Source organism: Lepisosteus oculatus, chromosome 15, assembly GCF_040954835.1.
Source record: "Lepisosteus oculatus isolate fLepOcu1 chromosome 15, fLepOcu1.hap2, whole genome shotgun sequence".
Classification (NCBI taxonomy): domain Eukaryota; kingdom Metazoa; phylum Chordata; class Actinopteri; order Semionotiformes; family Lepisosteidae; genus Lepisosteus; species Lepisosteus oculatus.
In genome coordinates this window covers 26,492,731-26,564,270 of record NC_090710.1, presented here as the reverse complement: position 1 = coordinate 26,564,270, position 71,540 = coordinate 26,492,731, and the positions used below count along the sequence as shown (strand labels likewise).

At 37.2% G+C, this 71,540-nt stretch overlaps 5 protein-coding genes across 9 annotated transcripts; 3 read left to right on the top strand and 2 right to left on the bottom strand.

Moving 5' to 3' along the window:
- Positions 1-19,097: 19,097 nt before the first annotated feature.
- LOC102685624 (TLR adapter interacting with SLC15A4 on the lysosome) lies at positions 19,098-24,082 on the bottom strand. Of its 4 annotated transcripts, none has more exons than XM_015364049.2 (4): positions 24,019-24,082; positions 22,283-22,374; positions 21,159-21,378; positions 19,098-20,139 (listed from the first exon to the last, which is right to left on the bottom strand). In XM_015364049.2, exon 4 carries the CDS (start codon positions 20,135-20,137, stop codon positions 19,244-19,246), a length of 894 nt encoding a protein of 297 aa, XP_015219535.1. In that variant the 5' UTR covers positions 20,138-20,139; positions 21,159-21,378; positions 22,283-22,374; positions 24,019-24,082; the 3' UTR covers positions 19,098-19,243. The 4 variants fall into 4 exon arrangements, with proteins under 4 accessions (XP_015219535.1, XP_006639334.1, XP_015219537.1 ...); XM_006639271.3 differs by having other exon boundaries at positions 21,159-21,356; XM_015364051.2 differs by having other exon boundaries at positions 21,159-21,328.
- Positions 24,083-25,440: 1,358 nt separating this feature from the next.
- LOC107079504 (uncharacterized protein C13orf42) lies at positions 25,441-30,817 on the top strand. The gene is made up of 3 exons (XM_015364139.2): positions 25,441-26,325; positions 26,635-26,779; positions 29,103-30,817. Exons 1-3 carry the CDS (start codon positions 25,915-25,917, stop codon positions 29,342-29,344), a joined length of 798 nt encoding a protein of 265 aa, XP_015219625.2. The 5' UTR covers positions 25,441-25,914; the 3' UTR covers positions 29,345-30,817.
- Positions 30,818-32,623: 1,806 nt separating this feature from the next.
- On the top strand, positions 32,624-49,057 carry gucy1b2 (guanylate cyclase 1, soluble, beta 2). The gene is made up of 15 exons (XM_015364143.2): positions 32,624-32,792; positions 33,099-33,172; positions 33,724-33,818; positions 36,627-36,787; positions 37,518-37,617; positions 38,334-38,527; positions 41,451-41,562; positions 42,082-42,185; positions 43,129-43,345; positions 43,656-43,976; positions 44,993-45,141; positions 45,642-45,788; positions 47,123-47,277; positions 48,172-48,359; positions 48,927-49,057. Exons 1-15 carry the CDS (start codon positions 32,790-32,792, stop codon positions 49,055-49,057), a joined length of 2,151 nt encoding a protein of 716 aa, XP_015219629.2. The 5' UTR covers positions 32,624-32,789.
- A 3,038-nt stretch (positions 49,058-52,095) lies between these two features.
- rnaseh2b (ribonuclease H2, subunit B) lies at positions 52,096-65,691 on the bottom strand. Of its 2 annotated transcripts, XM_006639176.3 has the most exons (11): positions 65,363-65,690; positions 64,257-64,328; positions 63,505-63,612; positions 62,963-63,039; positions 62,235-62,349; positions 61,892-61,956; positions 61,188-61,293; positions 60,459-60,540; positions 59,964-60,009; positions 56,580-56,657; positions 56,001-56,155 (listed from the first exon to the last, which is right to left on the bottom strand). In XM_006639176.3, the coding sequence occupies exons 1-11, from the start codon at positions 65,424-65,426 to the stop codon at positions 56,045-56,047; spliced, it is 924 nt and encodes a 307-aa protein (XP_006639239.1). In that variant the 5' UTR covers positions 65,427-65,690; the 3' UTR covers positions 56,001-56,044. The 2 variants fall into 2 exon arrangements, with proteins under 2 accessions (XP_069035157.1, XP_006639239.1); XM_069179056.1 differs by lacking the exons at positions 56,001-56,155; positions 56,580-56,657 and adding an exon at positions 52,096-52,267 and having other exon boundaries at positions 65,363-65,691.
- A 1,514-nt stretch (positions 65,692-67,205) lies between these two features.
- dleu7 (deleted in lymphocytic leukemia 7) lies at positions 67,206-71,066 on the top strand. Its single transcript, XM_006639269.3, has 2 exons — positions 67,206-67,933; positions 69,020-71,066. Exons 1-2 carry the CDS (start codon positions 67,568-67,570, stop codon positions 69,224-69,226), a joined length of 573 nt encoding a protein of 190 aa, XP_006639332.2. The 5' UTR covers positions 67,206-67,567; the 3' UTR covers positions 69,227-71,066.
- Positions 71,067-71,540: the final 474 nt, after the last annotated feature.

The following is a 71,540-nucleotide window of genomic DNA, read 5'->3' as shown; positions in this document are numbered from 1 at the left end:
AATAGCTATAATTCAGAGCAGGCACACCAAGAAGATGATTCATAGAACTGTAGCCCCGATTTCTCAGACTGGTCATTAAATCTCGGTAACAACATAAATCAATTAACGGTATAGCACAATTTTAGAAATTGCGAGCTAAGCGCACAATCGTGAACTTTGTGAAAGTCCCGTATGGTCTCCATGTTGTCACAAACCCCTGATCTCGCCACAGGTAAGAGCATGGGTTTGTGAGAATTATGACTTAAACCAGCCCTCCCTGACACACTACACTGCATGTATATGATGACTAATGTAATGTGACGTACAAGCAAATAAGTGAAGGGTGTGCAAGCAGACATTTCACCACAGAAATGTTCCAACATGATCCGCGTGCAGAGTTAACAAGTATTCTTTGTCAGCAGAACCATCTCAAAGTAGAGAGCAATATTTCTATTGGATTGAAGAAGATGTATTCACAAGCCTGCTTGTTTACAGTGAAATGGGGTGGTTCACCTCACTGGAAGTTTTGTTGCCTCGTTCTGAAATGCAGACAATGACAGCAATATGGTGCTATGCGTACCTGGAAAGTTAATCTATTTTGTGATGCAAATTGAAGGTTGTACGTGTTACTACAGTATGTACATTTTACCTTCACTGTGGTTTGAAAAGCACTCCTCAATACTGATTCTTTCTAACCCCAAAAGTATAAACAAAGTTCCCCTGTAAGTTCTATAAAACGTATATATTTTTTCTAGCTCTTTTCCCAATGTTCTTACATTTTAGGCTTTAGTGAAAAGTATCTCTTATTTTATTACAAATCGCAGACAATTTCGACATCTACATAATGATAAGGAAAATGGCCCTACGGGGGAGTTACTCTTTCTTTGCAATTGATATTTTTTTATTTTAAAAAAACAGTATCAAGGGTATTATGAATATAGATGATAGACTGTAGGCGAAACATTATAATGCAAATCCTGATACTGTTGTTTTCTTGTGGAAGAAAATAACACAGTTGAAATGTGCTTCATAACTTTTATCCATTTCAGAGAGAGATCACTTTATTGGCCATATCCAATTTCTTGTAGTAGGAATTTGTCTTTTCACATACCCCAACTTGCTCTCCATGAGACACGCAGACAGGGAGAGAAGGTTGGGGTCAGAGCGCAGAGTCAGCCACTTATATGGCACCCCTAAAGCAGTTGGGGTTAAGGGCCTTGTTCAGGGGCCCAATGGAGGAGGATTCCTCTGCCAGTTGCGGGATACAAACTTGCAACCTTCCAGCCACAGACCCACCTCACCGCCCTTCAATTACTGTATGACATAGAGACGAGCCTCAAAGATAACGAACTGCCCAGGACATGCATCGTAATGTTCTGCTGATATAAAATAGAGACCTTTCTTCCTTAAATGATATATTCAATAAGGAACGGGTAGAGATTATTTCCAGGTTGAAATGTAAAAAAATACATTTTGACTGGGGAGCCTTCTTCAGCTGTGTGAGGGACTGAGGGAGAGAGCAAGAATAAGGGGCGAAGGTGTGTGGTGAGGTTAGAAGAAAGGGTGAGAACACATAGTGGGCTGTAAAAGGGAAGCTAAAGAAAATGTTGTGTATCTCAGTTTGCACATACTGTACATCGCAACTCTGACAAACCAAAAAAGTAATCTCACAGACATTCTCAGAGATGGCTTGATTGAGATTCTGTGGCACAGGCTTGTGTTTACGACTGCAATTTCCAAAAAAGTCTTTCTAATGTAACAACTAACATAGTTTTAATAGAAAACCTTGTTAGGAGAAGGCCTGCTGCCCTTTTTGAAAGCTGTACATGTGTCAAGTTTAATAGTTATAAATTTGTAAGAACATTTTGCCTTTGTATAAAGCTTTAAGTTTGGTTTCATTTTTGCAGTGTTGACTATAATGTTTTTTTAGTAATCGTAGTAATTTTTAATTTAGTAATTTTTTTGTACAATTAAAAGTACAAATCTTAAGGACTTTTAATTATTTTCATTAAGCATTTAAATTCTTAATGTCAGTAAACTTAAAGTTGCAATGAAATATAGCTGAAATAGGTACTATTAAAATGGTTTTATTTTCTATTATTTAACTGCCAAAGAAGACTTTTCATGTCTTGAAAAATGCTTGCACTTTGGCTTCAGAGAAATGTGAATATATATTATTTACTCTTTTTTACAGAACCTGTTTTATGTCAGAATCAAATCTCGTTGATTCCAGTTTCAAGGTTTCCATCTGTAAGCTTTCTGAGCGAAGGTCATTCAGTAGGCAGCACAGAGACCTTGAGGGTCTCATTGACTAGGGAAGTATACGCTTTATCCCTGCAGCTCTCAATGTCAATCACTGAGATACTGTACAGCACAAAATTCACTCTGCAGAATGCTGTGTCTTTTACTAATGTAATTACAAACAACTGTCTTGCTCAAGGCCAAAACAAACTGCAAATCTCAGATGCGAATTGCCGTTTAATTAAATATTGTGTCCTTGCAGCTCATACATTTACCTGAGTCCAGACACATCTTTTCTTATACAGGGAAAAAGGAGCATTATAAAATGAGACCTTCACATGTACAGAAAGTAAACGGAAATGGAGCTTTATGTTACCTTTCTGAGGTTATTTAGTCCCATCCTCTATGCTGGAGCCCTCTGCCAAGGCATCCTTGTAGACTTTGTTAAATACCACTGTCCTCACTTAATTGTTATCCATAGTGACTGAGATGTAATGTAATTGCTTTTTACAAAGTACTATACTGTATATGCCACATTCCCTTTCTCTGCTATTTAGAGCTGGAAATATAGTACCTCTCACACTCCCGCTGCCCCTGTTTCTGCCACTCTATCACCTGCAGTACATTTTTTTTTAAAGTCACAGCCGGCCTGTCTGCCTGCAATTGTTAAAGTTAAAAACTTATAACTCAATAACTGCAGCAAATGCATTCAAAATAACTGTATGGATGCTACAGTAACATCATCAAAAAAGGACCCAGTAATGACTCATAATGCGGCTATATTACACAACTGTCATATTAGTGACTAGTGACTGTAAGCACTGGCACATTCTCCACTCTATTATCCAAATTAACTTTCAAAACAGGTCAAAATTTCATAAGAAAAGGAGGAAAATATTCTCACGGATTCAATGTACAGTAAAACCTAGATGGGAAAAAAAGTACTACTTTTTAAGACAGATATTTTCAGCTTAAGAAAAGTAAATGAATGGTTTCTGCACACTGCCAACCAAGATTTCTAAGAAAAATGCCCAGTACAAGAATGGAACTGACTAAAACAGAATAACAGCAGAGCAATAAGCTTAATAAAGTAATATCCACATTGTTCTCTGTACTACTGTGTAAAATGCATATTCTTCTGATTTATACAACTATTAGCAAATAGTTTTATAGTTACAAAGCAAAACCAATGCAATCAGTTCAATGCATACACTTTTTTTTTTTAATAGAAATGCTGAGGATGGCCAAAATGTGGTCAAAAACATGTTGTCATTTTCTCTGATTTTTTACTTGAAATGCTGATTAAGAACAGGAATAAAACAATTGTATTTTTTTATCAATGATAATTGTGATGTGGGTAATATTTGATTCTTATTTTATAAAGCAAATCACTCAGCTACAAGGGGTATGTACCAAAAAAAATACTATATGTAATTAAGGTGATGTATAGCCCCAGCTCCACAGAAAGATAAAGCTTATTTGGCTGTAAATCGGTCTATTGTCATCTATAATAAAACAACCTCTGGAGTGTGTGACACACCTACAAAATTGACAAGGTCAAGGCTTAGGGATTCCACAGAAGATAAATTTCCCTTCTTTTCCTCTCATTCAGTAGCCCTTATTGAAATCTAAAGACTTCTCAGTTTGCTTTGTTCTATATTTTTTTATCTGACCAATCCCAGCTATCTATACTTGTTATCAGTATGTCCTAGTACTGGTGAACCAAGATATCACTTGGTTTTAATTGCATCCAAAATATTTTTTAATTATTCTTATTCAGGAGTTCATTAAACTATTTTTCATGATTTCCACTCAAACAGTATGAACGAAGTTACCCACTGAGTCTATTAATAACAGAGAAATCATGTCATGGGAGGGAAAGCTCTGTGTCATTCACACTTGTTTCTGAATTTTCTTCATGGGTAAGTCATTATTCATCTTTAATACATTATGGGAGAGAACAATTTCAAACTTAAAACAAGTTATTACATTTATGTTCAAAAAGATTATAAACTAATGAAATGAAGACCTTATTGCAGAAAAAAATCAATAATAATAGTAATACATTCAAACAATGCTTAAATTAAGGATTCAATTATTTAAAATAATTAAGATTTAGATTTGAACAAACAACCAGAAGGCACAGGGTACAGAAGTGTAAATGCAAAAGGAAATTATCTATTTTATTTTTATAGCATAGATTTGACATATCTACACTGACAAAACATTACAACACGTCGATATTGTTGCTAAATGTGAACATGTCAAGCAAATAATAGTAAAGAACTCAATACTGAACTTTAGTGGCTGTTGTCAAAAAACTTTTGATTAACTTCTTCTATATTTTGATAAAATGCTGCTTTTACTCTTTAATCTATAAATCCCAACATGAAATGTGGATTATTCTCTGGACTTTAATCTTATTTAGGTAAAAATTGACAGCTGCATTTGGTAAATATGATCATCACATGTCTAGGTCACAGAAATTCTCAAATGACCTTAGAAACAAGATGGTAAACCTGTACGATATTGCTGGATATGATATATATGGTATGATATACATATGATGGATACATGAACATATCTCATGAGTTCCAGTTTCCTTTGTGTGCAACATATTTCAATAACCCAACAGTTAGAGCTACATAAAACGTCACATAAAACAGCAAGAAATGTAACCCCTGAAGTCATAAACATATTATAAATATTATTAATTCCACCAATATCTGGCTTAAGAAAAGTAGTTTTAGTGACTTTTAAAATTCCAGTAGCATTTTTAAATTTCAGATTTGAACTGAATACATTTGAGGTTTAACCTACAAAGAGGTATAGAGAAGGATGGTCTGAAACCAAAAAAAAAAAAAACATTCTATTCACTAAGCAAATATGAATAAAAACACACTGTTTGCAGAAGTCATTTTTATCTTCTAATACAATTAACTTAAAAACCTGAAACATTTCTCAGAGGTAATCATTCCCATATAAAATATACTTAATTCTTCCTATTTAAGTAAACATTATTCAGAATCCTATCTTCAACAACACAGCAACTTTCTTTGGTGGGAAAATAGGTTTTCCATCAAAAAGTAAAGTTATTCAATACCTTCAGGGGGATAGATGAAGAGAGTTAAATTGAAGTTTAACATACTTTCTAAAAACACTGTACACAGATTAACATACAAATGAACAAGAAATCATTTCAGAAGAAGTATAACCTTAATTAGAAGACATCAATTGATAACTGACACTCCATTAATTACAAAAACAGCCTAGGTTAGAGCAGGCTTTGTTTCTAATAAAGCCTTCTCTCCTTGTACATGTTGACCTTCTTGGATTTAACGGTATTCAGTAACTCAGAGTTACTTTCAGCACCAATGAAAGACACTTACAAGTTCTATTGATGTCTGCATCTGATGGATGCATTCAAGAGCTGAAGTTTGCTTTCTATAGCCTTGTATGACTTGGGCTTTGTGTGTGTCCTTCACTCTTTCTCTTTAAATTTCTGCTTTATAAACCCAGACAGTCTGGTCTGTCTGATCTCAGCATGAAAAAAATGCAATAAAAAATATTTTTTACATTCACCTCTGTCTATACATTTTATGCCTCTAATTTTGACAAATGTTTTTTCAAGTGAATCAGAAAGACAATTTTCCAAATGAGCTATATGGCATGAAAGGTCTCCTTTTGTCATCTGTTTTATTTCCTTGTGTTATTAAAAGATAACCACAGATACAAAGCTATTGCAAAACCTAAAGTTTGGTGGGCGCTGGTAAAGGTCCACTTGTGGGGCCATCCAAGTGGCTCAACTGGTACAAACGTGTGAGTACTGGTTCAAGCCTGGATCTGGATTCCCCAGGTGGGTGAGCCATGCATGGGAAAGATAGGAAACATGCACAATCGGCATTTCAAAATTAGTGGGGGGGGCTGTAAAAAGATAATTGGCCATTCTTAATTTAGAACAAAAATATTGATACCATATCAAGAAGGTGCAACTTAGGGGACTATAGTAACTCTCTGCTTACTTTCCTCCTCTCTGGTAAGTGGCTGAGCTCTATCAAGACAAGGATTACTAAGCTGCATAACAGCACCTAAGATCACTTTATTGGCCATATACAATTTCTTGCATTAGGAATTTGTCTTTTCACATGCCCCAGCTTGCTCTCCATGAAACACACACAGACACATAGATGGGGAGAGAGAAGCTTGGGATCAGAGCAGAGGGTCAGCCATTTATACACACCCCTGGAGCAGTTGGGGTGAAGGCCTTGCTCAGGATTCCTCTACCAGCCACAGGATTCAAACCAGCAACCTTCCAGCCACAGGCACAGATCCTTAGCCACAGGCCACCACACCACCCCTACCCAAACACTGCACTCATTTTGTGCTCTAGTTATGCACTCGTTAGCTCTAGTTTTGAACTTTTTGTACGGTTCAGTCTTATTCCATCAGGTGTCACTGTTATTTTTGATTACTGCTGTGTATTTAGGATAGTATGGGAAGATATGTTGGCTAGATACTGTCTAGGATTGGCTAAATGTTGTAATTTGTATGGTATGACTTTTAAATGTATGAGCTCACCAAACCAAATTCCTTTAAACTAGTTGTTATGGCAAATTGTTCCAGACAATGGAATGGCAGGGAGTTTTCAGATTAAGGCAGCGATACTCTACAAGGCATTGACTACCACCTTTTTAATTTTTGTTTTAACCTACATTGATTTAACTTGACTCCAGTGCCCTTAACATTGTATCAGAGATGCTCAATAAGTGTTTATGAAGGAAACTTAGAAAAGCTAAACAGCATTTTTTTCCCCCTAACACCGGAAAACATTTATTACCAAAGCTTCTCAGATTTCTGGAAGAAGCCGTAATGCCCAGGAAGCCACCTTCCCGTGGTATCAGAGGAAATAGCGGGGTCATGGCTGTCCACTGCAGTTCACACTGGATCCATGGTAATGATTCTGGAGTTCCCAAGGCTGCGGTGAGTGTGCACCATGTAGATACTGGCCAGCAGCTTTTTTATTAGTCCTCAGGCAAGGTGATCTATACTCATAAAATTAAATGACCCCTAGACAAGGTCACCAGAAACGGTAAAATATATCTGCGAAAAGATCAACTAAGCACATAAAATAAATTATGCCTCCCCAAGGTAATCTAAAACTGATAAACAGCCTAAGAATTGTGTCTATTGACAGCACAGGAGCAACAAACTTTACATCAGCTATGACTTTTTTGTGTCATAGCTTTGTGCTATGTACTGGGGAGAAGAACATCTGGTTTTGAATAAACATCTAAAATATGGGAGTTGGATTTTTGACTATCCCTTATTAATGTGGTTCTCAATCTTGCAAGGCTGTAAGAAATAGATATTTTTATATTAAAAACAACAAAGGCTAGTGATATCGAAGGTTTACCTTTCATAAAACTCTTCCTTTTAGTGTACAGTATATTGAGTATAGTAAACATATATATATGAATTTGTAAACTAAAGTTTGGAGCCTCTGCTTTTCAAATTTTGTTTCACCCATTGTTGTTGGAGAATCTTGAAAAATCTAATATTTATACCAAAATAATATTTTTCTCATTTGCTGTTTAAAAATCAAATCTATCAGGACTACATAAATGTGATGGTGACCAACATCTAATGTAAATTCATTGCGTATTTGTAACAAAACCCTAAACCCTGACCATAGCCTTAAACTACATCCCTAACCATAGCTCTTCTAAGTAAATGATAAATACCTAGAAAGTAGCTTGTTCCATCTTTAATACTTTGCAATTGTATTAATATCAGGTGTATTACTCCTTTCTAAACGTTCTAAGCTCATTCTAAATGTTTCTAATGAGTTTAATGTAACTCAGGATTGCTGCTGACTCATAATAAGCAAGAAGGTTGCACCACACCTTCAGTCAACAAAGCAGAACATACTAAGATACTTTTATGCTGTGACAAAATAGAAAATCCTTACAATTGTCTCATTTATTAAAATTTAGAACATCCCTGTTTTGGAATTTTTTTTGGGGTGATTTTGTAGGAAACATATCAATATCGAATTAGTTAACTAGTTAGCCCTCATAAACGTGAATCCAAAACAGGTGTGGATTGTTAGATATCCAGGTGTGAGACAGAGCAGTCGTGCCCTGTGGATTCTTGAATGAGCTAAGCCCCGTCACCTAAACCCATATAATCCAGAACTGACCATCGATATAGCCTTGCAGGCCTGTCAAAGGCCTTTCTGTCGTACAATGACAGAACATCTCGAAGGACAATGTGGAGTGTCCGTGGTCACAAACATAATGTGTATAAACAATGAGGCCAGACACCCTTTAAAGACCATAGATCTGATCATAGAGCTATAGTTGGCATGAGCAAAACCCAGTTTAAAGACTAACATCTGAGCAAATTAGTAACACAGGATGATAACTCACAATTTCTGAGATCAGTATGTTTTTTTAGGGATTCATGATATAACAACAGTATTGACTAAATACCTGAATAAAATGGTCAAATGTATTATTTCATGCAAACCTGGGCCTCATTTTAGAACACTGGCCAAAAATGTATTGTAACGCAACGGGGGCTCAGGCGGGCGCCCTTGCCGCATCTGGTCGGCCCCATCCCAACTGGAGGCTCGAACCCGAGACTCCCGCGTCTCTCTGCAGCGACCTAGCCCCGTGAGCTAAAGAGAGATCTCTCTACAGCCCAGTAGCTGTAGTCCTGCTATCACAGGGAAGGGTGGTGACATCACCTGCTCTGGTACGCCGGCTCTTACACAGTGCCTGTCGGCCGTAAGCATTACAGTATTAATGTCCTTGGCCCACTTCTTTTAGCTTGGACAGGAATATTGGAACCTACAGTTTAACTGTATCTGCAGCAGAAAGACTACAGCAATGTAAAGCCTGGACAAACTTCTGTACACTTTTCCTAATCAAGCTACTTCTGAACTGTACAATTTAGAGTTGTGTTTCGCTAATCTATAAATAGACAATAATAGCCCCTTTGCTGATCTAACGGCAGGAGTAACTGCCACTGTTCATTGCTGCTGAGTCTCAGAGCAAGTAAGGGTCTGGATCAGCTGGCATTAAAATGATAATACTTCTGGCCTTACTTCTGTCTGTATGAGGAATATAGCGCAATGTCTAACCAATGAATCCAGTGATATAAGTCAGATATCTACCACACCCAAATCAGGCATACAATTTCTCAGTGCTGTAGGTGCCTGCAACAGGGCATTCATCAACTTCGATATGTCTAGGATATGATTCATGGCAGCATTTAAGTACATGTTAAATTAAGTTCATGACACTGTGCAAAATAATATAAAAGTCAGCATGTTCCAACCGTAATTTGGAAAAGAGATTAAAAACCTTGTTTAAATTCCATAAGAACGTAATCCAAAACAAATGCCAATTTAACATGAAATATTGATTTTAAAACATACTGTATGCCAATCTCGCAGTTTGGCATCCCCTGACCCCAGTGTAGATATTTGAGAATTCCTCCACAATGCAATTAAAGCCTCCTTTGTTTTGTTTTTTTTGCTGAAGAAGAGGCTGCAACATAGCAGTGCTTATTAGGAAATCTTCAAATATAATTTCCATCTTCTGGACAATGCAGAGCATAGAAAAGCAATAAAAAGACCAACACAATGTTGGAATATTTATGAAACTCTAGACTCTAAAATCAAGTGATGTTGTTATGAATTGTAAATTTCAGTTCCAATAACTCAAATAGATTGTTATATACAATTTTGGTCATCTTGCTATAAAAAAGATATTGCTGCTCTGAAACCAGCTACATTCCTGAGCTTAAAAGAATGCCCAGACAGGCTAAAGAACTGAACCAGTAAGCCTTGAACAAAGAAAATTACAGGGGAACCTGATTCAAGTTTTCCCCTTGAAAGATTAAAAATCCTCAAAAGTATTGACAGAGTTCACCAAATGAAACATGAACCATAGCATACAAATCAAAATAATATGAAAGTGCATTTAAAAACTGATAATAGGAGGCTCTTTTTTCACAAAGAGTTATATAGGTCTGCACCAAAATTTCCAGCCATTGGGTTGAAGGTGATTCTCTGACTTTTTTCAAGAAACAACTACACTAGAGATGCTAAACTAAGAATGTCTTCTTTTTGTTTCTAGCTTTACCTGTGTTCTTATGCTGGTGCTTTAAATGTGACACCAATCCATGGCAACATGTCTCCTTCAAAGCAAATCTAGTAGTTTGTTTTGCAGGAGAGTTTATCCCTTGTAAGTTCCAGGTCAAAACAGAAATATTAGTTACGTGTCTCATGAACCAAATCCAATGTCAATTAGATAGAGCAGATAGCAGCTGCTAAAGAAATGTAAAGAGATATTTCAACAAAGATGAAGAACTTAATCTTCCTTTTTAATAAAGTACCACCAGCTCTGACTGCCATGTTTCATGCAGTCATGAATGTCTCGTAATGGTCTCAAAACAGGTGATTTCTTAATATCCTGTCCACCCCTCTTTAGCCAGATTAGAACAATTTTCAGTTTTGTTTGTCTAGACAAATCGGTAGAATAAAGGCAGACTATGTAGACTATATACGTGCTTTAAAGTATTGATGATCAGTTAAGGACAGCAGTATTTCAGATCAAATCCAAAGATTCTTAAAAGGATTCTAGTCAGGTCTTTAACTGAGGCACTCAAGAACATTCACTTTATTCTTAAGCCACAGAAATGTTTGTGCTTGCGATCATTGTCCTGCTGTCAGGTGAATTTTCACCCCATTTTTAAGTCATTAGAAGACTGAAACAGGTTTCCCTCTAGTATTGCCTTTAGCCTGCAGTTTCCCCCGTTTATTTTTCCTTCAGTACTATCCATTTTTACAGTTCATGTTTAGAAGAAACGTCCCCATACTATGATGCTGCCATCAACATGCTTGATTGTAATGATGGTGTTGACTGGGGGGTGTGCTGTACTGGAATTTCGCCAAAAGCAACTCTTGCCATTTAGACCAAAAGGTTCCAATTTGGTCTCATCTGACCACAGCATCAGCCACATTTTACAGGATCACTCAGGTTTTTTGTTGCAAATGCTATGCACGATATGAGATGGGATTTCGGCCATACAAGCTAGCTTTGTTGAGTAACTGGGATATTGTTGACTCAGGCAATCTGGTTCAATCTCTGCCATTGAACTCTGCTGCTCTTTTTTGTGGGCCTCAAGTGACCTGCAGTAGCCCTCTGCAGGCCTGTGTAGCTTAAGCTCCCCTGTGTGGCCCCATCTGATCCTCCATCCCTTTGGATTCATTCAATGTATCCCAGTGTGTGATATACCCAGTTTCCTCCTTACCAGCCTGCTCAGTTTGGAGGGGTGGCCTTGTCCAAGCAGTGTCTAAGCGGTACAATGTACATTTCTTGGTGATTGAAAAGATTGTTTTCACATGGATATTCAGAGACTTCAATATTTTTTGCTCCCTTCTCCACAATTGTGCTTTTCAATGACTTTATCCCTGACTTGCTTTGACAGCTCCTTAGTCTTCATGGTTGAGCCCTTGCTTGAAATTCTTAAGAAGGAACCTCTCAGAAGACAGGAGTTTTTATTTTGAAGCCATAAAAACCATAATTATCACACACAGACAGAGGCCACACAACTAATGTGTGACTCATTAAAGTAATTTTGAGCACCTAAATTAGTTTTGCCACAGCAAGCGGTTTTAATACTTATGCAGCCATGACCTTTCCATTCTCTTTCATATTAATCATCTACTTCCTGTACTTCTTTTTGTTATTTGCTTTGAATATATGGAACAGGTTGTATATATAACGCGTTGTCTTTATTTACACTAAACTGTTTCTTCAAGGGTAAAGTCAGTAAAGCATCAAAATGTGAAAAATGTGCAGAGGTCTGAATATTTCTGTATGGCCCTGTATACATGGGTGAGGTTAGGTTTTGACCTGCTCTTGATTTTACATTCAGTTACTAACAAGTATTTTTACTGTTATTTATAAATATTTTGATATTTATTTTTAGATGCCCAGATGTGTGGCATATGCTTTATATTGGTTTGATTTACAACCGACTATATTGGGATATATATAGTTATTACAGTAATATATTACTGTAGTATATTAGATATTTCATATAAATGTGTATTTACATTGTGACTTTTGTAGGAGGCATAATTTCATTAGGGTTGTGTATTGTCATGTCTTTGGCAGGGGTGTACCTTATCGTCCCTAGGTGATAAAACACTACCATGTTGAAAGTATTTACATCCTAAAGAAGGCTAGCTTGGTGCTGAAACACTGATTCAATAAAATGATAACATATGGAGTAAAGAGTGTGTTACATACTCTGTTTTTAACCTATGGATGGGGTCAACCTAGTGATCCTTTTCCAACTTAGGAGGGGATCACAATTGCAAATGGAGAATGGAGAACAGGAATAACTTCTTTACACAAAGTGTTGTGAGTTTCATGAAAGGGCTGAAACCCATGGATTCTTCAAGCAGTAGCACATTTTCAATTCACTTAAACCACTAAACTACCAAAAAAAGCATCAATTTTTGTCTTTTCTGATGTTCTGAGTCTCCAGAGACCAGTTCTTTAGAAAGCTGTTCAGGAAAATAAGTGATGTGTTTCTCCATTTCAGGAACTCATTAACTCCATTTATTGCATGGAATGAACAAAAGAATCTGACTTCCATAAAATTGACTTTCTCTTTTACTGTACATGCGGATAAGTGCAGTAATACAGAGACAACACCAAAGCTGTGTGTATGAGCAGACAGTTCATGGACAAGTAATCCAACTTGCAGCTTTGTCAGCTGCTAAAGGTATGTGAAAATACATAAAAGATTAATTTTTAAACTATATGGATATATAAATATTCATAGGCCCCTACAAGGTGACCCTAGGAAGCTAGAACAATACTTGAAGTTTTGCTCCACTGAAATTCAACACAAAACCAGGGTTGAGGTGATTTTTCTTGACATAAATCCTTCAGCAGTTTAAGCAGTGGCTCAAAGTTGCTACTGTGGTGTTCAAAAAGGACCAATTACTGTGACTGTCAAAAAACTCCATTTAATTAGGTTCGGTAGCATTCACAAAATCCAAGGTTACTTTGCTTCTCAAGGTTTCAATGCAAATTAAATGTGAAAAAGCTTACTTGTTTTGTGGTCCAAGGCCTTAAAACTACCTGACAAACACAATCAAATCTCTGACTCAGGTCTTTGTGAAGGCAACCTTTAATCATTTTGTTATATACAATTCTTTTTCCACATCGGCTCTCACGTATTCAAAGGCGTATTACAGCTTATTGTCTTTAAAGCTTTGTCTTTTATTTGATTGCTTTTGTTAATGTTTCACTAATAACTCAGTCACAAAAGAGCAGATGAATCTTGTCTTTGTTTTGCATTCTAATGGCCATTTATGAGATTTCTTCGATAGGAATTTGGAGATGTTAATAAGAACTTCAGGAAGCAGGAACATTCACTATACAGTACATATCACATGGATGATTCTGAGCTACAGGACTCTCTACATTACAGAGATCTGGTTGTAATGTAATTTTTTTTGTCCTCATCAAGACAATGTGGAGAAGCAATAAAAGGGAAACAGAATAGTATATTTGAGTATATAGCGAAAGATGTGGAATTTAAACCACGTTTTTAATTAAATTGACTTTTTTTATTGCTGTTGTATGCATACTCCCCCGGAAGATTAATTTTAATTAAAAGCTGTTCTCTACTTGAATTACACGATACTCTTGCCTCGAAGTGAAAACGTACCTGCCATTGTTGGCTGCTGTGTTGCTTTGTGGTGCCCTCTACTGGACGTTTAACTGAACCGCGGCTATGGCAAGGCAAATCTGGTCACTGGCGCATGCTTTGAATGGTGTAAAAAAACTTGCGACACGGAAATTATATTGATGATACCAAGATGTCTCGGGGTTTTTCTTTTTGGTTGAACTTCAAATAGTTTAAAAACAAAAAAAAAAGGTTAGGATTCATTTTACCTTCAAAATCTATCAAAACGTTGAATTCATAACTGGTTCAATGTGGGTTTTACTAATGCAACAGAATGGCCCATTAATGAAAAAACTACTAAGGAAAAGATGCAAGACCACAAGAAACTACTCTGTAAGCGGAGTAGTTTTTCCATTAAAAAAACGTTTATTGTCACACAGAATGATATAGAGCGCTAACCCTACGTTTTATTTGTTTCAAACATCACTTTGTCTTCATAATATTTTCTTCTTGAGAGCTCCATTAGGATTTCACAACTCAAGGGCCCTCATAGGATAATGAGCGGGTTGATATGGTGAGGAGCAGGCACCCTGCTAGATCTGCGATTGCTCTAAGTAGACTTTACTATGAGATAGTACAGGCGCAGTCCGAATCTTATATTTCTTTTTTTTTTTTTCAATTTCAACTTCTACCACTAAATGACCCCTCTGATCGCCGGAGTCGCCTGTTCCCTGGAACCGCAGATCGATGCGTCTCTGGTACATTCAAACTCTTAAATCTTAAATTTTTACAGCTACCCTTCTATCGGGCTCAAGTTTTACAGTAGTCCCTCCCTCAACTTAATTTTATTTCTGTGTTTAGCTTACTAGCTTCAGGCTTTATGGTGTGCGGTTGAATTTTGCCCACCGTCGTGTGTTTCATGAAGTCGAAACTGGGTTCTTTTCTCCTAGTTCACGTCGGCGTTTCCTTTTTTTTTTCCTTGTGTTTATTTTGGGATGAGCAGTTACTTCGCATAACTTTCCTTTTTAAAAAAAAATTTCAAAACTTTCCTTTCACTTAGAACAGGCGACTTTTTCTGTTCCTTATTCTTTAAGACTCGGTGCTCTTTAAACTCATTTTCTCTCCCGCCTGTATTTTTCTTCTACCAGGGTTTTAAAAGAAAATTAAGAGAATCAAGAAGCGAGGATGCCACAGTCTTCTGTCTGTTGACCAGGGCTGTATTGCATTCCTCATCATGTACAGTAGGTCCATGCAGTGGTTCTGTGCATATTTGTAACCCAATGCCATTCTAAGCCTCTGTGTACTTAAGTGTTCCTTGTACACCTCAGTGTACCCCTGTGTACTGTGTGCCAAGCATTTCTGAGAATACTGTGTGCCTCTGTGCACCTCTCTATGAATTGGGTGTCTTGATACAACTCACTTAAGTGCCTCCTTGCACATCAATACTATTGTCCACTATTAGACAGCCCTGAGGGATCAGACTAAAAGGCAACTCATTGGGCACTTAAAAATATTACGAAGTGGTTACACTAAGAAAACTAACTGGTCTGCCTGAAGCTTGTAATACGATTACAATGCCTGGGTTTCACCATTGTAATTCAAAGATGCTCTTTTTCTGTCATTTGTTATAATAACAAAGCCATAAAGATAATATGAAGAAGCACAACGTCAAGTGTACAGGTTCATTAAAAGACTGCAGCTGCTTTGTTGTCAATTTATTCTGTGCTGCAGGAATCAACATTATGCCAGATGATTAGGGTAATTTCTTCTCTAGTTTAAGACAATGCAAAGTCCCCTAGAGTACAGATTTCCTAATTGTTACTGCATCCAACCCAATTACATTTAATAGAAATTAGTCTGTAAAGACCCTCAAATGAGTTTACAATGTTAACCTTAAATTTGTCTTATTAGTGGTACCACATATGTTCAATTCAATTTCAAAATGCTGTTAGCAAATAGCGTCCCTTTCCTTTTGAAATACAGAAATCTATGTTAAAAGCCTGTCCTTTGGTAATTTCCCCTTTTCTAAAAAAAATTCAAATAGAGGAACTGAGATAAGGGATAGAAAAGTACAGACCCAACAGATCTGCAGCTGTGCATAAATTAAAGTGTGTTGACTAGCATTACTGACTTTCAAATCATGTTATATACTCGTTATATACAGTATTATGAAAATATCACATCCTTCGAGAAAATAAAATATGGCTAATGTTTCTTTATAATTTGCTTGTTTCCTCTCTTTGGTAAAACTTAAAGTCTCTCTAAGAAGAACCTTCTTTATAGGTTGAAGCGTCTTTTCTTTTATTAAACACAAAACATCTAGAGCTTTAAAGACCTTTGTTGCTAATTTTGTTAGTCCAACATCTTATACTCGCATCCAAAGAAGGTTGTAAGTCACAATTTTAAAAACCTTAATTCACTCAAATGTATTCTGTTTATAAAATTGTTTATTATCTGTGAAGCGGACATATTTATTAATCAAATAGGAGTAAATGTATGCAGCTTTTCAATGCATAAATGAATTTAATAGTACAAAGAAACCTTGTCACATGAACAGTGTGTTCTCCGTGTTACTTCAGCATTGTGTAGAAAGGGCAGAACAGTTTCTAAAATAAATACATAAAAGTGATTTCCTGTGCAACCTAGCATAAACTTTGGTTGTAATTGTGGTTCCCACTCATCATAAATCTCCTATTTTGCTTGATACAGCTTTCTGTATAATTTTGCACCTATTCTGCTCTGATATGTAGAGAGAGCTGCAGGTTCTACGTTACAGTCGGTATAGTTTCCATCTTTACATCAGCTGCGTCTATTTCAACAAAACACAGGTCTCAGTGAACATCTAAGCTGAGAATGCAGTGACTCATACAGTTCTCGGGTCTACATAGTCTGCACAGACAGAATTGTTTTTTCTGACTTAAGCACATAGTCTCAGCACTACTGAAATTCCCAAAGGGAAAAGAACGCTGGCACTGAAAATCATTAGCGATGTTTTTTTTTTTTAATCCCTATTGCCTTTGTACTGCACAGGCCTTGACACACAAGAATGAGCACTCCAGAGATTTGTGGAAATTAATGCAAAACACGAGAAGAGGTTTTCATTGCAGAAAATGTCATGTAATTGAGACATATGCTTAGATTCATAAAACATGCTCTGGATTTTAACAGCTCTATAAGTGGCCATTAATGATCAGGATGTTACCAGCCTCCTCATAAAAAGTGAGTCACTGCTTGGTAACCTTTGATTAACCTGTGGATTGTCTTATTAGTATGGATATCACACATCATCGAGCCATTACAAGCTGTTAACAAATCCCAACATTTAGAGGAGGCCAGCACAGTAATTTGACTTTCTCTTTTTATTTTATGGAAATTTAACAATGATTATGTTGACGACTCTGTGTTTGTCTTTGGGGCACATTCCAGCACAAACATTTAATAGGTATAAGAATTGGTCACATTTATAACACTTCTCATCCCAAATAATCTCAAAGTGCTTTTTTATTCTTACACACTCAGGCATTTTATAGGTTGTTTTTTTTTGTTTGAGGTGCTTCGCTGAACGCAATGTAATTCCACTAAGAATTTCTTGAGTTTCTTGGGGTTTTTTTGTTTTTTTTAATATTTATTTTGTAAACTGTCAAAAATAATTTGTCTTAGATTTAGAAAAACCCAAACATTTTTGTTATTATCAAACTTTCATTTTGTTAACATTGACTAGAGTGAAAAAATAACACCTACACTCCTCTCTATGTGCAGCGTATAGATTGTCCTTTGGGTGCATCCAAACTCAACATATCATGATGGGTCATAGCCTGCTTTCAAATGGTGCCTATGGAAACGAATAGATGAAAGTTTAGTATTGTTTAAGGTCTTCAAATCAGCGTATTGTTAAGTGGAAACGAGGCCGTGGGTGGTTAGAGCTGAGAGAAGGAGATTGAGTTTTTGAAAACTAATTTTGAACTCTCTTCCTTCTGTTGTGTTGTCTATGAAATTTAGCCAGAAACCTCCATATCAGCTGGAAAGTGGTTTATGAGTTGCTAGTGTTTTGAAAACGTGTGTAGGGAGTTCGGGCAGAATCTTTTTTCATCCCATGGAACAATTAGCTACCTGGGGACTCATTCATGCTGTCTGCCCAAGTATAAAGGTATAGAGCATTTGAGGTTGAATCTCCTGAAGGTATAACTGGTGTCCAGGGTCCAATTACAATTATGTCTCTAATTTACCCAGATGTTAAGGGGAAGAAGAGCTGTTCCAACACCTTGGGATTGCAAGGTAATTATTTCTGAGCCTCTGCAGCCATTATGTCACAATCTTGCTTTTTTTTTTTTAGAAACGTCAGACTTTGTTATTTCCAACTAGGAGAACCACGTTTTCAAGTTTGTTAAATATTTGTAAAAAAGGAAAAGTAAAACAGACTTCCTGTGTCTTTCCAACTTGTTTCCTCTGTTGGTAGATTTTGTGTGTTGTGTGTTTGGTGCTTTTGTTTAAACCAGAGCTTAAACGTTGCCTTAAACGTTTTGTGGTCTTTCATGATTTCTGTGAATATCCCACTTATTGCAGACTCCTAAAGTACTCTATCTCCTGGGTACCAGAATATTTGTCAGCACCAGATGCTAGCATATTTGTTTGGTTTCAACTCACAGTGATCCCTCTAACCCACTGAGCCCTCCACAGCACTGTTTAATTATCTGATTTGCTGATTCACTATTTCTGAGTAGCAAGAAATCCTCTGATTTATGTTATGCTTTGCATAAGAGTGTCAGACTTAAGAGTCTCTTTCAGTGTCACACCTTGAGAAGCCCCTTAAAAAATTAACCTAAAATCAATTTTTACTCCTGTTTTCCTTCTAGTGCCATAACATCACTACCTTTTTCTGACCAGTGCTTATTTCACAACTTAGTAGTTTTGTTTTACTTATTATAGATTTACAAACATGCCATACACCATCTAACTCCTGCGGTCTTTACATTCAATTCTTTAACAGTCGTTAGTTAACCTAAGGGACTTTTTCTTTTACAAATTCAGATTTATTTGTACAAACTACAAATAAATGCAAACTTAGAGTTTGCTGACAAATGTTCCAACAAATTCAACCAAATTCATATGCTTTTTTTAACTGAAAAATATGTTTTACAGTGCAATCTGACACTTGACAATTTGGAATGTACAAGAGAATGGATTTAATGAGATGAAACAAAGCAGAATTACAAGTTAAAGTACACATTTGTTGGAGAATTCTTCAAGAAAGCTCCGTGATCAGACAGCTTGTGTTGAAAACAACCAAAATGGCAGAAATCATTTTCTAACGGTTGATGCTACGTTCACTTGATATCTGTAACTGAGGAGTGCTGAGTTCACTTGACTGTATGCCACTGGCCACCCTCAGCAGGCAGCTGATGACCATGTCCTTGGCCTTCGCAGCCTCCATGTTTTGTTCCCGGGAGATCTGCTGGGTTATCTGGTCTACGTTGGTGAGAATGAGCTCTGAGGCAAGGATGGTAGTGGGAGAATTGCTGGTGAGCATGCTGTCCACCATGTACTGTTTATAGAGGTCCATGATCTTCTGCTCTAGGTATTCATTGAGCATGGCGTTGGAGAGAGGACGGGAGTGGTGGAGAAAACTCTTCTCCTTCACACTTTCAACTCTCCAGCAGGAGGAGTCAGCCTTGATGGGCTTTCGAACGTACTCCAGCGAGGGTCTGGGGGTCTCCATAGCAGGAGGAATCTCACAAGACTGAAGAAAGGGGCCTTCTGCAAACTCCACACTACTGTCCAGTGTGAAGCTGACAGTGCTGGAACTGAGGGGCATTACCTGGTCGCCTGCGATTTGCAGGTCATTGTAATCTTTGCAGATGCTCTTGCAGGATGAAGGAACCAGGTAGGCTTCTTTGCTGGACGTCACTTGTCGTGGGATATGAACCACAGGTGATATCTGCCTACTGCACTGCTGGACCTCACTCTTCTTGGACTGGCTTTTGTTCCAAGATGACTCCTTTTTAATGAAGCGTCCCATGCTCTTGCTCTTACTGGGCTTGTTTGGAAGCTCAGTCTCTGGGGAATTTGATGTAAGGTTGATGGCTGATGTAACACTAGAAAGCGCATAATTTTCCACTTCCTCGAATTTACTAGGCATCTGGTTATCCCTGTCACCATCATTGCCATAGGGAATGGCCCAGAGAAAACTCTCACATAACATCCCTGCAAGATGGAAAAACAAGCAAGAGTAAGACTATGCACAGTGTTAGTGTAACATTTGCAATGGGAGCACTATGTACAAGCTGCAGAGAAAAGTGGAAAATAAATACAAATAAAAACAAGATGTGCTTCAGGCAGAAATAAGCAACAATTATAATATTACATTCAACAATTACTCATTTTTCCACTTTTAAATCCAAAGCTTATTCTTTGCTACACCTGTATGTTGTGAATCCTCTATTCTCACTTTGTATCAGAAGATTACATACAAGACAAAATCGCAAATGCTAAAACATATCAACAAGATACCTCATAAGCCCAAATGCAATTAATGTTGTTACTTATCTAACTGAACTAAAACTAAATGTGTTCTTTGTCAAAAAAAATTGATTAATATGTGTTTTACATTTAAAGAAACATTTGAGTCTAATGAGTAGTATTAGTCAACTTGCAAAAGCAATGAGCTTTGTGGATATGATTTAACCTCAAGTGCAATACACGTTTAATACAAGTTATGTAATTCTTAAAAGCTTTGGAAGTGTTTTTCCCAGTTTACAAATGTAAATTCTAGTATATTCTTGCAGGGAGAAAATGTTATGGTATACAAAGAAGAAACTGAAGATTTAAACTTTTCTATTTTTGTCTTCCAACCAAAGCTAGCTTTTATAGCCCAATGATTTAGAAAATGGGAATTTTACAGAAGAAAATGCTTTGACCATGTTCCTATATTTCTTTGGTACCATTCCACAGATGTAAAGTCTTGAGTATCTGACATAAAAGAAGCTTTCAAGTTACCTGCATATTGACACTACTTAATTAAACTATTAAGCCATTTCAGATTTTTTATTAAGATCACAAATTACTTAAGCAAACCTAGGGATATCTAGTCTTTTCCATTTTTTTCCTACCCTTATTTACTCTATCATCTTCTTTTCTTTCAAAGTGAGTTTTTTTTCAAATGTAATAATGATTTCTATAAGCGCATATTAAAAATAAAAGCTACTTATTACTAGATTTCTCACCTGAAATGTCAAGCTCAGTAATGATCCAAGATGCAATATCTTCAGGTTCGCGTTATTGAAAAAGGAGCTTCTGCATCTCTGGCTGGTTGGAATTGAGCAATGTACTATTTCAGGAGTGAGTTCTGTCCTCAAACATCTGTGCCTTCTCTTCTCAAAGGAAGAGAAGAAGTCTGTTGTTGAGATATACCAGTGGTCTAACTGTTTACAGAGTGAAACAAAACTGAAAAAACCACAAAACAATCCTTCCTCATCTTTTAGCTAAAGCAGCAGTTGAACATTCAATTAATCATTTATAATTGAGAAGTAGGAAACGTCTTAGGGTTGTGCACAATGTTACAGTTTCAGTGCTGTTTTAAACAGCTTTATGGGTTTTATGGGTTTCTGAGAGAAATAAATTCTTCATAATAAGACAAGCAAGGTACAGCCTGTTTTATTAACTCACAAAACATTAAAGAAAATGATGTAATCTATCTCTGAACTCTTATTATATTATATTTAGTATATAATAGTAAATAATATTTAGGTCTATGGTATTTTGATCACAACCCATAATAAATTCTTAAGAGTAATGTTTATTTAAAGTTAGTTACTCCTTTATATTGTACAGATCCACGATGCTGTTTCACTTCTGTTTGTCGAGTCAGGGAAGTGTTTAAGGTTTTATTTCTGTGTAGTTTCTCTTAGTTTGCCACACTCAAATGACACAAATGAAACAAATGTTAGTTCAAAATAATCTAAGCTATATCTGGCATTACTGTATATTTGCAGTGAAGACGCTTTGGTTATTTTTGGTGCTCTAAGAGCAAAGAAAATGAAATGACAAGAGACATGTTATACAGCATACATTGTATGAAACCCCTTATTAAATCTGATGTCTTGGATTTTCTTGTAAATATAGAATTGTGTATGCACACCTTTACCACTATCTTTACATTTTCACACACTAAACAACATATTTAAAATAAAAGAAACACTGACAATGTCCATGTCATAAAAAACAATGTAAGTTGTGATCCCAAGGAAAGTGTGCATTTATTTTTTGCTAACATCAACAACGCATATAATAAATAATACAGCCAAGCTCTGCCACAGGATGGACATCTGAATGAAATTAGTTTTCTTACTTTGCGTAGTGTGCCCACTCCAAATACTTCAAGTATTGATTTTAAAAATCCTTGAGAGAAAATCCCCTCTGAAGTGAATTTACTTTTGTTTTCTGAAATAGAAAACAGTCAGTCAATAGTAGTTCAAGTAGGCAGCTGCATCAGCACGTGTAGGCTGCAAAGGAACAAGTAAAGGTTTATTCCATGCTGAAAAGAGAAAAAAAAGAAACACAACATTTCAGCTGTGAAGCCTTCTTCAGGGGTGGAGTCCGTCACTCAATATACTGTAAATAAAACAACAAAACAGTCTATAACGTCACTCACTCGGTGTTGGCTACCTCTGAAATTATAAAAAGTTTTACTATAGGTTAAATCTATGCAGGACTATCATTTGGATTACAAATATCATGTTTTCTATGATATGAAAGGAGTATGTGTACAGTTTTCCTGATCATCCTTTCATTTTAGTGCCTGGTTGTCTTTTGGTTTATAGTATTATTTAAAATAGAGTGAGATTTATGTCTGGCAAGAGCCTGTGTTAATCCCATGCAGTCTAAATTTTAACATGCACCTTTTATTTATGTAGTTTTAGTTCCATTTTAGACATTATGACATTTCAGTGTGGGCCATGGTAAGGGTTAAAATGGGACTGGTTTACATAAAAGTTTATGGCAGAAAAAAGCTTTGAGCTAGATGATCAATATGTAATGTGGACAGTCAATAAAATTAAAAGTATATTTTAATAACTTTCCCAAATGTAGAACTACCTTAAGCGTCTGTGTTTTGTATTAGCGGTGGTTTGAAGTGAAGTAGAATGTGGTATGGACTGACATTTCTGCTTGGTAAAAGTTTGCTAAAATTACAATATAAGTTTTACATTTTAACAGTTTAACATACTTTACATTAGTTGTAGTAGATGTGTAGTCATGGGCTAAACATTAGCAAAAACATTGTGAACAGTAACATTCATTTTCAGAAGTAGAAAGAAGCAAAAAATAGCACTACAAGAGATACAATTACAAACTCAACTAATCTGGAAATATACAGTAAGTCCTCATATTTGAGTATTGGGCTCCAGGAACCACATGGAACAGCTGAAAGGTAGAAAGTTTGTATGTAGTTTAATTTCAAGTGAATGCTCTTTACATAAGAGAATTTAGAACAATTTTCAGTTTTGTTTGTGTAGACAAATCTGGCAGAATAAAGGCTGACTATATACATGGTATAAAGTATTGATGAGCAACAGAAACCTCTTTAGCTTGATTTTGACTTCAGCCCTCTTGTGACCCTAGATTGGATAAAGCGGTTTGAAAATGGATGAATGATTGGAAAGCCATTTGTCAGCATACAATTCCTTTGCTAGGAATGAAAAGCAGTGAATAAAATGGGATCTCACAAAAAATTGCCTGTGGTCTGAAAAGTGTATCCCTTGAAGTATGCCTTTCAGGCCAAACCATACTGCAAATCAGCACCCAATTGTTTATGTAATTAAAAACTAAATAGCAAATAAATCAGATTTTAAAACTAGGAAACATATTCCTGAAAATCTATAGATACTGGAACAAACGCTTCCTGATTCAGCAATGGTAGTTTCTAGCTAAAGCAAAGGTTTACAAATTCAGAAGTACAGAAATAACACAGAACAGACTGAAAGTAACATGAAGATTCCCATGAAAAATTATCACACAAAGAAAGTGTCCCTGCAGTTGGACCCACTCTTAGTTACAAGAAAAGATTAAATACACATTAAAACTCACAATGGACATCAAAGTGCATGCAAGAGATTTAACTGCAGCAGCCCTCCCAATTTTCTAACCAAACTCCTCTAGACTGCTACTTTAAACTGTGGAAGCACTTTATTATCTCAAAACATTACTAATTACTCCACATGTGAGAATCTGGACTTAATTGAGAATTAATGAGAATTGAACCACCACCAATAATCTCATTAATTAACTAATTATCACCTGCTGTGTCTATTTACAAATAATAGAGGCATTAAAGGCCTCCAGCGGCTGGTCTACTTGTTAAGACCAGCCTGCCACGGTTTCATTTGAATTCATCTTTAATTTCCTAAGTTGTAGCTTTCATTTCCTCTTCAAATGTGTTTTTTTCCACTCTTCTTCTATTCATTTTAAGTAAGCCTATTTTTTAAGTCTCAGTTTCTTAAAGTATCACTGCACTATTTTTGAAGTACCAGGCATCGTGTTTTTAACAGGCATTACCTCAAGCTTTTCCATACAGGAAAGTATCAGTATGCATCTGAACCATCTGAGTTGTTTTCACACAAATACACTATGCTACAAATGCACTATAGGCATGGACACTTTAGGTTTATAACAACCTTTTTGGTTATTTTGGAAAATATTTAAAAGACAACTAAAGTCAAATGCATATCACTGAGAAACTCTAATCTTATTGACTGATACAGCTTTCATAACTCTAATCAAATCCACTATGAAGGAAAAAGCTGACATTTACACTTCAGTGTAGTTTGAAAGCTCAAAGTAAAGTTGCTCGCCGCAAAGTTTTTCAATTATTTATTTGCTTAGAAAACTTTAACTTGCACTACTCGTATTTATCACTTAAACAATTTGGAACAAAGTAGAATCATGGAATATGTTAGGGCACTTTGATTATGTTATAAAACACAGTTTCTTATAAAAAACAGTTTGTAATCAGCTACACATTATTTATGTATTTTTATAGCATTTTATTATATGAGTGATTTCTAAGGTTTCTCACAGCTCCTTAACAGATGTATATAAAAAAGTACATGTTTATCTAATGGGGTAGTCCCAGAGATGACCAAGATTAGCTGTAAGATACCAAGAGCTTTATAAAATTCAGGATACATCTGAACCATCTGAGTTGTCTTCACACTAGTGGGAAATTATAACAATAAAGGCTGGGAACATCCACACTAGATGAACAGCATTACCAAAGAAGAACGCCCTGGCAGTAAGAGAAATTTTAATTTGTTGTTCATTTATTTTTTTTTCTAATTATAGACACAAGCAGATTTAGTGATACGGACACTAACGGATGGTGTTTTGTGCTCTTAATAATTTTACAGGGAGTTTGTATCTGTTAGACTTTGACAAGGACACCCGAGCCTTGTTCTTCTTCAATAATAATGACGCTGTGCCAGATAGTATTTCGGGGACTGTTGCCATGGCACACTACAACATGTAGGAGAACACTTCCAGGAGCTCCTGTGGCGATCATTATGCTTAAACTTGGAAAACTGCTGCTGAGGACGTCGGATAAACCGACGTTGTTTGTCGTTGTAAATTAGCTATTTATTTAAAGTGCGTTTTATTTCCCGCGCTAACAGTATTTCAGGACCATGGACAAGGACCTGCGAAATTCCACAAGGCCAAAGAAGTAGTACTACAGCCTGGGCTAAATTTTGAAAACCACTGTTGTTGTTACTACTCCTGTTCTTGCATTTGATTGTCTTAAGTATTTCTATACTTTAAAGGAACAGACCCAATAGAATACAAGCATGTAAAAATACTGCTTTTGGAAATCCGCGTAATTTTTGTTTGTTAATTTCGCAGGGCGAAATTAGAAAATATCGATATATCGCCGTGAATGTGTTTTTCCAAACATAACGAGTTGGCTGTGAGCTCGCCTGACGGTAAGGCTCTATGTTTAAGAAAATAAACGCCGTTTTCCGTCCCAACCACGGACAAAGAAATAAGGATGGCTGCCAGTCGGACCTCTATCATAAAGCGTGTACGGTGAAGTTGGTGCGGAGCACCTCGATGCTCATCGTGGGAGACAGTCGTCAGAAGACGACCGACTCTTCTTTAAAAAGGAGTAAAAGCTCCATAAGTATTGAGTCGACCGCACTTTACTACTATAAACAAGAGGACCGGGTCTGGTTATACTCTAGGACTCAGGACTGCCTTCAGTATCTGGAGGATTTAATGGCTTTGAGGAGACAGTACCTCAAAAGCGTCAACAATTTGAAAAGCAACGTCAACAAAGCAAACCATTCCTCGGCGTCTACAGAGGCAAAGTCGGCTTCTTCGCCATCCCCTAAGAAAGAAAAGAAGGTAATCTGCTGAAATATCCACGTGGTACTGTAATTGTCATTTCATTGCATTAGTTTTTGACTATGTTTTTATTGCCGCCGGTAGTGCCCCAGCAGTTTGGGTTATACTGTATATCAGTTACCGAAACAGACCACAGGAGAAGTTCGCATATACTGCACATTAACATAGCCAGATGAGAATCTCAGTTGTGGTCTCAGCTGAAAACTGGATGTCTTTTCCTAAAGAAATTTTGAGTCGACAAAATTAAGCATTCGTTGATTTTTTTAACAATCTCCTATCTCACTCTTTTCATTGTATTGTGATTCGCAGACAACGAAAACAAAAGCTAAGGCGCCCCCTGTTCCTGACGAAGTCAACACTCTTGAGTATTTTGATGCGGTCATTGCCAGTTATGACTCAGAAAAGAAGAGTAGACCATATACAGATGATGGACATGCAGATGTTGACTTCATTGGTAGGTGTCTAAATATGACCACTCTGTTATAAACTCTTTTTTGTGATTATCTGGGTGTGTGGTGTTGTTGTTGTTATTGCTGTTGTTGTTTTGTGCCTTTTCCTTCTCAAATGGTAAGACAGAAATATCCCAATATACCCAATATTCCCTTAATTTGATATTCACCACCAAAACGCTGTGAAGTAAAACTAGTTTACCCTTCTATTATATCCATCTTGATAAAACTTTGACTTTGATTGCCTCTTCACTGTTCCTTACGTGGAATAATTTCACAAGCAAATGCATTTATTCATCTGGTATTATTCTGAAGAATCCCCAGGAAAATTAAAATATTGTTTTCTTTGTTGTTACTAAACTTCTGACTCCTGAAATTGTAATGTTTTCTTAAAAGGACCCAATCTGTGATGATTGCATTGTGTGCAAACAGACAGACGATGTGCATAAACCGACCTGATGAGTGTGTGTGTGTGTGAATGTGATGAGTATCTGTGTAAAGTGCTCTTACTATTGGAAAGTGTTTCCAGAGGAATACATAACATAAACACAGAAATTTAAAGTAACAAAATAAATATCTTCTATGAATAAAGTAATGTTGCCCAATTCGAAATGCCTGGAAGATGTATCACATATAAGGACAAAATACATGTATAGTCTTCGGTGATTTTCAATCTGATTGAAAACAGCCTTGAGCCCCTATTTCTGTCATTTAAATTTGAAATGATTTGTATCTCATCTGAACTCTCACTGACCTGTATCCAGCCAGCTGTGAAGTAGTCAACAAGTGTGTGCACGGCCCCAGTGAGCCTTTTCTCCAGATGTGAACTTTAACTAGCATTCCTTAAAGGCTGTTGTCTGTTCTCTCATGTTGTATTTTAAGGCTAGAATAATATTTCAGAAATTCAGTTACATCCTAATGAAGGCAAGAGAGAGATCAATATGTAAAAAATATTTGGCGAGGCTCAGCTAGGTAAGGGAATAGCAGCCTATACAAGGCTGGATACATTGCCCAAAGGTCTCACTTCTGTGTGGACTGGGCCAGGGAATTTGCTGCAGGGGTGCAGATGGGGAGGCAGAGGGATATGAGAGAGATATACCAAAGGAAATCCTGGGTGCGAGACTTATATATGTAGGCAAACAGAAGTGAGATTAGGATGTAATCTAATCTGTTATAACTGGATATTGTTGATTAGACTGTATTATGTTCCTAATTAGGGGGATGTCAAATTGTAAAGTGTTCCTAATTGTCTGTAATGTTTGTTGAAATTACTTTCAGAACTTTATGACGTTTTGTAAGGAATATTTATGTTTAATTACAGTCCTAAACGTCCTTTATCATTGTTAATTTTGAAACAATGTTACACATATTTTCTCACTAAATCAGAAATACAATCAGGTGATGAAACACCTATCTTGGAGTGAGGTTTAATATATGTTTCAATTTCATCTGCATAGAAGTTTTAATTCAGACCCTTTAATTTTAGTATCTCACCAAGAGAAAAAATATGTAAATATTGAATTCCATGGGGGTCAAATATTGAGCCCTGTGTAACCAATCCAACCTAAGAATTAAATGTACCAAACAAATAAAATATTGAAACTCACTGAGGCAACATTTAAAGTGGTTACAGGCAGTAATGGAGACACAAAACAAACTCTACAGCAGAGTAAGTAAAATGTTATGGTATGCAATATTTAAAGCAGCGCTGAGTTCTAAGAAAAGTCAGATTGTGCTACCGAAGCATGCCATTAGGAGAACATCCGTGACATTAACAAGTGCAGTTTCAGTGCTGTGTCATTGTCTAAATTCATATTGAAAGGGTTTGCAACGTTAATTGAGAGTGAAATGACTAGCTGCACCTTAACATGTTCTTATATAAAGTCAGAGATGGGCCTAAAACTATCTGAGTTGTTCCAAAGCAGTTTTAAAGACTAGAATGACCACAGCAGTTCTAAAATTTTCTGGAAGTAGGCCAGAGCCTAGGAGGTCATTTATAATGTTAAGCTCCACAGGACAAAAGCCGGGGAGCTAAACTAGACAAAGGGAATGGAGTCGAACAAACAGGAAGTGGGTTTCATGTGTGATACCAGTTCAGTAAGGCATGCAGGAGTAAGTGGTGTAAAGTGACAAAGAGGAGAACTAGCTAACCAGCAAAGTCAGGCAGACAAAGAGGCAGTGCTCTAGAGGCATGTGAAGGGTAAGAATGAGTAATGTAAGTCAACTCTTTAATCAGTTAAGTGTAAAAGTAATTTATATGTTCTGTTTAAAAGCTGAATGCTAGTCATTTCATCCAGTATTTCCTTCTGCACCATGTTCTCCTCCTAGTTGCCACCAGTACCAGTGACCACGACTTGCACTCTAACTGGATGCTAAGGGATCCCAGGCGGTTCTCCATGGACGAGGCAAAGCTGAAGAAGTCCAGCAGGAAATCTCAAAGGAGTAATGAGAATGGAACAGTCAGTAGCCAAAAAAAGCTGCAGAGAAACCCGATACATTTACCCAAAGTTGTAGAAAGTGCCTTTCAAACACTACGATTCAAACCAAAACTGAAGAATAAAAATGAGTGACCTCACATTTAATCCAAAATTCATCTTTCTTTTTAAATTATTTTTTTAATCTATTAAAATCTAGGATTTGTTGTTGTTTGTTTGTTGGCAGGAAAAGACAGCTTGGCCATGTCAAACAGAAAGCTCAAAATTTACAGTCATTGATCTGTCACTACACAACACTGAAAAAGCAGTTTAAGAGAAAAGTAATCAATTTTGATATCCTTTAAAAACAATAAATGTTCATCTACAAAAATGCAAAAATCAGGTTTGTGCTTCAGAGATGGATTATACCGTATGTTCCCATATGAATGGACTCCCATAGTTATGTCACTAAAATTCAGGTTTATTCAGAAGAAATGTTCAGATTTTTCAATGTTATGTTATAATATTGCATATACTGTACATAACAGAAATAATAGGCCCTGAAGAAAAGTATTTATGTGGAATTAACAAGACCATTAAGAATGGTAATAAATACCTCTAGATCAAATAGTTGTAATTGATAAAGGAATCTGTGGAAGCTCACAGTGTTAATTATCTCTGGATGTGATCATTACTATTGACCTATTTTATTGACTTCCAGTCGACTAACCCCTCAGAATTCTAACCAAAAATAAAGGAATATACAGGACAGTTCTGTTTCCTGGCCAACTAATGGGAGATACACTGTTCCTTAGTTTCTCATGAATAATGCACAACATAGTTACGTTGAGAGATATCTATTTCAGGGGCATATAAAGCTTCCTTTCAAGTACGTGCACTTTCTGGAAACATTTTTTCAGTTGTCAGCTTCAGACGTTAGTCAGACTCGCAGCCATTCCCAATAACGGTTTTCCCATCACAAATTGTTTGAACTATGAGTTAACTTGGAGCCATAAAATAAAATGAATGTTCTTTGATGTTGTTTATTCATTTGTCAGGAACATTGTCACACGTCCTACATCTTTGTTATGGCTAACAGGAAAAAGTGCTAAGCCAAAAAATATTCAAACATAGTAAGTAAGCTCCGTTTGGCCGGATGAAGCTCACTGGTTTATGTTCCAGGATAACTATGTCTCAAATCAATTACATGAAAATATATATTTTTAAAAAATAGTATCATATAACTGTAATTCATGTGCAAATCATAAGCAGTAAACAAAATCTCATTGAATACATCTTTTTTCAAAGTGATTTAAGTGGAACACAAATTCTTTTTACTATATATTGGATGCATGATTAAGAACACTAGATGGTATCTCATTTTATGTGAATTAAGACAACGACAGAACATAGAACTTCTTTGTATGTTATAAAGTGATATGATATAAAGTTGTTTGTCAAATATTAGTACGTGCTGTTTTATTTTTTAATTATTAACACTTTGTGACCACTTTAGTTCCCTTAGAATATGCAGAATATTGTAAATGTGCTGTCGTTTAAAGTATTAAAGTTTTCATTATCTTTGGGTATTTGGTTATGTATAAACAAAGCAATATCTGTTCCACTGGGACACAAATGTGCCACTAATTGGAACTAATTGGAACATGTGCCACTAATTGGAACAAGTAAAAGGTCTATTCCATGCTGAAAAGAAAAGAGAGGAAACACAACGTTTCGGCAGTGAAGCCTTCTTCAGGCCTTCTTCCCACCCAAAGAAGGCTTCACAGCCAGACGTTGTGTTTTCTCTCTTCTCTTTTCAGCATGGAATAAACCTATAACTTGTTCCTTTGCAGACTATGGATGCTGACGCAGCTACCCACCTGTGCCAGTAATTGTTGGGTAACAGATAATTCCACTGCTGTGCATACTGTAGGTGTTAGGACGTGGTAAGGAGTTATAATATATGTATGTAATGAGCATCAGTGATTTATTCAAAGCTTCCATTGTTGCTTTGTACTATTATAACAGCTTTGACTGTTATTCATACAGCTGACCCTGGGCAAGAAGAAACCAAGTGTTTGTATTTGATCAATTCATAAATTTTATTGATCCTAATCTGCAAAGATTTGAACACAACAACATTCACTGTAAATGAGTTAGGAATGTGAAATTGTGGCAGCTATTGTAACTCACACATTCACTAATTACATCTAACGGACACATTGTCATTTTCATTGTCAGGCAGTCTTCATCATTAAAATCGTTTTTACCTCTACTTTGTAATCATACAGCTAAATGGGTACTTTGGTACTGCAAAATACATACAGTATATAACAGGATTAACTGTTAACTACAATGGCTACACTTTCAGAAGATGCTATACAATTGTGTTTCTACAGGAAGATTAGTGAAGACAGTGAAACGTTTCAATTGACTTTTGTACAGTAATGTAGGTATGTTGAAAATGACTTAATTTGGTACTTAGAGTTTCATGTTTGCTGCCTTTTCTATATTCCTTTCTTACATTTTTTCTTTGATTTTTCTCTTAGTTTTGTATGATACACCAATCATTAATTAGCTGGGGGACAGTTAAAATTCGGTCTTTGCAGTTCTATATTAAATGAATTGAAAGACACTCTGTGCAGTGGTCTGTTCTTGAAGTTTGACCTTTGTGTGTTTTGCTCGTCAAGTATACTAGACAGTGCTGCCGTTTTAGTTTTCTCTTTGGAATTCTTTGTTAAAGGTAATGTCCCATATTGAACACAAGATGGCAGTATATCCCAGTCTTTCACGGAGTTTTACAAATTGTGGGTTTAGAAAATGTTTGAGATCATCATTTCTTAATTAATTTGCTAAATTAATCCCTCTTAAGAATAATAACATGACATTGAGCCAGGAATAGTTGTACAATAAGTTATGTATTCCACATTACATGAAACACCACTTTATCAGCTTATGGTCTCAACCTTTGTGTTGCTTAAGTCTTCAATGCAAACGCAGGGCAGAAACAAATCCAAAAAAGAGAAAACTAGAGAGGATCAATGACTGGGGAAGTGCTTGTAATATAATTCTCTTTTTAAAAGTCTCTTAATTGAACTTTGGGTGTAATAATTATCTCACTGAACAGATAAAGTAACGATATGTGTAGATTGTTTTTACCAGTTATTTTCTTTGCTTTAGTATTTCTTAGCACTGATTTGGAAAGCCACTGACAAGAAGCGCTATCTATTTACACAGTGACCACCGAACAATATTTTAAATGTCATATTGTTCAGAATGGATTTTGTTGGCCAGGACACCATCTGCCATCTGAAATGGAAAAAAAAAAAGGTGTAAAATCAATTTACTGGTGTGCTCAACCTGTGCGTTGGCCAATCCCTTTACCAGAGGGCCAGGTTTAACTTGCTAAGGGCTGAAACGACACAGCTGTCTGGACACTAGAATAGCTCATTCCCCATTGGGGGTGTTTATGTGGTCTGTGGGGGGACGCTTTGCTTCTGAGATGCAGAGCTGACTGATATAAGTCAAAAGAACAGCAATAAATGAAAAGAGCAACAGAAGGAAGAGGAAAGCTGCACAACTGGACACAAGGACCATAAGGATGGTGAGTACACGCATTCAACTCACATACCCAGGAGCTTAAATACTTAGCCCTCATTTTTTCTTTGGGATGCACACGTTTAGATTTTTTAAGAAATGTATTTCCTTTGGAAATGTTTATCCAGACATGAGCTCTCAACCTTTTTCGACTGCAGAATTTTATATCGTAGGTATATTATGAGGTTACGGCTTCAGACCTAATATACGAATAATGTCAAATATTAACTTTGTTTTTCAAAACCTTGTTGTATTTCAGTCCTACAAAACAAATATTATTAATGACTCACTTGTGGATTGTTATTGTTTACAGTATGGATTCATCAATACCTGCCTTAAATCTCTGGTTGTTGAGAAATTTGGTGAAGAAACATGGGAGAAACTAAGGTGTGTACTGTAGGAATATTTTTGTAAATATTAAGGTATGTAGAGAAATAAATATTCTTGTGAACAGTGCCTAAGGGCTTTTGGTCAATTACAAGTAATAAAACATTTTAAGGACAGACAAAAACTGTAATGTTTCTATGACTCATACATTTATTAAAATAATTCTAACAAAAGTAAGGAATTTACTTTTGGTTGAATTATTTACTAGAGAATTTGAGATGTTTACTATTTAAAATGGGAATTTACTTCTTTTCTTTTTATTATAAAATAAAATGCAAAAAATATTACAATTTTAATCTCTGTTAACTTTTTTCTGTTGTAAACCATTGCTGTAATTCAGAAACCTGTGAGCGTCTCAGTTCATTAAGATGAAGTATGGCAACAAATTCTTCATTCAACAGATTCTAACTATGCTATACACTACATATACTGTACTTATTAGCTCCTACTGTTGTATTAACTGTTGTAATAATCAACAGCCCCGTAGTTCCCTTTTTGTGTCCTGTGAAATGGGAATAAAATACTTCATTTCATTTATTTCATTTTTTCAGGATCCAAGCTGAAGTTGAGGACACCTTCATGACCTACGAAGTCTATGATGATGTCATCACCCTCAGACTGGTGAAAGAAGCCTGTAAAATGCTCAGTAAGTCCAACCTTCAACTTGGTTCATTTCTAAACTTTTTTTCTTATGTTCTAAAATAACACAAACTCCACCCTCAGGTTACGTTTAGAATTGGAGTTCAGGAGTTCAGGAGTACGTTTAGATTCAGAGATAGGATCAGATCACATAGGGTTGGAATTAGGTTTAAATACAGGTTTACTGTTGGTTATGGAGTAAAGTTCCTTTTCTTTCCATTGTCAAATACTGAATGAGTCCCTTTGCAATCTTATTCTCTTAATTTTGTGTTTGAAGCATAGCTCTGTTATTTGGATGAATATCCAACCCTTAATTCTACTTTCTAAGTGTTTTTGTCTCTTATTTTGCTAGCAGTCACTCTAAGTGCAAGGAAGTGTTTAACATTAGGTTTAAAGTTAGGGTACTGGTTACAGTTGTCTGCAAGATGAGTTGGCTATCAAATGTTTCAGCTGCAGTGTCCATCATCAAGACTTTCAAGGCCATCGGGATGCTTGCCACCCAAATCAAAAAGTGTGGCTTGGTGATGAAGGTTTTGCAGGGTGCCTCCTGAGTGGCTCAGTCAGTAAAGGTGTGAAGTAAATAAAGGCCCAGGTGAATCCTGTGCTCCAGAAACGCAGGTTAGAGCCAGGCTTGATATCACAGAGGGTAGGGTGGGGTTGGTTGGCCAGGGCCCTCTTAGCAACACAGCAGCCCTTCTGGGCCTCTTGGCACCTATCCAATCAGCACCCAGTTTGCAATATGGGGCTGTGCAGCCTGTGCAGCCTGTGTTAGACATGTTGGAAGATGAGTGGCTCAGAGGTAGGTGGGTTGGAGGAGTCTATCCAAACGTTGTTACTCTTCTCTGTGCGTTATCATGAAGTTCATAGATTCAAACCAAGATGTGAAATACACATACCTGGAATTGCCTTTTCCAAATTGGATGGGAATAACAATAAAAATGTTAGTCCCAAATAGCAATTCTGACTTTTCAAAAAAATAAAATCAGAAACTTTTATCCACACCATCAATTGGGAATTGTCATTTCATCCTCCGCAACCTACCATTTTACAGTATGTATGACCTCGTGAATCTGGGGTCTGTATTTTTGTATGTACATAAAAAGAAAAGACAGAAAAAAGAAATTAGCAAGTAACTCCCTGGGGCTGCATAAGAAACACAGATCGAGTTTTTGGACAGCCATGCCAGCAGTATGATTAGTACAGAAATGTAAAGGTCTTGTTGAAAAAGAAACAAGGAGGTAAGTCGTTGGGGATGTTTTGCATCGTCTGATCTTGGTGCCCTTGTTAAAAATCATGGATAGAGGGATTCCAAAGTGTGTCAGAGTATTTTAACCAAAACCTTGTCTCCTTCTGCTAGGAAATGCAAACTTAGTGACACATGAAATTTCTAGCACAGTAAAGACCCTAAAGTACACCGCCAACTCATTAAGGAAACATAAAATCAATGTTCTTGATCAATCAACACAATCTCTAGGACTCAATCCAATTGAAACTATGTGATATGAATGAAAGACGGCCTCTTATGACTATAGGCTGAGCAGTTTGAGGGATCTGGAGCCGTTCCTGATGGAGGAATGGTTAACAATCCCTACTGAAAGGGGCTTAAACCTATTAAAAGCCTCCAGGAAGAACCTTGTCTGTTTTCAAAGAATTGAGGATCTGTGCCGTGCCGCTTGCTGTGCTGTAAATAATTTTGAACATTGTATATTTAAGAAAAATGTACGGTTATTTGGGGTCATGTTTGTTTTTCATTTATCAAACACTAATCATCTTCACATTCTTCTTGTTTTCGTTTAATCATGCAACAGTGTAATAAGTTGCACGAACTGAAATGTAGGCATGAATTTGTTTGGCTAAACCCAGATTTCAGTGAACTTCTCCGAGGGGGCGTGAATTAATTTTGCAGAGCCTGTACGCAAAGGGCGAACGTGGCACGAACCACAACAGGGAGCAAGTTAATCAGTGGTGGGGTTTCCTTTGGCTGGAGAATGGAAACAGGATGGAGTGGAAGCCCTCTCTGTGGGGTTGACCAGAGAGAAAGCACAGCACTGCAGAGCCTCTGAGGCTGCAGGTGTTAACAATGTCCCCACTGAACTGGGTTACTTTTCTTCTTCTTCACCATGGATCTGTCTCTGTGGGTTTTGTTGCATTGCCCTTCTGGGTTCTGTGAGATTTTGTATTTCATATCTTCTCTACCATTTATGCCAATTTTTGGGGATATTCCTTTGCTAATTGCAGTAACCTATGACCAGTAGAGCACATACTGAAACTCGGATATGAATCTTTTTTGTGTGAAATTAGCATATTATCTTACCAAGCTGTGCTGAGCTTCCAATTTTTCAGCTTCTTTATCTTTAGTTAGTGACAATTTCCAACGAATATCAGGAAATTGTTTATAATGTGACAGGATGTCACTGACAGCATTAAAGCACCACTGTCCCAGTAAAACATCTGTATTAAACAATCTGACTTGGACAGCTGATATCCCCAGCTAGTCTTTTAAGGACATTTGTGCTTTCTCAAACCTTCAAAATCCAAGTATTGTCCACAACTAAAAAATGGTATAACAAGAACTTTCATCTTTCGGCAAACTAACTAAAAAGAACAAGTTGACACAGCTTAACTATGATAAAAAAATTACAATACATCACTCATACCAGCTGTTTTCATAATGCTCGACACAATTCTTATATGGAAGCACATTGCACAAGAGTAACTAACGTTTTCCTGAATATAGGTACTCTATATATGTTGATGTGACCACGTCTTATCCCAAGCAGTTCTCTAAAAGACTTTTAACTCCACCTCGCACCAGATGTGTCTTCTGAAGTTGTGCTGAAACTCTTCGGAGAATATTTCTTCAGCTTCTGCAAGATGTCTGGCTATGACCGAATGCTGCGCACACTAGGGGGGAACCTGATGGAATTCATTGAGAACCTTGATGCTCTCCACAGCTACCTGGCACTTTCCTATCAGGTACTCTTGCTTCAAACATGGATGAAAAACTGTGAAAACGTTTCCGCAACTTAACAATTGTTTTCAGTGTCTAGTATGGGAAAACTTATACTTATTTAAGGGGGAAGTAAAGAAAGTTGTTGTTCACTTCCTAAGTCAGAAGGAATTAACACACTCTGCCCTCAGTCTGACCATATGTTTGATTTCTGGTTTTTTAATTCATTTCTTTGACCTTTTTATAAACACTGGAGGATAAATGCTGTCAGCAGCCCTAAGTTATTTTTATAAAACAGTACTGCTGTACAAAGATGTTGGTGATTTTTGGCATAAAAGCATCTTACCAGAGGTATAGTGATAAAAAAAAATCTGGTGTCCAAGATATTTGACACAGTTTGACCAGCCCAAAGTATAAGAATTAGGGAAAATTTAAGAATTATCATTACATGTTAAAGAACAGTGGAAGCACAGTAACATCTATTTTGTGATTTACCAGTAATATGTTAAGGGGTTGATAGAAATATAAAAAGGAAGCTATGTTCTCTGCATACAGCAGATTTTTTTTAGAGATACTATACTGTTACTTTTGGAACTTTAGAAAACGATTTCCTCTTTGGAGTTAGAGATGGTCTTGACCTGGCTGAAAGATGAAAGTTGAAATCTGAAATTTGAATTTTTCCTTTCGAGACTGGCTGATATATTTACTGTACCTATTTTGTCTGTGATCAGCAAGCAACCTTTTTGTCTGGTCCAGGAAATGAATGCCCCCTCCTTCCGGGTGGAGAGGAGAGAAGATGGAAAAATGCTGCTTCACTACTATTCTGACAGGAGAGGCCTGTGTCATATAGTACCAGGTAAGAAGCAGAACGCAGTGGTGGGAGATGGAGGATGAAAGGCATACAGTACAATTCTTAAAGTAAGTGGAAGTTGAAAGGAGTTTTCTTTTTTTTCTGATAACATCTCAACAAGTGCATCATAGTTCTTTTGTGTAACCTATCTGTATTTCTGTGTTCCAAGGCTTTGTCGATGGCACAATTTTTTACAAAGCAATATTATTTTTCAAGATCACAGAAACACATGTAAAACATGGTCATATAGTTTTAAAAATGAGTGTAAAAATCAGGTGTCATGGATTTTAATTCTTGGACAAACACCTTTTACTGAACGAAGGGGTTGCTTGTCGTCTGTTTTTCTTGTTCCATGTCATTTTGTCTGCTCTGTGATTCTAATTTCTGTAAATCAGAAAAGCTTAAAGAAGCTTTTATACTGAATTGCAGCAAAAAGGTTCTCTTCAAAATTGAATAAGGTCTAGGCAGGTGTACCACAGTGGTATATTTTAGTGGAGTTTTTATGCCTGTAATTTTCTCCCCATGCTCAGTAAGTGGTAATAATGCCTCTAGATGAGCACATGAAAATATACAGAGGAAGTGAAAGTAAAATGTGACACCTAAGACCTTGTAACAACGCATGTGATAAAGAAGTAAGAAACCCGAAATCGGTAGTGGAAAAAATTCAAATAACCTCCACTCTCTGGTTTAATACCACTCTCTGTTCACTCCATTTCCTACAGGAATAATTGAAGCGGTAGCAAAAGACTTTTTTAACAGCCAAGTCAGCATGACCATCCTCAACCAATCCGAAGAGGAAGAGCGCACTGGGAAAAAGGAGCACGTGGTCTTCTTGGTTATTCAGAAGACACACCTGGTGAAGAGAAAAGCCAGACCAGCAGGCGGCACAAGCACCGACAAAACACACGATAAAGAGGTTCTTCTTATATGTACAAAATTAAAGCAGCATGTGCTTTACTAGCCACAGATCTACACATATTCTTGTTGGCTTGGTAACAAACACCCCCCAAATGAATGGCCCCAAGTCAGTTTTTTAATTGACAAAAAGTATCATTTGCTAAAACCAAATTGTTTCACATACAGTATGTTATTTTGCTGCTCCATCAAAATCAATACACCCATGATCACCACATACTAGTAAGCCTAACTGCACAGGCCATTTGTTTGCATAACTGAACCAAGGACAAAATGTAAATGCAGAAAAGAAGTGATGATTAAAGCTACAACAGACAATTGAAAAACACCATTTATACTGCAGTTTTGCCGCTTGCAGTTCAGGGTTTTGCCAGAAAATAATTTAAGAATGACCATCTCTCCAGTGTAGAATAATAAGGGCAAGAAATGTGGACAGTGTGTAGTGTTTTAAGAACAAGGGGTAATGTTGGTAAACACAGAAGACTGCATTCAGTCTAGGGCTGTCAAGACATTGTGTAAAGTGAATTAACTCCAACATACTTCTATTGCTTATTATGCATTTACTCTAAGGAGCCTTCAGCAATCATTAAAAAGACAACAGCAGGGTCCTCTAACCTCAATGTGTCATATAGATTATTATGCTTTGTTTCTGCAACAAGGGCATGATTTACACAGGGCTTCCTGAATTACACTGAACCCACTGACAATGTCAGACAGGAATGAAAATTAAACATAAGCTGCTAGTGCTAACCTGACTATGTCACCTGCAATTTCCCAGACACCGGATCCCAAGTCACTTTGAAGTATGTTCCTCAAATCTATCCTGATAATACAGTTTTGCAGCTCAGAACCAAGAATTGTGGTTCTTTGCTTTAAAAAATGTCACGTCGTTGCCATAACTTACCCGAACAAAAGAAAATATTTTAAGGAATGCATGATGGCATTCTCTTCCTTTTCCATGGCTCATACACTCTAAAGACTAATGCCTTGGATAAGCCAGTTATCACAGTGGACTTTAAGGTGCATCCACACCAAAATTAATTTTAATCAAATCCCACGTTTCACCAGATATGTCCTTTGAGAATACATTTTCATCTAGACTGACAACCTAGCCAAAAGGCTTGCAGTGCAACAGCTTAGAAGACATGCAAAGGAAGTGAAAATTGTAATTGAAATGAACACGAGAAAGGGCTAAGAAGTGCAAGTATCCAGCAGAACTGTAACCATATGACAGAGGGATGAAGGCCATGCAACTGAAGCAGACAAGTGCCAATCCAGCCAGACAGGACAAGGGAACAAGCCACATCAGTGTAGGCACATAGCCCAGTCCATTATTACTATTTAAGAACACAACAAAGCTGCAAAGGAAAGAAAGAAGGCTGTTCGGTTTAGCTGGCTCATTTGGAAGCTTGGTAGCTCAGTGAGACGAATTTGTCCAGCCATTCCAAAAAGTATAGTATAAAGCTATAATGTACTTTTGTGGTATAATACATGATTATTCTATACACAATATTATAAGTAAGGTTTGACTAGTGCTTTAAAAAATCTTTAAAGCACTAGAGCACTAGATTTAAAATTAATATTTTTTCATTAAATCTCACACATTTTGTTATATACAGTACCTAGGCAGTTTGTTTCTACTGCTTACCCATTTCGTCTTCATGAGGACATAGAAGAATCTACGTAAACACCTAAAATCCCTTTCGCGCAGAGCTTAGAAACATCCATGTGATGTGCACAGTGAATGCCTATTACCTGCAATTAGAGAATTAATGATTTATGCGGAACTTTCAGAAAGTGAAAAGCTATCAGAAAATTTTAATCTAACAGGCTTAGATCCTATGATGCTTGTTGAAAGAACTCTAACAGATTAGTTAAGCAAGACCTAACTCATCTAAGTATATGGTGACTGTCCCCTACAATGCTATTGCCATACATATTGTGCTCAAGTTCTACTCCAATTATCTTTCCCATTGCCTTCTATGTAATAGAAGTAAGACCTATTGAATGACTTGACTAGGCTTTGTTGATGGATATTTCCAGATATTACCCTAACGAATCCACAGAGGTAGAGCACACTGGGGAAGAAGGAGCATGAGGTCTTCTTGGTTATTCAGAAGACATACTCTAGCTGGCGGAAAGAAAACCCAGACCAGCAGGGGGGTTATGCAAACAATAGTTATGCAAACAGTCTATTAATAGATCTTGTTATATTAAGTGTAACAGGTAAAAATACCATCAGGCCATAGAGTTTTTTTATCGGAAGTGTTTCCATTACCCATAACAACTCAGCCTTGTCTATGCTAATATTATAGAACTTCTATTTGTTCAATTTGAGGTATGTTGTCAGTTTTTAGAAGGTCAACATCTGCAAAAAATATTAATTTAACACATTAGCCTTTTCCCTTCATTGTTTAAGTATTTCCCGCAATAATTAGCTTGGTTACAAAGCACCTTAAATGACAAAAGCTGCTACAGAGCTCTGTATAACATTGAGGTATTAATTATTTTTATGGTGTTTTGATCTTCTACAAGTGCAGAATACTGTATCAAAACACTACAGTCCATAATAACAATTTTGTAGTTTCATCTTCTAAATCTAAGAAGTAAAATCCTTTTCTAATTGAGTGTTAGGACCTCCACTGCCTGCCTGCACATCTGATAGCTGTGATTGGCACGGGTTCTGATTTAAAGCAACATCTTTTGTATTGCATCCTGCTGCAGTGGATCCACCCACTGGAACTATGACTTTGAAGTGACTCTCTGTTGTCTCTCACATCCTGTGTGTGTACCTTTAGACATTCTGTCTCTCTTTGAGTTCAAACTTGAGTTCAAAACGTATTGATAACTTAATACTTTGACTAAAATGACAACAGGCTGGTAGTTTTTCTTCCAGTGACTTGTTTGTTCTGGGCCAAAATTAGGAGATGGAAGAAGCTTTAAGAAAAATGAAAGCAAAGTATTCTGCACTGCCTCATTGCTCTGGAAGAAGAACACACTGGGAAATCCTGAGAAGTATTGTCATGTTTGGACAAGGTTGGTGTTTTCTAACATTTAATTTAACATAGACAAGAGAAAGGCTGGAGAATTTCTCAAATATTTTCAGCATGATTTTCAAAGAGACAAAATAAAAGGTGTCCTGACTTCTACATTTGGTTTAGGTCACCAAATATGTGATTTGTAGAAAGCTTATATTAAAATGTTGTCATGTCGAAAATAATCTCACTCACAATATTCAGGAGTTTCTTATAACATCCCATTATATGAAGTCAAATGAAGGGAGCATAGTATTTAATTCTCAGAAATTAGGACTCGACCTGATTGTGTAAAGAAAAAATGTTTTCTCATTCCAAGTTGTTTACTTTTCAGATTATCAAGAAAAGACGTTTTTATTGTAACTGTACTCATAAGAAACCTCTTTTACCTATGAATATAAAGTATGCAATTTATTTTTATTTTGTGGCTATTTTTTTGCTCAAAAGATAATTCTCTCTCAATGTCTGCTTGATAGTTGTGGACTTCTCAGTCCTCTTTCTGGGTCTCACTTTCCTTCAGGCAACTTGGTGAGTTCATTCACACCATTCTACCCCAGCAAGCTGTGGATCGAGGAGAAAGCTTTCTGCAACGCATTCCCCTTCCACATCGTCTTTGACGGGGCAGTAAGTTCAGTTGTAATCCCACGGATGCCAGCTTCATACCATTGGCATACAACACCTAATCAGCAGGGTGAAACAAACCTGCCCTAGGAGGGTCAAGTCCACAGCTCACGATCCCTATTTGTGTGAACAATTCGACGCTTTCCGCTTTACAACGATACAAAGGCAACACTGATCATCTGTTCAAGTCAATTTAATCTTGACAATGCCAGTTAAGAGTTTGTGACATAATGATATCCAAAGAGCTTGCCTGCGAGCCCACTCCACGTTTTCTGATTAGCAAATATGTTTAGTCCCTAAGTGGAGTTTCACACAGCATCTCTCTAATTCAATGTATTTTATAAAATAATTAAAAGTGTGGTTTGATAGAATTATAATACAGGCTTTTTAAATTATGTCTGGTTACTACCTTTAATTTACATACCAATTTATAAACCTATTAAAAGACTAATCTCTGTCTGGTGACTTATTGCAGTGATTTATGGAGAATGCTGTGTTTTTCTACTATGGCTATATATTTCATGTAATTGCCAGAACCAGTATCATGATATACTCCATTGCAAAACAATATATTGTCTGGCATCTGGTGATGGGATCATAAAAATCCAAATGATGGGGCTTAATACTGTTGCATGAAAACTGAATCATTTTTTTGCACGCATGCCATATCTACAGTATGTTGTATCGGTTCCATCCTTGCTTATCTTGATAATGCTTTCATTTTCTTTCCTATTAACTTCTTCTTAAGAAAGATGGTGCCTGTTCATTCTCTTTTTTTGTCTAACAGGGGCCTGCAGTGAATTACTTGGGCAATGGTTGATCAGTTGATATAATAGTTTTTTTTTTAGCAAAAATAAAATTCATGAACTATGTAAATAAATGAAAACATAATAATACTGCTTCAACTGAGTTTTTTGATTCTCTGAAATTAACTGATGTTTCACAGCTGAGGGTGAAGCAGTCAGGAGTCAACATCCAGAAGTTTGTGCCTGGGCTGCAGACCATGGACATCCAACTCAACGAATACTTCAGCATCATTCACCCCCAGGTCACTTTCACTATCGACAGCATCAAGAAATTCATCAACAGCCAGTTTGTCCTGAAGACCCGCAGGGAAATGATGCCAGAATCTTCAAAGAATCAGCCTATGCTCAAGCTCAGAGGTACTGCCCCAACAAGATCTCCCCAGTTTCGCCAAAGGTATCACTTGTGCTTTGTTACTGCCGGGCACAAAGTCATAATGACTGGTAATGACCACTTTGATGCACTATCTGCACTGCACAGTAGAGTAATTCTCTTTATTGCTTCTGTTCGTTTTCTAAATGTTGATAGGTAGCTCTGTCAGATCTCCAAAAAGCCAAAGCATGGATGGGAGTCATTTAATAAAGTTTATTGGTTCCTGGCAAGAGTTGTACTGCCAGTCCAGTGATGACAGAAGCCTGTGTACTGTACAGTATGTCCTTGACCTCACAGGGCAGATGCTGTGGATGGACGCCTTGGGCTGCATGGTGTACCTGTGCTCTCCCAAGCTGCGCAGCCTTCAGGAGCTGGAGGAGAGGGGCATGCACATCGCGGACATCGCCCAGCACGACACCACGCGCGACCTCATCCTGCTCAACCAGCAGCGCCTGGCCGAGATCGAGCTCTCCAACCAGCTGGAGCGCAAAAAGGAGGAGCTGCGCATCCTCTCCAGGACCCTGGAGGTGGAGAAGAAGAAGACGGAGACGCTGCTGTATGCCATGCTTCCCAGGCACGTCGCCAACCAGCTCAAGGAAGGAAAAAAGGTGGAAGCAGGTACCGACTTCACACAGTCTGTGTTTCAGCATTTCAGAACCGGATTTCGGCAGGATGGCTCAGCCCATGTAAAGAATTTACTGTACTTTATACGTATTTGAAAAAACCATTGATCAGCTGTTATGCTGAACAAAATATCGTGCAATCAACTAGGCAAAAACTTCCGCAAACCCCCAGAGCCACCAAGATTTTCAGGTGCACAATGGAGGTGGTTTCAGAGTTTACCTAGAATATAATTCTGTGTGCCGGCAAAGGAAACCTTTCTTCTGCATCTGAAACAATGAAATATAAAAAGTGTTTATAGAATGCCATTCATGGTATTCCAATTATGCTTTAGGTACAAATCTGCAATGAAAATGAAAATATTGGAGGTTTTGTATTTATTTGTATTTATCTTCAGCCAGGTCTATTGTTCTATCTTCTTTGATTTTGGAAACTGTAAGTGCCTCCCTTTTGATTCTGTGTGAAGCCCTCAGTAGGATTAATATGGCTGACATGGAACATTGTGTTGAACAGGACAAGTACTGTAAGTGCAGTCAAATAACAAACAAGTAATCGGGATAAAAAGAAGACTTAACAAAAAGGAGAAACAGTATTTTCAAGTCCCTGTCCAATTTTTTTTCTTGTTTAATGGTGCGAATATTTTTATTTATCTAGTTTTGTGTTGAAAGGTCAGAAAAAGAAGCTATGAAATTGTTGTTGTTGTTGTTGTTGTTGTTGTTGTTTTTTGTTAATTGGAGATGTGACATTCAATATCTCACAGCGTTTAGTTTTTGTTCTTTCTACATGTCCTGAGTCCTTTTTGTGACTTTAAACAAAAAAACATACAGTATGTCTTTTGCATGAAGAAACTATATATATATATTGTTAGTAATATATTACATTATAAATACAATACAAAATTACAAAGATAATATTACATTGTCTGAATGTGCCAGGTTAGAGAGCAGTTCCTTTAAAGAAGCCTGCTTGCAATGTGTGGCATTTTTTTAACGTGTGGTTTTGTCTTCTACCAGGAGAGTTCAAGGAGTGCACCATACTCTTCAGTGATGTAGTAACATTTACCAACATATGTGCAGCATGTGAGCCGATCCAGATTGTCAACATGCTGAATTCCATGTACTCCAAATTCGACCGACTGACCAGCATCCATGACGTGTACAAGGTATGGCTACTGTGCAATGTAGGCTGCTCTTCTAACATTTCTGATGTCTCCTTACATATTCCAAACACTTTGTCTGATGCACATCCAGGTCTGTTTAAACGGTTAATGCCTGGTTAATAATAATAATAATTATTATTATTATTATTATTATTATTATTATTATTATTATTATTAACCAGGCATTAACCGTTTAAACGGTTTAAACGGTTAATGTTTAAACGGTTAATGCCTGGTTAGCTATTTCATCTACTTTGTAAGCCTGATAATGAAGCAAGACATTCTGTTTGCTAAGTATCAGATGTCTGTACAGTACAGTATATGCGAAAAGAAAACTCATTTTGTCACTCTTATATTACAGATATTTCTGCTCACATGCACTTTTGTTTGTCCATTGATCTCTATTCAGCCTCTGACTTGGTTAGCCAGAGCACAAATAATATGGGAATATCTAGAGCAGACCGAAGACTGAAGAAATCTGTCTGAAAGTATATCTTCTCCAGGTTGAAACTATTGGGGACGCCTACATGGTGGTTGGTGGTGTCCCCATCCCAGCCGACAGTCATGCAGAGCGAGTGGCAAACTTTGCCCTGGGAATGAGAATTGCTGCAAGGGAGGTGACAAATCCAATCACAGGTGATCCCATCCAGGTAACAGTCTGAGTCTGTGATGCTTTCTCTCAATTCACAGTCTTTTAAGACTTCTTAGGCCTGCACGGCATTGTGAACAACAACATAATAATGATTAGCTCCTTACACTTATTAGCGCTTTTCTGGACACTCCACTCAAAGCACTTTATAGGTAATGGGGATCCCCTCCACCACCGCCAATGTGCAGCCCCACCTGGATGATGCGACAGCAGTCATAGTGCACCAGTACTCTCCCCACACATCAGCTCTCAGTGGGGAGAACAGAGCGATGAAGCCAGTTAGATGGGGATTATTAGGAAACCATTATTGGTAAAGGCCAATGGGACATGAAAAAGGCCTCACGCACTCACACCATGGCAATTTAGCCAATTAACCTACCAGTATGTCTTTTGAGTGTGGAAGGAAACCCACACAAACACAGGGAGAACTAACAAACTCCACACAGACAGCACCCCAGGTCTGGAATTGAACCCAGAGTCCCAGCTCCACAAGGCAGGAATGCTGACCACTACACCCACCCGCTGCCCTTACAATAAATATCTGAAATCTATTTAGGTATAGAATGAAACAAGGACTTTCCAGGAAACGTACAGTTTTTTTGAAAAAGGAAAACACCAAGACTTAAATTAAACTATAGTTCTAGTTTTGATATATGCAAGGTACAAAATGAGAGAATGGAAGAATTCTGTCATATGTCATGGATTCCTCTTTTTAGTTTATCCTTTATTCCTTAGGCCCATGTGCAGGTGGTTTTTATGTGTTCACAATGTTAAGCAGGAAGTTATTGTGAATCTCCCAGATCAGAGTAGGTATTCACACTGGACCAGTGCTGGCAGGGGTAGCCATAATACTGCTATCTTGTGTAACAGTAGATCATTTTGGACTGAAATCCTGAAATTATTGGATACTTCCCAGGATTAATAACAAAGTGGAAAACAGCTATAATGTGTTTAACTGGGACATAACTTCATATTTTCTCATTGTGTAAGACTGGTAGACACAACTATGGTGTGTTTTTATAACCTTATACATTTTAATTAAATTTAATAATTAAATTAATTTTAAGACCATTATCTTAAGATTTGAAGGTAGCTTCACACTCCTTTTATGTAAAAGTCAAAAACTAAAATCACCTGAAGCAAGTGCCTCCTGTTTTCTGCCCTAAATAAATGTGCACACTTACTTTTACTTTTCATCTCTTTGGCCTAGAATAAATCAGAATTTTGATCCACATACAAATCACCATTTGTAGAACCTCTAATTCCTTAGGCCCATGTGCAGGTGTTTTTTATGTGTTCACAATGTTAAGCAGGAAGTTATTGTGAATCTCCCAGATCAGGGTAGGTATTCACACTGGACCAGTGCTGGCAGGGGTAGTAGGAGAGAAGATGCCCAGGTACTGCCTGTTTGGAGACACGGTCAACACTGCTTCCAGGATGGAGAGTCATGGAGTGCCCAACCACATCCATCTCAGCCCCACTTCGTACAGGTGCACAACGCTTAAAATCTTACCTTGGTACTGTCAGATTAACGTTCATATACAGTATAAAAGCAACAGGATCATTCAAGGAAACTTGCTCATCAATTCAGTTATTTATTAGTGTTCACATACCTCTAGTGGCCACCCCACTCCCCCAACCCCATGTAACACACATGCAATAAGGTCAAAACTATCATTTTGCACTTAGTGTTAATTAGTGTTAATACCACCAGCTCCTTAATTTATTTGAAAATTAGCAGGATCAATCCCTGCCTTAATATAACAATTAACACAGAACTTAACTTGAAACCACCAACTCCTTAATTTAACTGATTAATGGCAGGATCAGTCAGTGTCTTAATATAACCATTAACACACAGTGTTACAGTCTGGATCTGAACCTGCAGACTACAGGATGCTGTACTCTGCATTTTTGTCTTTCAACTGATGGAGACCCATTATAATTAACCACCAAATCACTTGAATTACTGGGCTATCCTGCATCTTAGTCTGGACCAAGTATAGTATCATTTCAAGAACTGTCATAGTCAACTGCCTTTTTGTAGAGATACATTACATTTAGATATCTGCATTTGATCATTTTACTATTTTCATTAGAGTACCTTGATGGACAATTCAAGGTTTTGGACCAAAATGCAGTCACACCATTTTAATGTCGATGAGTTACCCTGAGGTGTTTTAACAAACCTCTGTAATCTCACCGACAACTGGGACTTGAAATCGGTGGTTTATCGCTCTTTAATTTAATCTCAGTTTCAGTGTCTGCACCAAAAAGAAAAAGGGAGGAAATCAAACTGACGAACAGTAGCATTATAATTATGACCTATTTCGTCCACAGTGTAAATAAAATATTGCATTTTATATTACCCAATCTTTCTACAGAGCCCTGGAAAACAAAGGCTTTGAGATCAGTGAACGGGGTGAAATTGAGGTGAAAGGCAAGGGAAGGATGTCTACCTTCTTTCTTCTCAAGAACTTACAAGCCTCTGAGGACGAGATAATGGGCAGAGAGTTGAAAGAGCCACTGCTGTCTGTGGAAGATAAAGAAGAGACAGCAGACGGCGGAGATGGTAGGCACAAGTGGGAAAACTCAGTGGTTAAATCTTGACTAGTAAAATAAAAAAAGTGAATTTGACAGAACTAAAATTAATTCAGGTATATTAAAATGAATTATGCAATTTATGCTACTTAACTACTTATGTCTGGGAATACATTTGGATAATTTTTTTCTGAAATATGTAAGCTACCAATGTCCTTAAACACATTTGTCACTCAGGTATGATCGTTCAAGAAGATAACGTTGAGCTAAACAAATGACAGAGCTAACACAACTCTTTTAAGTATAGAGCTTAGTTTTTTTGTAACCATATTCAAATATTCAGATATAACTGAAGAGTAACTGCCAAGTCTTTAGTTAGTCAAAAGGACGAGAGATAACTATTGCCTCAATGTAAAATATGGGGGCAAATCAGAGGAAAAAGAAGCAAAGTTAAGTAAAAGTTACGAATTATTTATACCTACAAAGAAAACAAAAAGCTCTTATCGTATAGTAAAAAAATAGTGTCGGCTCTGATGAGCCCCAGCACAATGAATTGGGAAATATGAATGTTTTTTCAACGTTTTATTTTCTCCCCAAGATGACACCATGGAGGCTGAAAGCAGGAGACTAGGGGCTGCTGTGCAGGAAAAGAGCCAGGGGACAACACTGCCACCTGGTGGTGACCTTTCTAATGAAGCCATAAACTCCAAATTCTGTCACCTGCTTTAGTCCACTAATGACAAGTGCACAAGGGGTTAAAACTGGCTTTTACAGACATAGTACCAGTTACTGTACAAACTATGACATTTATTCATTAGTGTTATTACTACAATTTCATTGCTTTACTTTTGTGCAGGGACTGCTATCTTGTGTAACAGTAGATCATTTTGGACTGAAATCATTGGATACTTCCCAGGATTAATAACAAAGTGGAAAATGGTTATAATGTGTTTAACTGGGACATAACTTCATATTTTCTCATTGTGTAAGGCTGGTAGACACAACTATGGTGTGTTTTTATAGCCTAATACATTTTAATTAAATTTAATATTTAAATTAATTTTAAGACCATTATCTTAAGATTTGAAGGTAGCTTCACACTCCTTTTAAGTAAAAGTCAAAAACTAAAATCACCTGAAGCAAATGTCTCCTATTTTCTGCCCTAAATAAATGTGCACACTTACTTGTGCTTCTTCTTTCATTGTTGAGTTATGCTTTCATTCTCTTTGGCCTAGAATAAATCAGAATTTTGATCCACATACAAATCACCATTTGTACAACCACTTGAATACATTTTTTTTTTCATTAGACTGCTTCAGTCAATAAAAACCCAATCTGAAGTACCGAGTGTTCATTGAAGTTTGCATTAAATAAATCATTTATAATAAATTACATTTAAGAACTTATTTTTTCAGGACATTTAAATATTTTAACCTGAATATGGCTCTTATAGCATTATTGCTGCTCTTTCCTGAGCCCTTCCCTGTACTGTGTAGTCTCATTTCAAAATGTGTTTGTCTCTTTGATGTAAGGAATATCCAACATGGAAGCATAATGGATTCATCTACTGTTCTAAAAGAAGGACATTCTGAACAGTTAGTGACTGCTCCAGCTAGTCTAGCAAGTGCTAAATAAATGTGAAATTTGCAAATGAAGTCCTCCAACCTGCAGTTCCGACCCCTTCAGGGTACAAAATAAACTAGATTGGCCCCTATTCATCTCGCAGCCTCATCACCAGATTTACTGCTGCAGCAAACCATCTGCCACAGACGAAACCCATGCTGACACAGAGCGTAGTCTTTAAAGAGACGTTTCATTTGCACCTGCTGGCTACACATTTGTGTTGTATGAGGACAGCTGGCTTACAGGCCTTTTCCTGCTTGAGCTATAGAGTATGTCATTCTGCATGTCCATCTCGGACATTATCACAGCACCCAGGTGATTCACCGATGCAGTGAATCAGCATTTAAATGGTAATCGAGTTAACTAGAAGCAGTGAAAAGAGGGCTACAGAGATGAAGTATGAGATCAACAGGACTTCAGCAAATTTAAAAAGAAATCCGTTAATGAGGCTATTGTCTTTTGTACCGATTCCCGACTTAAAAATAAAAAGCAAAGCCTGTGGATGATAAGTCAATTTCAAAGCACTCAGAGGCAGACTACAGAGTTTAAAAAAAAAAGAATTAGAATACTGCCGAATGAAAAATCAACATGGATCAAGCTACACAGTCATATTGTCCAAGCTTCTTGCCTGGCCTCTTTAAAGAAATGGCTGAATGAGATTCTCTGATCAATTAGCTACTAATTATTAAAAAGGTTAGACAGGCCAAAAGGCATCACTTTTTTAACCATTTTTTAATGTTTCAGCTGTTTAAAGTAGCTGGTAGATTAGACTAATATTTTTAATATCGGGGCCATATTGTCATACAAACCTGGATAGCTAAATTACACTAATACAGCTTTGGAGATAATAATAATTCCTTACATATATATATCTGGACACTCCACTTAAAGTGCTTTACAGGTAATGGGGACTCCCCTCCACCACCACCTGAATGATAAGACAGTATGCTCACCACACACCAGCTCTCAGTGGGGAGGAGAGCAGAGTGATGAAGCCAGTTCATAGATGGGGATTATTAGGAGGCCATGATGGGTAAAGGCCAATGGGAAATCTGGCCAGGACAACAGCCCTACTTTTGAGAAACACCCTGGGACCTCAGTTTACATATCATCAGAAGGACAGCTTCTTTTCACAGTATAGTGTCCCCATCACTATACTGGGGCATAAGGACCCCCACAGACAGGGGGTGAGCACCCCCTACTGGCCCCACTAACACCTCTTCCAGCAGCAACCTTAGCTTTCCCAGGAGTCTCCCATCCAGGTACTGACCAGGCTCACACCTGCTGAGCTTCATTTGGCTGCCAGTTGTGAGATGCAGGGTGATACAGCTCCAGTCAATGATAAGATAAGATGAGCCTCATCTGTTGTACAAACATGGATGGTTTGCAATACTGCAATGTTGTATATTATAACCGTATTTAAAAGTTTATACTTTTTGTAAATACTTTTTTTCAGCTGATTTTTCATGGCATGTCTTTGTTGATATTTCATGTGTACAAGAATGTACAAAGGCTACTTGTTTTCTGAGGCATACTTGGAGTATACCTGTAGAACAGTAAAATTGAAAAAAAAGCCTTTCTACCAGATATCCTAATGGATACAGACTAACCCATCTTCTCCAATGGTGATATTCATTGGAGTTTGAAAACGTGAGAAAACATAAATGCATCATAAACTCATAACCAGGTTCAATCTAAACACACAAACTACAAGCAAAAATGCTTTCATATATTTCTTTGCGTGTTCATCTATGTTTATTTAAGCTCCAAACTTTATGAATGGTAGTTCTTTGAAATAAGCTTTTTAAAATTCCGAAGATGCTCTCAAGTTGTGTGATAGCATCTATGTACAGTACACTAAAGGCTCAATCTAAGAGTTTTTTAGGATGCGCATGTCATTTAAAACAGGTTAACATCCATAGCCATCCTTAAATCTTTACTTTAAAACCTAACTCTACACACATTAGAGTTTGGCACTTTAGGTCAATAAGCAAATAGTATGATTTGGCTCATAAGACACTGTGATAAAACAGGACCATTACAATGAAGATCAAGATTAAGTTTCTCAAAAATATCACCACCTCAAACCAAAACCAGACAGGTTTTAACCAAATTATTTAAATGAGGCAAATATCAGAACAATATTTAAAAATATATAAAAGGTTTATTGTTAAAAGGTTAATAACGTAAATTTCTTCAATGATCAATATAAAATGTCCAGTGTTAAAATGGTAGAAATAAGTTTTTTTTTATCAAGGATCCTGTCAGTTGCACTTCAATCCAGTCTTATTTCTTTCTTCCTTTACGTTTGTCCATCTGAGAAAAAAGACATCATTATTTCAATACACAACTCTTCAAAAGTGGGCACTTTAGAAAATCTCATGATTTGAAACATTTGTCATTTTTGAATTGAATCAAATCTTAATTCTATTCCTGCTACTTTTAGCAGATGACTTGCCACCTTTGCAGGTTTTATGCCACCTTATCTGGATTATATCTCTCTGATGTAAATTGATAAGATCAATCATTCATCATAAAGCATATTTTTGTTGAGATCAGAGCATCAACTTTCTCATTGTTTGTTTACACATATTTACGCTAGTGTCAGATTCATGTTAATCAATAAGACATTGGATACATACAATTTGCAGTGTTAATGCTGTTACAATATCAGATAAAGGAATGCATATTGTTTTTCTTTTAAATCTTTTTAAATAAATTAAAAAACTCAATTTATGTTTACAGTATTTAACTTAATATTAACATGTATTTTTATATCATTTTTCTTGACTTCAACTCATGATGCTTTCCATAAAATAAAATAAAAACTTTAGAAACTGATCATTTATAAGATTTAACTCAAATTTAAATAATTAAAACCTAGTGTATAAAACTGAATTTCATAACATTATTTTCAGGCATGCAAGGCCCAAAGAAACAGGTAGTTGTTAATTCCACGCTGAAAAGTAAAAGGAACCAAGAAAAATACAAAGTTGGGGAAAAAGAAAAATAGTATTTGTTGATGTTTTTTGTGGAGACCAAGTTCTGCTTTTTAACACCAGGTATTTTTTGTAATACCTGCATAAGGAACAATTCTAGAAGTTAATGATTCATTGAAGATATGTGTGAAAATAAGACAGAAATGCAAAATTTAAACAAAGCAAAACACAGGAAATAGAACCAAAGGAGCATCTGCTAGATTTTATCGTAGAGACCATTTCAGATGTTGAAACTCTGCAAAGTGAGAAGCGCTAAAATTGAAAAATCAAATCACCATCTGAAATCTTACTTCAGATATTACCAGAGTAAAATAAATAAAAAATGTATTGCATTAGTCTATAGTCTTTTCCAGAAATTTAAAGGCTAATTAATTATGATCCCTACTTAAGTAAACACTTTTACTTTTCCTTACTTCTATTAGCTTCCCAAAAAATGGTTCATTGATACAAGACTGCTGTTTCAAATTACAGGCAAGCAAGTGAGCAGGCAGGTTTCCCCTAATCTACTGTCAGGTTTACGCCCATGTGATTTCATGGAAGGAAGCTGGTTCATTAGGGAATGTGGCACAAATGACGTCTGTCTAGTTTTTAGTCCAGAGGTGAACAACATACATTGCCACCCAGGATGGAGATGTAAAGTATGGAGTGCCCAGTTCTAACTGGCTGAGGACCACTGAAGGGAGAAGCTGATGTATTGCAGAAACAAATGTGAACTAACACTTTGAGGTCTCTGAACAACATTCAGCTGGCTGATCAATGACACGGGGGCAGTGAAAGTCCCCTCACATTGAATGAATGAAATCAGGAAATAAAAAGCAGTGGGTGGCACAGCGGTGCTGGGGTCCCGAGTTCTCTTCCAGCCCTGGTGTGCTATCTGCATGGAGTTTATATGTTTGCATGGGTCTCCTCCCCAGTCCAAAGACACAGTATTTGGGGAAACTGGCCCTGGTGTGAGTGTGTGCTTGTCCGTGTCTGTGTGTATGATGGACTGCCATCCCATCCAGCATGTGCTTTGTGCCTACTGCTTTGCCAGCATAGGCTCTGACTCTCCCACAGCCCTGGATGTAACGGTCAGAAATTGGACGGATGGATAAAACGCAGTCCACACCATACATCACAAAGAGCACAGGCCTTGACATCTTTTACGGAGGTTCTTCTTACTGCAGATCGGTTTTATACACCTTCCTGCCTAATAATGGTGGTCATGTACACTAAAACCATACTCACTGTTTATTCAGACCCTGAGGCACTGATACTGATGGGAAAAATACAGTCTGCATCATCAAAGTGACCTAAAACTGAACACATACCCTCTTGGATTAATTGAATGATTGATATACAAATTTTGTTGGTAAGTGTAATGTTATAACAAACCAGCAAAGTATAGTTTTATGTGAACTAACTCACCATTTTATTGTATAGGAACAAATAAAGTTTAAATCCACACTGAAAAACAGAAAGGAGAAACACATCTCAGCTGTAGAGCCTTCTTCAGGCATGTCAAAAATGTCCAAGAAAGTATAATTGCTTCATTGTGAATCATTGTTCTCATGGATACACGAAGGAAAGGTTACTGGTCTATGGAGGAATTTTAATCTTTTCTAAAACAGAAAGTATCCTAGCCTTTTACAAGCACAGATATCAGTATCGGCTCATTTTAAGGGTTAAGGGTTAACTGTCTCTCTCAGCCATCTGGGCTGGTTTGAGCTGTGGGTGTGCAGCTCAGAGGGTTCAGAGAAAATCAACTCAGGAGTGAAATCAGCTGTGGATGATTTTGGTGACACTTTTGTTTATTGTCTTACTGTTCATATTAACACTATTTATAATGTACCATTTTGTCTACATCGTCTGGTGTCCAGTGTATTACTGAGAGAATGGCACAAATAATTCCAATGTACATATAGATACGGCACTAAACTCTTCTACTCTACTAGTCTAATCATCTAGTCCGGCTAGTTTAAGGGTAATCAATGAGAGGGAAAAGAGGGTTATATCTACATTAGATTGCAGATGGATTAAGAGATTGGTTTCCTCCTCCATAGGTTAAAATGTCAATTCATTTTTGCTTTCCTTCTGGAGGTTAGAAGGGACAAGCTTGTCTCATCACATAATGCTGCGACTACAGAGGACTCCCACGAGGCAGAACAGGTTACAGACCACATCAGGGTGGGATGGGTATTTAAAACAGGACTGGTCCAACCTCAACCCCACTTTCGTGATTCCCCACTGTTTGATTACCAATTAATCAGGGTACAGCAGGTACCCTACTAAGAGGGGGGTCCATGTGTAGGTTCCCAAACACTAAACTGCCAGTTAAGGGGAACCTGCCCCAGTTACAGTACAAAATATGAAACAATAAGGTGTCCTTATCAATGTCAGAACACTAAATTGCAACAAATTATATTCTGATGGGACTTCAACTGCTGCAAACAAATAACGCATGTTTCCATATCTCACAGGTTCCAGTTTGTGATGTTTTGTTTACCTGCAATTTACACTGTAATATACTGCAGCTACTATCTTAAAAGCTTGTGAAATTTTAATTTCTGACATGATTTAATATATAATTGCTTGCACTTTTATAGTGCTCTTAAAAAGTCTGCTAGGATGCAATGGAACCTCTAACGAGTTTGTTTTTTTATTGCGATATTTGTTCATGTTAAAACAATAATTTCTGCTACGACCACCAATTGTGGTTTATATTTCTAATATATGACATATACACCTACAAAACTACTTAAAAGAGATGTAAAGACACAGGTGGTAAATACCTAGGATAAGGAGAACTTATAAGACTTGTAGCAGTGTTGTAAGAACATCCTGCTCACTTCCTTAGGCCTGGGGACAGTTTGCTAAGGAACAAGAAAGTATACCTGCTTTAATCATTTCCTTTTAAATTATAATATGAAATTATATTAATTACAATGATTTGGGGCTAAGTAAGTTTGGTGCTGTATGGTTTCTGAAAAATCTGATGTAAACAAAATGCACTTTGCATGTATCTGTTTGTGCTTTTGGATCGATTTTATAAACAACAAACTGGACACAGCTTAACAAATTAAACACTTTATTGTACCACAAATACACAAAAAGCTCATTTCTTCTCGGTTTTGGCTTTGGGACTGAAAAATGCAGAAAGGCTTTTCATGCCTGTTTTGTCCACTTTGGCCAGAGTTTTCTGTGCAGCAGTTAACTTTTTCGCCGGCTATTGACAATAGAAAAGGGAAAACCAAAGATGTAACTTCCTTACATAAAGGAAAACTGGGCCCTCTGTATTTATCACATTCCAGAACGAGCATGTTTTTCACCTCAGAACTAGCTAAATTTTAAAAAAATCAATGTAGACATAGGCACAAAACACTATAGCTGGCACTATAGCCTTTTATTTTCCTCTTGTTTTTTGTAGTCCACCAAGCATGCAATACTATAAATTTGCAACACTATAATTTAACTTCTATGACTGCTGTTTTGTGAACTATTATCAATCTAAAATGTGGAGTTCTAGTAACCTAGTAACAACTTGCTCAAATCACTTTTAACAGTATTTAAACAGGACAGAAGGGTGTATATATATACACCGTAATTCGATTTTACAGTGATTTATTTGCTGTGAACTGATAGTCACTCACTTTTTTGCCAAGATCCCCACTGTTGAACTTGGTGTAATCCTCTTCTGCCTCCACAGGCTTATCTGACAATTTCCTTTTCTGTAACATGAGAATCAGGAAGTGTCTCCATCAGTACTTAACTATAATTAACACAGAAGTACTGTCATGCCGGAGGCTGCCAGCAGTTAGCTCTAATAACCTCATGCTAAACATACTGTGAAGGAGGATGCAAAATATACGCTCGGTGGGATTAGTTAAAAATTTTACAGTGTGTTCAAAATAACACAGCAGCCAATGGGTCTTAAAATGCCGTCCCCAGCAATACAGCGATTAAACACAATCTCGTTTCAAATTCAAAATGATGTATATGTGAATGGTGTCCATGTGAATTTTTGTTTTAATGCTTTGTTATTTGTTATGTATGCAGGGATATATTTGTTTTAGCTAATAACTGTGGTGTGAACAGTATCTTATCCCTCTAGGCAGACTTTTAAGTTATTGAAGTTGAAGTCTAAACTGGGATTTTTGCTATTAGGTTTTTCCCCAATGGAAAGGAATATGATGGATAAATACAGTTCTTATTTTATTTTTTAATAGCCAAGTAATTTCTACCCCATTGGGTCAATTAAATAGATTGATAATGTTGAAACTTTAAATTAAAGGAAAAAAAGCATTAAACATTGGTTAACAGGTGTCTCTTGTTTGTTGCTGAGTAAAGATGTATTCATGAAAGAGCTGTGAACTGTATCAACCTGTCCCTAGTCAAAAGACAAAATGAAAACCAGAACTTTGAACTCTCTAAAGAGAGTAATTCTGAAGCTGAAAATAGAACAAAAAAACAGAACCATAGTAGAGAAATTGGGCATACCTAAATCAACAAAGTAAAATATACTATAGGAGAAATAAACCACAGGTATACCTTAAAATACTTTTTAAAATATTTGCGATTGATGACTGAAAAACAAATCGGAGCTGTCAACGAAAATCCTAAAACGACTGTCAGTGAAATCACCAACAGCCTTCAGAGTGCAGGCGTGAAAGTGTCAAAATCCACAGTTTGCACAAAACTAATAGAGGCTACACCGCAAGATGTAATCCTCTCATCAGCACCAAGCACGGAAAAACACAGAACAATTTGCTTTGAAGTACCAAGTTGAACCAGGCCATCTCTAAAACAAAGTTTTATGGACAAATGAAACCAAGGTAAACTTTTTTTACCAAGGTGGTGTGTGGAGATCCCCTGACTGATGATGGCAGAAACAGAATGAATTCAACGCAAGTTGACATAAACATTTTGTCTACTTATGTAATTGAAATTGCTTCCAAAGTTATTTGCTGGCACCTCGCCATTAGGCAGGACAGAAACAGAAACATAACCAATATAACCAGAGAGTTCATTAGGAGAAAAAGTGGGAAATCTTATACTGGCCAAGTTAAGCTACAGATTTAAATACAAATGAGCGTGTATTTCTTACATTTTATTTTTATTCTCAGTGAGTCTTTTAAATAGCGTTTATTTTATTTTTTTCTAACATTACAACTCATTTATTTATTCTTTTGAGCTTGTATTGGTTTATAAATTGTAGATTGTAGATTTTATGAAGGTTGACTGTTTTATTTTCCATTTGAAAAAATGACTAAATTCTTTGTATCGAATTTCATTAAGAGTTTTTTTTCCCCACATAGCAGCTTATTTGATTTTAGATTTGATAAACACAAAGTAGTGACTAACACCATTAATTCATTTAGTAATCATGAGATGTTGGGAGGCAAACAGTGCCTGGAAAAACAAGCGATACTATTCATTACTTAGCAAAACGGATGCCTGCTGCATACACCGTCTCAAAAACAATTTGGTTGTTGCTTGTTGTGCCGAAGTGCATTATACTGAGAAATAATTTGTCTTAAATTATGAAGTAATGTATATATATATATTCTTGAGGCACGTTCAACCACATTAAGAGCACAAAAATACAATCTTACTTGCAAACTTATTATTCATGTGAATATCACAACAACAAATATAAAATTGCTTGACTGTAAGGCAAAACAATAAGTTTTGACTTTTGTCTGGGTCAAACAAAATATTCCTAATATAGATACTGCAAATTAAAAGACAAAATTAGGACAAAAAGAAGACTGAAGAAATGTACGTCTCGACACTTTTATCAACAAAAAGCTTTCCAGCATTAGAATACTAGAAAATTCAAATCTAACTCAGCCTAGAGTATTACGTAATAAGAGTAAGATATGCATGAAAACGTTTTATGTGTGCTTCCTGAGTCACCTACAAAATACCACAAAACAGGAGAGAGGGCACACAAAATGTTATGGTATATACTAACATACAGGTATACAGAATTTATACTCAATGAAGTTGTGTTAGAACTGTACAAGTAAGAAAGACTTAAGTCTTTAAGAACGCCATGTAAAATTGTGGTCACAACATTCTGAGAAAAGCTGCTGCAGCTTTTCTGGAGTAGATTTCAAAGAACAGCCAAGTACAGAGTACAGACTCGTTCCGTTTTCGCGATCTTGAAAACGAACGTAATCAACAATTTCATGGACTTCAACAGATGGCAAATCAACAGAAAAACCTGCATCAGAGAACGCAAGTGAGAATTAAGAGGCTGCATGATTAAGCCCGAGAACAGAAGAGGATGAGTGCCTGCATCCAAGCTGGCCTGCTACGTTGCCAAGGCCAATACATTGGGATCATTAGAGAAACATTTCGAGAAACGGTTTGATGACCGAACAATTCGCCGTTGGCACCCAAGTCAGCTTGATAGGCACACGTTAAAAAAAACATGGGAATGTAAAACTAAATGAAATCTCAGGAGTAAATACTAATAATTTCACATTTTATAATAATATATTTTATTGCTAAAGAGGAGAAACATGTAACTACACACTTTTTCTTGTATTCCCAAACGGCACATGGAAATATATGAAAATCATTTTCGTTATTCTCTTACTTAATAGTAAATTCGCCCAGTATTTATGTAAAAAGGGACCGCACAATGGCGCAGTGGTCATCATTCCTGCCTCTCAGCTCTGCAGCCCTGGGTTCAATTTTCCCTGTGTTCACGTGGGTTTCCTCCAGCTGCTCCAGAAGACATACTGGTAGGAAAACTGGCTGCGGTTTGAGCGTGTGCCCCATGATGGACTGGTGTCCCTCCCTGGGTGGACCCTGCCTTGCGCGTGTTGCTTGCCAGGCTGGGCTCCAGCTACCCGCCAATACTAAATTAGCTGAAGCAGTTTGAAAATGGATGGCTGGAGTTTTAAAAAAAGTATGTTTTCAATTTCAAAATGTCAATTAATTGATGCACAGGCTTTTTTTGAATGTCACTGCTTCAGCCTTATGTCTTACCAACAGAAAGGCAAGAGATCCTGCAGTTATCTTACCTTTATTGGTGGCTCCACACTGACTGGGCTTGAAGTCTCTGGTAGCCTGAAACAAAATAATTTGATTCCGTGAAGTGACATTTTCAGCTATGTTACAATAGCCTAAGGCACCATGCCCACTGCCATTTTCCAGCTCTGCCATGTAGGTTTCCTTAAATACGTCTACTTATACAGAGAGGTATGAAAATCATCAAAAATGTTCCTTGTTACAATACTTTTTACATTACATTGTAATGTTTTTCATCACTGTAACAGAGTCAGTTTTCCAGCACTGCATACAGTTACTTGAAAAAATATTTATTGACAATAATACACTGAAAAAAGACTGAAAATTAGATATTTAATCTCCAACATAACCAAAAAAGTCCAGTTCAAAGAAAAAACAAGTTCATCTTGCAAGGTACTGATAAATATGGTGCTAAGATATTGACATGCTAGAAAAGTTATAAGAAATGCCTTTTCTCCCAATCCTGATTAACTACAAGTTGCACTTACTGTAGATAGGTGAGGAGTTCTTTGCAGAGCTCTTCAGGAATGTACTCTGATATCAAACCATGAGCATAACGGATATAGTCTTCTAGAGAACAAAAAACAAGGCTATGTTAAACATATAACTTTGTTTTATACAGATTTATATTAATCTACTTGGATGCTTTTATTTTCATATATTATCAGTGATTTTCATAACTAGAAAAAACAAATCTGCCATGGCATCTTTATCCTTTATACTGGGGGGAAAAAAAGCTTTTCAGTATAAATTAAACAATAAACAAGTTGATAGTTGCTGAATTTTAGAGTTCTAGTGCCCTCTGCTGGCCACAGTCAGAACAGCAGGAAGGCACAGCCAGATGATTTACATGCAGGAAACTGTATACTTAACATAAGCCATAATTGTAAAGGACAAGAGGCACGAAAGAACATTATACCTCTGAAAGGTCTTAAAGACAGGAAAGAGAGGAAGGCACACTATTAATCCATAAACACCAAACCGATTCCACAAATGCCTGAGGTTTGTAAAAATGCAAAGCTGTGAGAAGATTATAAGCATTTGGGGCTTTTCGAGTTAACAGACTGCATTGCTGGCCAAGTGAATAGATTCAGTGAATTAGGAGACCATATCAATTTCAACTCTTTAATATAAGTTTAGGTGTTCCTAAGAGGCAATGAGACTTCATCACTGTATTTTTAGTACCACACAGTTAGATAAGCCTTACAAATCTGTACCTTCTTGCACATCTGATTGCTGTGTAGTTCTGATAAATGTTGAAGACTTCACTCCTCCACCCACACAAATTTTGCTGTTTTTCAGGGCTTTCACAGTCCTGTCCACCTACAAAGAGGAAGACAGAAGTTTTCATCTCTCTGGTTTAGAATGATCGATTCTACATTCATTTATGAACCCTTTCAGGAATGTTTCAGAAAAGCTGAGTATGCACATGGATGTCTAAGACACTTTCAAAGCCAATTTTTGTAAAAAAAGAGTAGGACTGCTGATAACACCCACATCTGCCTTTTAGCCAAGTCATTTAGAAGCAAATGTAACAGGTAGTTTTCATTTAAAAAAAAAAACACTTGCTGTGATAAAAGGCACGACTAATGTGCCAGAAGCTTACCTTAAAATTGAAATCTTTCCAGGGATGTACTCCTCATGAATAAGCAAGACTACTTGGGATTCAAAATTTGTAGCTCAAATAATTTTGCTTTTACTAGCAACTTTCTTTAACATTGGTAGCACTTGCCCTTTTTTACAGCTGTCAGCCCTCTGAAGGGAGAATGGAACAAGCTACTCGGCACTGTTGTTTAAGCCGGCTGGACTAGATCTGCAGATCAACAAGCTACTAAACCTTACAAACACGCACGGTGGGCAGAACGGCCTCCTCTTATTTGTAACTGTTCTTACGTATGGTCTTAAAAACTGGACTTTTTACCTTCTTCTTCAACCACACCATTGTCTTCTCCTGGCTGTATCTATGAAACTTTTGACTTCCGACTTCTAAGAACAGAAATGAACATGGACATCCGTTTGAAATATTACCCCTTGCAAATCATTGTGTTAAATCACTGAATGTTTATCCTGGGATATATCCCCCGACTCATAATCCCTCTCAAACTTTTAAATACCATAGGTATTATGATATAGTAAACAATGTATTGCTCTTAAGGACAGGCATGAACGATTCTGCTCAGACAGGAATATCTGACGTATGGCAAAGATCTTAAGTTTCTCATGTCTGAGTATCGCTGCCCAGGGGTGTAGCTCCAGCAACTCACCTCTCTCTTCCGCGACATGACAAAGAGACTTGAGTGCCCTTGCACAGCTGAGCACCCTCCTGCATCCGGGGAACTCTTCATCCACCACTATCTGATCCACAGGCTGAAACTTGCCCTGCAGAACACAGTATTAACAAGCCTACCCCACAAAACACAAGCAGTCTCTGTTTAACTCCATTGACTGAACACATGAAACACACGCTGGGAAGAACCTACACAGCTGGGAACTGTTCTGTAGCCATTTCCGATTTCTCAAATGCAATTTTGGAGGATCACACCAGGACAATCTAGCAAAACGTTGCTACTGTAGCAAACAATTGATACAGTCAGAAACAAGCTTGCCGGATAAGTTGTCAAAACAGATATTCTGGCCTCTTCCAAGAAATGGTTGGATATGCTCCTTGAATTAATTAGCAGTTTACAACCATATAACACAAGTGGACCAAAAGGCCTTGTCTGTTCCGTAATGTTTCTTATTAAACAGATTCTACAGCATGCCTCTAAAAACTATTTTCATTTCTTTGTATTTGGGAATTTGACAATTTTCACTTTTACTTTGCCAGCACCTTAAAGTACTCCTACACAGCATTAACATATAAGCATGTGTACTGTGCAGCAATGCCAAACTCAATATAGTCATCAGAATACCAGGAGTCATGGTGGTGTGTTTTATAAAGATATGGTCAGGCTAAAATAGGAGAACTTATTCTTACTTATACTGTACATACCTCTTTCCCAGCTTTTAACAGGTAAGGCAACAAAAGGTACAGAGGGTCCATTGGTGTTACATACAGCAGTCTTCCATCTACAAGTATTTTTTAATTAAACAGAAAAGTATGTTGTCTACAGATTAAAATAATACACAGGTATTGTTAAACAAAATTGTCTATATTGTCCACTATATTGGCAACAAGAGAGTAAGCACACATAAATGTTCAATTTTTAAAAATTGTAGAAGCTGCTCTGACATAAATCTTTATAACAGTAACTTCAGTTGCCAAAAAAGACTAGATGCAGTGACATATGCTATTACAGCAGGCAGAATTTAATAAGTTTAAATATGTTTTGGTTAGTTATTTTAAGTTTGAGTTCCTGACCTAATTCTGAGCACAGTGTGGTCTAGTGTGTGAGAAAGCATGATTCTCTACTCGCCACACAAGATCGAACTCCACAAATTTTATAATGTATGAAAAAATACTTTGTTTATTGAGTCTTAATCTATGAGGAGTTTAAAATTAAAAACTATTACTTCTTATTTCATAACACTCACCTCGCTGCACTGTTTGTCCAATAAACCAGGAGTGATAATCTTCATTAAAAGCTTTCACCTCATACAGCTGCAGGTCGCCACCCCCAAAGAGGTACAGAGAACCAACATCTAGTAGAGAAGCAAAGGTACTGTAACTCTCAAAATTGGCTGACCTGATATAACTTCCTCTGTCCCCTATCTTGCATGACATAACTTGTACTGTACAGAGTGTTGAGCTGTCAAAGAAGGGTTAACATCTTTCTCTACATGTAAGTGGTGGATAAACTGTGACTACAGGACCTGATGCAGCATATTTCTCACCTAAATATCAACATACGTGGAGGTTGCAAAGGAACAAGTAATAGGTTTATTCCATGCTGAAAAGAGAAGAAAGAAAACACAACGTTTTGGCCGTGGAGCCTTCTTCAGGTGTGACTGGTTTCTGGGAAAACTGGTCCTTGGTGTGAGTGTGTGCGTGTCCGTGTCTGTCGGATAGGCTCCACCACCACACTAAACTAAACTGGAAGAACTGGTTAAAAATGGATGGATGGATATTAACCTGCACGATTTTGCAATTTCTCTCCAAATTTATTTGACTGACAACGTTAGAAACAGACTGCAGATTTCTCTTTAGCAATAGAAAAAGACATCTCCCACCTCCTTTTCTGTCTCAGGATTTCTCCAAATACAACAGCTTTATGTTGTAAACCCTTGTTCACAGAAAGGAAAAATGCCACCTACCAGCCGTTAAGAAAGAATGGCGGATTGCTTACTTGATGCAGGATTTCGAAGATGAACAAAAACAGGATCACTGTTTGGCTTCTTTTTTCCATCAATGACTGAATCTGTAAACAGGAGGGAACATGGATATTCACAGATCCAGGGGTCTTCTAAAATACACATCAAAATCTACTGAGTATTTAACTATCGTGTACCACTAAAATGATCAAATTATTCAGAAAATGTCCCTTAGGCCTTATAATTAAATATGACACAAAACATAAAACTATAATCGTACAGAAGAATTAGGCAGGTTTTTCAGAAAATGTTTAAAATTGATTGGACAATGTACTGGTCAAAAACGTGTATGTAATGTCCAAACAGTAATTGGTCAGGCATTAAACAAAACAAACCAAGCAGATATGAAACTGGCACTACAGTATCATTTATTTATTGGGCCTTGTATTTCGTGTTGCTACAATGTCAAGCTGGTCCTTTTTATACTATGAACAGGCACCAAAGAAAAGTAGCCCAAGTTTCGGCGTTAACAATTCAAAGTTACGAACACCATTAAGACATGTTTCAACAGATCCCTTTATCGTATAAAGCAAAACTATAAAACCAGTAACACAGCTGTATTTTCTACGTGAACATTAAAATATGAAGGCTGTTCATCTTGTTCAAAGCAGTCCCGACAGTTTTTGAGAGCCTCGGTCGGCGTACATTTCAGAATAGACTAATTCAAGAACGGAGCCAACAGGATTAAACGAGGAGGAGGGAGGTGGTCGTGGCATCTCAATGCTGCGTTAACTTTTATAATAATTTCGTTTACTTATTTTATTTGCTCACTGCAAAAATGGAAATGAGAGGGGCACATAGTGCTGAAAAGCACCGATATACTACTCTGTCATACATCATTTCCAAGGCCGAGAACTATATCCACCACAGTATTTTTCGTGTGAACCCGTGCAGAATATCCTTGCTCTGTCTCTCGTGAAAACTGTCAATACCTTTAAGGAGAAGTAATTGTTTAAAAAAAAACACTTAAAGCAGCGATTAAGTTTGCAGGACAGACGTCTTCACACACCTCGGTTCAGAGATGGGCATGGCGGCTGTAACCTGCATTAAAGCCGCCTAGAGTCGACCCCGTATAGCTTACCTGCAGCTATAACAACCCACTGGTCTGCCTGCGTGTTTGACTGACGCTTTCTTCTTGTAGTCATGTTTGGAAAAGTTTTTTAAAAAGGCTGTAAAACATAAATTGTTATGCGAGAGTACTAACAAAACTAAGAAGCTAAAAATGGCGGTAAAATTCTTAATAACTTCGACGGGGGAAGCATATCTTTAAGACTTTTTACACTGATGTATAAAAAGAAAGATATATTTTTCAGAAAATAACGAAATCATATAATGTTACTAATGTACAGTCTGTTGATGTAGACCACTTTTATGACAAGAGATCACACAGGGTTGTTACGCTTCTCTGTTCAGTGAATTCCCTTAAAATTGGTCTGTCCCATTGTCGTCATTTTAAAGAGACAGTGACCCACTCCTTCCTTTTTTGTGTCACGAGTTTACTTAAATCGCACATCTTTTTTCTAAAACAAAAACATTGCCTTATTTTTCTTAGTACAATGCAGATATCCTGCTTTATTCTAAATTTAATAATACCGTGGGGTGTCGGAAACGTTAAAGTGGCAGCATGTTTTTCGTTTCTGCTTTATGAAATGAACTGCAGAAAATAGTTGCTCCGCTTTTATTTATTCTTGGTAAAAATTATATAAATACTCTTAGAAATTCAGTTTTCGAGCTAAGAGGCTCGCCACAATGCATTTTATTTCTGTAGCGTAAAGGGACAAAGGGGTACGTGACTCACCCTGTATTTATTCTATCCTATCACATTAATAATGAATGTTATTTACACCAGTGCTGGTACAGTACACAGTTCTTATATACAGCTGGATGAACAAAACACGTGTACAAAATGTAGAGATTTCAGCACTGAAATTAAGACTGGTCCGAGCGAGGAAAACTAATGGTGAAATGCAGTGCTCAACTTACACACAATTTCAGAGTGAGTAATGAGCTTTTGCATAGACAAGCTTTGTATCTCTTCGAAGAAAAATGAGATTAGCATTATCAATGCAAAGCTGCAAAAAGTACGTTGTGTAAAATAAGAAAAGCGTGTCTGTGAGGATAGGTAGCGTCACATAATGTACCCCATCTGTACAAATGTGCAGTGTGTTAGCCTGTATAAGTCTATAATGTGTAATTAATATTAAAAATTACTTTTACTTTTATAGAGACTAAGGATGCAATAAATCCGAGAGTCCGTATAGTCCCTTCATGATTTTGGAACAGTTTGTCAATTAAAATCCTAATAACACTGGGCTGTGAAATTCAACATAGTGTTTTAACTCACGCCTGTACTCCAGCAAAGATTGCATTGTCGTTCGCTCACATTTATGTTTGTATTTACAGTGTTAGTGTTAATTTGGGCTTGTTGTTGTGTTCGCTATTTTCCACTTAATCCAAACGCAAATACATGTTATTTAGGGTGGTAGGAGTGGGGCGTGGATTTACACACCGGTTCTTTTCTGTGTGTAAATTCGAAAACAATTCCTTTGTTTCATCACATACTGTGTAGGGTATTTACTAGGGCGTTATAAGGGAGAGCCCTTCGTCCGTGATGTGAACCAGCACTCCTAACTGCTCACAGCTGCAGTTTGCATAAATGCGCCATTTATACAACAATGTGAAATATCTCATCGGAGCTTTACTACACTTAGGATGATGTTTTAAACCATGCTCATGTTGCACAACATCCTCCCATTTTCAATGCGCATACCCCGTCGCAAAACGTGGTGCAAAAAGTTGCTTTGTATTTATACTCTGAAAGGTGACCGATTTGTAAGATGAAAAACGGTCGCGTTCTCTGCCCCTTCTCTACGCGGACCTACTGAAAATGAAATTCCCATCTGCACCAGCCATTGTGAATATTTTTTTTTAAATAGAATAATACACCCTGTCGTAAAGGATAGGAATTTGGTTATCTTTAAACGCCCCTGTCTCCCTCATGGCGAAAACCAGTTCTGCCGTATTTTTACATTTCAAAAGACGGAGAAGCGCATCCTGGTTGGGTAGGATCAGCAGCGCCCCTCAATAACGGAAATCTGGTGGTGCGCAAAGAGCGCTTGAACTGTGCCGGGCAGCCCGTCGGAGCCGCTTTGTGAGACTGTTTCGCACCTGCTCTCGAAGTTAAGAGCGCAGGGAGGGGGGCTCCTGCTTGCGGGGTCGCTTTTTGGTTCCGAGCCGTATATATATATATTTTTTCTTTTTCTTGTTGCGGCTTGGAGGTAGTAAAATGCAGGCGGAGGTCTTACTGAACGCGTCCATCGCGCATCAGGCAGAAGCGCTGAAGCTGCTGCAGCAGCAGGTGGACCTGAAACAAAGAGGCGGCGTGACGCGCGACAGATGCGGCGGGCAAGCGCCCGTCTCCGGCAGGAGCTCACTGCGGGAGCGCGTTAACCCCAACGACGGGGCTGTTTTGAAGAGGGGCTCAGGCTGGCCGGCTCGATCCGACAGAGGATGCGAAGTCCGTACTCTAGCCGTGAGAGCCCGAGAAAGTGCCTTTTGTAAGTTAACCGAGATAGCTTCCCAAGTTATTTCCACGGAGCAAGACATTTGCCGCTTTCTCTCCCCGAACCGGGGAATCGTAATGCACCCCAAGGTAGGAGACTGTCTGCTGGTGTTTCTTGTTGAAATATAAAATGTAGGGGGGGGCAGTTATAAGACTTTTAGGTTTCATTAAATTAAAATCGACTTTTCAAAGTGTTTATAAACTGATTTTAGATGGTAGCTAAAGATCGTGTTACAGTCTTGTGCTCCAGCGTTTCGTTTCATTCAGTAATTTTCAGACAGCCTTTTTAGTTGGGTTGAGGATCGGCGCGACCACCTTTGTACAAAAAATATCCAGTTCTGGAGCTGGACGGCCAAAAATTCTTGCAGCATATACCGAATTATTTATAAGCAAGAATGTGATGTTCTAGGGATGAAAAAACACATTTCACGTTATATTCGTTGTAATGGCAGTCCTCACTGGCGACAATGTGATGGACGCTTACTTTAGACATTAGCTCACAGCGCTAAACTGAGTTTGATAAAGAAGTACAGATAACCAAAAATACTTAAACTTTGGGTCTATTTCTTGTCCAGGAGAGCTGGATATAAGAAAATCTTCTGTCACTCTTAATTTCCCCGTTTATGGAGACTGGGAACACGCGAGATTTGATTCATTTAGCAAGCGACTCGGTTCAATACGTCAGGCGGGGGTGACATGGTGATGGTATTTTCGTTTCAAGTGATCTCTACCAACTTCTGAGTCGAGCAGTTGACTCATAAAACCTGCTTGGCGAGTTTCCAAACCCAGGGTTACCCTGGTAAAATGTATAAATTAAATTGGCTCGTGAGTAAAAAAATGTAGGAATGTAAGAAAACCTGCTCTCACTATTCAGCCCTTCACTAATTGGAAATGGTTTTAAATATTTCTAAGAAAAACAGGTAAGATGTGTTTTATCTGGGTGGAGTACTGGAGTGTTGACTGTGGTAATACCCCAGTGCAACAGATAAGTGAACCATAAAACAAGGCCTGGAGGTTTAGTGTGGTTAATACGACAGTTTAGGTTTGTGTCAAATATTCGGCTGTTTTGTCGCTATGTGTTTTAATTCTAGAGAATGTTCTGTGCTCATTTTTCTTATTGGGTATCATGTTTTCTCTGGTTCTAATTGCTCTTTTTCTGCCTTTTGTCTCCTAAAGGACAGTATTGATCTCCAAAACATCTGTATACGCATGGCGGCACGGGCCGATGGGCACCAGTCAGACAAGGACTTGAAAGAGCTAAGGGACTGCTTGAAAACCATTGTCGACAGCCTGCTTTTGTCCCTGAGTCACTACAGCTCTCCTTCACACACACAGGCAAGAGGACAGCTCCTGCAAATCTGTGAAACGTTTCCTGACGTTTGAAAAGTCCTTATCCTCAAAAGGGGGCTTCAGCATAGGAAATCACTCTTTCATACTTCATGGATTGAATTACTGTACGGAGGTTGACCTTTTGCAGAAACCCAGAAAGAGAAGTGTGATACCATGTATTTTTTTAATGTATTACTTCCGTTGAACAGCTCAAAAAAGCTGTGATTGCTTAGTGTTCAACTGAAGGAGTAGGAGGATGGACCATGTAAGAATCAAGTGGCCCAGGAATGCTCCATCCAATCTGATAACATTTTCACTTTCTAAAAGTAGAGCAAAAACATGGCAGATAACTAGATTGCTGGTAACAGATAGCAGCTGTAAAATAGCTCCTTTCATGCCCGCTGTATCATGAGTGATCTTAGTTTAATAAAGGAAAGACTGTGTTTATTCTCACATTCGTTTATCTGGGAGAGTGAAGATCAGAAACCGTTATAACAAAATTTCCAGAAATATTTTTGTTATGAGTACTTCTATTTGAATAGCTACAATGGTCTTAGAAAACAAACTCCTCTACCAAGTGAAATATTTATAGCTATCAAAGCGAAAAGAGACTGAGAATTCAAATTATTTTGACCATTTTGTAAATTCAGAATTAGTCTTGTTTGGGTTGGATTCAGCACTGAGTTTTGTTTCGCTAAGTGTCTTTTTTTGGACTAGATGGGAGCCTCGGTAGATTTTGTCATCAAGAATGTAACATTTCAGCACTAATTATGTTAGCTAACTGTGAACTATCTGTTTACAGCTTGACTGTTAAATAATTCACTTTTGTGAATGCTCAGTTTGGGACTGTTGGTTGTACATATATTGTAACTTGAGTTGTTTTTTTATCATTAGCACAATTAATGAGACATATCCAGATCTCTCAGAATGGATGGGTCCCAGGTGTTCTGTCTGCTCTCATTGTCTCTTCACTAGAAGCTTTGAAAGCATAGATAAGTATGTTGTGCAAGGTAATGGTTTAGCCAATTCATATTGTACAGTTCCCTGCAATTCAAATTAAACTGTAGTGGGAATTAATTTGCTTGCCAGTAAAGCTTTCCTAATTTAAAACATACAGACTACTGTGGTTCTTACTAGGGTCCTGGGGGACGTCTTCCAGGGTCTTTTGATTGAATTGCCTCTGAGGTCTCCATTTCCCAATGGATCAGATGATTACCAAGTTAAGGCCGGACAATGAGGAATGACGTGGAGGATAAACTAACGAATGGAGAAACAGTCCTGACTGAATACGAAAACACAGATTTGTTGGACTAAAATATGACATGTGTGGGGTCATATCAATATGTCAGCCCATCCAGTATTATCAAAAAGGTTTGGATGGGTCCTCTTTTGTTTTCCCAATGGAACCTCAGGCCATGTGCAGATGGTTCAATTTGCAAATGGTGGGCAGGATACTACTACTACTAATAACTACTACTTCTACTACTACTAATAACAAGAAGAATAGTTGGATCATTGAGAAAACTACTACATTAAATTAACTAAATGGGGTTTGTGCTGACAGGCTCTCTGAAAAAGTATTTGAAATGTGAATCAAAATGTGATTTTAGGTGCCTTATTGGCTTGGACATAATGACTGCGTTATGTTGTACTGTGGTATTTCATTATAAAGATAAATCAATGTGTGTTTCATGATTTCTTTGTAACTTTGCTTTCAACAAATCCATGTTGCATGGAGCTTTTGTGTAATTTCTGCAGTAATGTGGGCATTACATTTTCTGATTCAATGAGCATTGCTAACAAAGTGATACTTATTTAGTTTTCTGATTATCACTCATCTGCAAAATTCATGCTGTGTGACAATGCCGCCTAAAATAAAGGGAGTTTAAATCCAGATTGTTTGGTGAAAAAATCACTAGAGGGCATCCAAGAGTAAAATATTGTTTTTGATATCTTTATCAAAAGTGAATAGGAGAATATAAGGAGAGAGTTTGTTTTGGTATTAGTGGACACATTACTGTGAGCACTATCTTTTAGAAAATGTTACCACAGTAATAGCAACCACCAAGAACCAACTGAAGCAGGGACATCCCCGACAATCAAATGAAATTTAAATGTAATTGTGTCAAAATGATTTATTTTAGATCTGCTTTCAACTGTTGTGGGCTTTCAATTCTATGGGGTAAAGAGCAGTTTATAAAAATGGAATAATAAGGGAAATCCCTACAAATATAGCAAGAAAACAAACTTGTGGGTGGGCACATATTACTATCAATGTAGGCAAAAAATCTGAGAGAATGTAACCACTTACATAGTACTTACAAGGCATAAAGACGATGAGGGAAATTTCCCAATAAGGAAATTACTT

Coding starts and splice junctions, on each gene's coding strand:
- LOC102685624 (XM_015364049.2), bottom strand. CDS start 20,137: ATGTTATGTGAGAGTTTTCTCTGGGCCATTCCCTATGGCAATGATGGT.
- LOC107079504 (XM_015364139.2), top strand. CDS start 25,915: ATGTTTAAGAAAATAAACGCCGTTTTCCGTCCCAACCACGGACAAAGA. Junction 26,326..26,634: donor CCCCTAAGAAAGAAAAGAAG/GTAATCTGCTGA, acceptor TGTGATTCGCAG/ACAACGAAAACAAAAGCTAA. Junction 26,780..29,102: donor TGCAGATGTTGACTTCATTG/GTAGGTGTCTAA, acceptor TTCTCCTCCTAG/TTGCCACCAGTACCAGTGAC.
- gucy1b2 (XM_015364143.2), top strand. Junction 37,618..38,333: donor CCTGTGTCATATAGTACCAG/GTAAGAAGCAGA, acceptor CATTTCCTACAG/GAATAATTGAAGCGGTAGCA. Junction 47,278..48,171: donor CTCAGCCCCACTTCGTACAG/GTGCACAACGCT, acceptor ATCTTTCTACAG/AGCCCTGGAAAACAAAGGCT.
- rnaseh2b (XM_006639176.3), bottom strand. CDS start 65,426: ATGACTACAAGAAGAAAGCGTCAGTCAAACACGCAGGCAGACCAGTGG. Junction 61,957..62,234: donor TCATGTCGCGGAAGAGAGAG/GTGAGTTGCTGG, acceptor TTCTGTTCTTAG/AAGTCGGAAGTCAAAAGTTT. Junction 61,294..61,891: donor TGGTGTGGTTGAAGAAGAAG/GTAAAAAGTCCA, acceptor TCCTCTTTGTAG/GTGGACAGGACTGTGAAAGC.
- dleu7 (XM_006639269.3), top strand. CDS start 67,568: ATGCAGGCGGAGGTCTTACTGAACGCGTCCATCGCGCATCAGGCAGAA. Junction 67,934..69,019: donor GAATCGTAATGCACCCCAAG/GTAGGAGACTGT, acceptor TGTCTCCTAAAG/GACAGTATTGATCTCCAAAA.